The sequence below is a fragment of the Panulirus ornatus genome, chromosome 32 (assembly GCF_036320965.1).
Source record: "Panulirus ornatus isolate Po-2019 chromosome 32, ASM3632096v1, whole genome shotgun sequence".
Classification (NCBI taxonomy): Eukaryota; Metazoa; Arthropoda; class Malacostraca; order Decapoda; family Palinuridae; genus Panulirus; species Panulirus ornatus.
In genome coordinates this window covers 25,924,255-25,996,343 of record NC_092255.1, presented here as the reverse complement: position 1 = coordinate 25,996,343, position 72,089 = coordinate 25,924,255, and the positions used below count along the sequence as shown (strand labels likewise).

Here is a 72,089-nt window from a genome sequence, read left to right as displayed (position 1 = left end):
AGGACGCAGGTGGTACATGGGTGATCAGACAGATGGTGGTGGTACAGGGGAGGACCCAGGTGGTATATGGGTGATCAGACAGGTTGTGATGGTGGTAGTGGTACGGACCGTTGTTGCCTGGTTTGGTTGTGGTCAGTAGTGGTCATAGTGTCACAGCCTCGGGCCATCCTGGTGCTGCCTTACATCGCCCTCACGCCCTCCTGTACCCTGTAACACAGTGGTAACATCTGTTAGGAACACCACACCCTCCTGCATCTTGTAACACATCGGTAACACCTGTTAGTAACATTACTTATTCTTTAACAAGCTGAACAACATGTTTGTAACACCACCCACCTCAGTAACACAACAAGAGTACACCTAAGCAACATTTAACAACACAGACAACTTGTGTTTCTTTAAAGTGGGTAATGATCGTTTCACATTAATGGGGCAGTGTATGGATGAATGGGGCAGTGTGTGGATAAATGGGGCAGTGTGTGGATGAATGGGGCAGTGTGTGGATGAATGGGGCAGTATGTGAATGAATGAGGCAATGTGTGGATGAATGGGGCAGTGTGTGGATGAATGGAAGGAAGCATGGATGAATGGGGCTGTGCAGGCAAGATTATGTACAAAAGTAAATATTCCACGTATCTAGAAAATGTATATAATCTACATATTCAGATAAATGACCCCGACTCCCCTAGTGTACCATAACAGTAAATATTCCTCCGGTCTGTAATCAACCTTCCTCTAATTACAGAAAACGACATTTGGTTCCCCAGCATGCAACTGGTAAACAGTCACGTGTCTTAATTTCACTTTGTTACAGCCGGAAATGAGTCACTCATGCCTGGTTATCTCCTACATCTCATCTGATGATGAGTGACACGGGACATGAGTGTCTGTGGTACCCAACCTCGTTTTCTTCTCGATTTTCATAACTCGTGAGTCTTGTTACTCACTACCAGATGTGGCTAGAATATCTGACAGCAACTGTAGGACAGTATTCGTGCGATCATCATATAAATAAGTTAGTGTGTGGGTTTGATCGGTGGATCGTCTCATTATTACTCGGTGGATCGTCTCATTATTACTCACATGCCACCACTCGTACATGACCCTTACATCAATATCAATATAGTTAACATCAACAAGATCTATTGGTGTGTGTGTGTGTGTGTGTGTGTGTGTGTGTGTGTGTGTGTGTGTGTGTGTGTGTGTGTGTGGGTGGGGTCTATACCCCCGAGTCTCGCGCAAGGCCCAGGTGTGTTTGAGAGGTTACGTGGACTGAAGTGATTAATCTTGAAGTTAATGATGTTTTTTCAACATGAATAGCAGGTCCTCTGAGTGGGATTTATGAGTCTTCTTCAGTGCAATTATACACGACACATTTTGCATTTTTCTGACGGTGGTAATGAAGTAGATGCAAGTGTGTGTGTGTGTATGTTGGATGGACATACGAGTTAATACTACCTACATAAAGGATCTACAGCAGCCAACATGTACCTTGCTACGATGAGTACGTAATGTGCGTACATCTTGTGGGGAACTGTGGGATATACAACACAAACAGACACCGTGGAGCACTGCAACACTTCATCACGCCAGCCAGGCCGTATGCTAGCATATCCAAGGGACGTAGGTCATGCACAGTTTATACTGTTATGCTCCAGGGTCGTGCCTTCATGCACAAGGGTCGTACTGAGGATGATACATTTAGCAGGTCATTTAGCAGGTAGTAAATGATAAGTCTCTTGCCTTTCTAGATGAGTGGGAAAGTAATGTATGGTCAGGTGGTGAAATGTATTTTATGATCATAGATTACAGGTGAAATAGTAGGGGAGGGAAATGGTCCCAGGTCACGCCTGATGTACTCAACTGACCCTCCTGGTAAGGCAGGTCATGTCAAGGTCAGTGTCAGTCAGTCTGACCTTCCATGTTATGTGGTTTGTCTTTACCAATGTAGCAACATTTTATGACTCGTAATCAAGAGGCAGTTTATCATCTGGCTCACGTACCTTCCTTTCTCACTGTCTACCTACTTACCCCTCAAACTGCTTATTGAAATATTTACCCATTTACCCGGTGACCTACCCACATAACTCAGGGCCAGCTCCTACCTACCTGACTACTTATCGTCTGAGCATCTGTCTGTTTACTTACCTACTTACATATCCTTACCCATCTACCTCGTCAACTGTCTGTCTCGCTACCTCCGTACTTCCTATTCGGTTCTTTCCTTCTTTATTAACGTATGAATCTACTTACAAGTGCCAGACATGTCTCCCAGTTTACCCACCACCCTACCTATCCATCTCTCAGCCAAACCTATTTACTCAGTTATTTACTTACCTCTTTCCCTTCTTACTTACTTACCTACCTACTCATCTATCGACCTACCTATATACCCTAAACTTACTCCTACCTAGCTAACCTTCCTACCTCCCAAATCCTGTGGCAGCCTAGCGTTTTCCCTCTCCCTCCTGCCCGTCAGTGGCTGGACGCCCCTCACATGACAAGATAAATCCACGCTCTGCTGCCGTGTCATGCAGAACCCCACGCCTTCACAAAGACTATGTACACCTCACTGACTCCCAAGGTCACGCCAACCTACACACACACACACACACACACACACACACACACACACACACACACACACACACACACACACACACACACACACACACTCGAGCGCCCGCGTATGCCAACTCCTCTCATAATAACATATTTCCTTAACCTCTTGAGCACTGCAGTGTGACCTTTGAGCACTGCGGGATATAACCTGTGGCTATGATAGCCTGGCCTTCGGCCTAACGTTTAAAGATCAGGTTGTCGTATCTAGAGGTCGTACCGTCGTACCTCTAGGTCGTAAGGTCTCGGTCGAGCAGGTAAGTCTTACAGTTTCCCTCCTGTCTCTATATTGTCGTTACCTTACACAGCACCTTGGAGTCATGGATTACCTTGCTTCTGTTGGCTTGCGGTTTATAGTATACATCATCTCAATGTCCTGGGAAGGAAAATATATCACGACTGGAGATATTTTTCACCTATAGTTAAACATGTTTACGTTTGTAGACATGTATTAAGTTTTCTGCTTCACAGTGACGGTTGTCTGTATACGACGGGAGGCAGACGACAGCCACGCACTTGAGGGACGAGGTCCCCCGTGCAGCCAGTAATGATGGCAGGAAACACTGACATTACTGCAGCTCTTGAGGACGTAGCCTCTGGAAATATCTGATCCTCCAGGACAATATTTACTGACGTGACTGTAAGTTAAGGACTAGATATGTGGCTCTAGAGCCTCCTAACTCCAGCAATGACTGGTTTAATACCAGGTCTTCGGCAGAGCGTCACATTATACGGCCAGGCCCGCCATCGGTAGGTCACAGTTCAAGGTCGGTTGTAATCATGGTCCACACGATATTGTTGCCAGACATAGCCAGAATAATGGCCATCAAGAGATCGCTGGCTCATAATGGGGCCCAAGTGCGTGCAGCCCGCAAGACTCAGGTGCTGTAGTACTACACCATCAGGGGTGGCGCTGACCGCCCCACTCAGCCCCCCATCAGCTCGTGAGCCAACCTTACTTGTGACGCCTGAAGCACGACGGTACGACCCCTGGGCAGGAGGTCTTGGCCTTCAAGTTGCTCCTAAATGTTAAAGGCTATTATGATTTAGGGTTATACTGTCGTGTCTAGAACCATTTATTCGTGTTTAATGATCATACCTTTGTGCTCGAGGGCGCTGCTTTAAGGGTCGTACTGTCGTACTCAAGGGGTCAACAAGGGCAGGAAGACTGGCATGTGTGTAGTGCAGGACGCTGTGGAGCGCATGTGTTCCCTCGGGTCCTACCAGGTCCTCTGGTGTTGATATGACCTGAAGTGATGTCAGGTCGTCAGTTCCTTTTTATATTCTGGTGTTGTCAAGTCTTCCGGTAATGCCACATCTTGTGTTGTCAAATATTTGATATATATGATTTAGAGACCTTCAGGGTTGTCAAGTTTTCAGGTAATATTGTCTGCTGGTGTTGTTAAATATCCAGATTTTCCTGAGTCATCCAGAGTTGCTGGGTCTTCACAACTCCCGCTCTTCAGAGTGACCTTCAAAGAAAAACCATTTTCAAGAAACGTGTTTTCGCGCCGTGTTGTGTGCGTCAGTGTCACGGGTTATTGGAGGTCACGTTAGTCACGGCGGGTCACGGAGATTGTCCGTGGTGAGAGGTCTGTCAGGCGTGTCTGGGTCACGCTGGCTTCCCGCAAGATTTATTCTAATGATCAGGAAATTATGTCCAGTGGGTCCTCTCATGATCATGTCGTGCGTGTGTGTCCTTCATGGTGAGACGCAAGCGACAGCGCTATTACGTCGGGTGTGGGAGGTTAGGTCTGGGTGTATTTAGCAACGTACGATTCCCGTATGTGATGTTGTATGTGCTTCTCTGTGTACGTACAGCAGCGTGAGTAACGTTCGGTGAAGCATGACCTTACCAGGTATCTGGAGGACGACCCCCGAGCACTGCACTGGTGTACGTGCCTCGCCCAGGCCGGCGGTAGCGCTCACAACAACTCAGGTTTCCAGGTAGTGAAATGCGACGCTGTATTACCCCAGAGTTTGTGCTTCATAAAACACGCTCTCGGTACGAAGTGCTCATTAGTAGGTAGGACAATGGGGCCGGCGCTCGTGAACCTGGGCACGACGGTCCGATCCTCGTGTATAATGACCTGACCTGTGACCTGACCTTGAAGGATCAGATCAGAGGCCAGGCCTTGATGACCAAGGGTCGGGTCGTCGTGCTCAAGGGCAGTGTCTTTGTGCTCAAGGGTTTATCCTGAGCAACATCCGCTTTGTACCTCCATCGCCAGGACCTGCGTCATGCGCACGATTTTGACCGTAGCATTAACCAGTTGACCAGCCCGAGTGAAAATCATGAAACAATTTTTGTTGTATTTTTAGTTTTACGTTGAACTAATTACCAAGTTGGTGGGAGAAAACTTACCAGGAAACATTTCCACCAGCTGGAGTTACGTGTTGTTGTCACTGACACGTCTCTATTGGTTTGTTACATTTTTTCTGGTTGTTACTTGTGGTGTTATACACCAGGTCAATTATCTCTCGTTATTTCATTTATATAATAGTGAGTTACACGTTATCATCGTTGCCATGATTCACCTGTGCTCCTCTGTACATCTGTTGGGTCTGTGTGTGACTTTCATGTATGATAATCATGCTATATTTTTTTTTCACAGTTTCATTATTTCCATTTTTAAGAAAGGATCATATCTCGGTATAGTCGACGTCGTAACTGTTGTCTTATTAACAGAAAATATACCGACCAGTCGTGTTCATCATGAATTTGCCCCGGTCATGTCTGAGGCACCCCACAGTCATGTTCACACTGTTCCTCCCTTGATCATGTCATTAAGGAAAGCGGGACATGAGTGTGTCAGTAGCCACACCTCAGAGCAGCCTGACACACACACACATAAGGAGAAATTCCTGCAGTAAGCCAGGCTGCGTTTCAAGGTCAGTGGTAATTCACTGTGTGCGTCGGGTGGCGTAGATTAACACGTCCTACTGTAATGATGGATATTATAGTCACATGTAATCACGGTCTCCAGAAATAACTGCATAACGTCGGGTGTTCAACAGAGAGCGAGCCATATACACCAACCCAGCGTGCTTATTATAGCAGGGGTGTGTACTGCTTTCTTGTGCTTAATACATGATTCTCTCCCTCATTCATTATACATAAAGTTTATTTCTGGTGAACACGCAAGATGGACTTTGAAAATAGATACTTTGTATGCCAAGATAGGCACAGCTCGGTGGGTGACGGAGGAAAGCGGATAAAGAATGGATGCATCCATGAACACTGTGGATGGATGAGGAGGTACAGTGATAACTTTGAGAAGATCATTAGCCTCAAGATAAACGAGGAATCAAATAGAGATATATGATGACTTGATATGATTTGCTCTAGATAATACTTCGTCTGAGTTTCACAGTCATAATGAGGGACATGTATGATTACATAGTAATGTTGGTCAGCTGTGACCTGTGTATGATGAATAATGTTGCCTGACCCCTGCGCCCTCCAGTGAACACCTTGATAACGTGTATGTCTGTATCCTGTACAGTGCACTCACTGTCACGACCGTGGCCCTTGGGCGAGTGCGTCTTGTAATTTCCAGGAGGCACAAAGTCTCTGTAAACAAGAAGAAAAAGGAAAATAAACGAAGAGACTTAATGAGTCCAGTAATTGCAAGATGTCAGGACTCAGAAGACGTCATCACGAGCTGTGAAGAAAGAAATGAGAAAGAACGAGAATAGAAGGTAGGGATTTAACCCTTCACCACGAGGGTACGACCCTGGAGCATGACAGCTAGATCTTTGGGTAGAGAGGCGTGACCTTTGACCTGACCCTGGTCAGAGGCCAGTCCAACACACCAAAGGGTCATATCGTCGTGTCCAAGGGGTTAAGGACAACCATTTTCCCCCCAAAGTAATATGTAACATAAACTCTTGACCTTCAAAATGTAGTCGATCATATATCTATAATAAACCAAAATGATAACATTTACATGACCGTATCTGTTGCTAGTTCAGAAGTTATCTGTTTACTTGTTTGATATCCCAAATGACCTTGACCTGATGAAACATTTCCCTTTAGTAACCCCTGACCTTCAGTGGGTCACCTCAAACATCCATGACTTTCCCCTGAAGTTATCGAACCCACAGATCCCCTGACATGCCCAGAAACACTCTTATAATTTCGTAACCTTCACTAAAAGTCGGTGTTCCTCACCATTAAGGAAATCCCTGTTATTCCCACACACTCGAAAGGGATTTTGGGCATTATCTAGTTTATGGGTTTGTCATGTAAGGCAATACTATATAATATATACCTTGGTGGGTAGATCTGTGGATGTGGAGAGAGATACGAGCAGTAGGATATAATTATTGACTCATGGTAGCACATAAGGCTGGGGTGGAGGGAGAGGGAGAGGTGGTGGGGTTGTGTGATTGGTGTGGCGTGTGTGTGAGAAAGAGTTAGGTGGAGCGTCATGACCCTAGCTGTGGGGAAGAGAGATTGCTGCCCAGCAGGGCTCCGGTAGGGCCGGCCAAGCGTCTGACACGAGCGATCACCAGGCACTCCCCTCCTCCAACACCTGAATGTATATATATATATATATATATATATATATATATATATATATATATATATATAAATGCACAATGTATGTGTGGGGTCATGAGAGGATAGAAAGTATGACTTCTTAAGTACGACGACTGAGGTGTTGAGTACGATGCTTGGCCTTACAGTGTTAACTTGAGCCTACATCACCTCGTATAGCTACATGACGTACAGGCGGTGTTGACGGTGTCTTAACGCCAGAGAGCAAGGTGTTGCTCCTCTGGTTATGGCACCATGACGTGCTGCCCGTCATTACGGCCCGGTGTTCTAATGAGGAAATATGGCTCTCTCGACCTTAATTACCAGTAACGATACTGGAAAATCGATCAAGGGAGAATGAAGTTGAAGACATAAATAGCGAACACGGTGTGAAATGTTATCGAAGGTGAGGTTTCGTAGACTGCGGTCAACGTGAGTCCAGACGCTACCCGGCAGGAGCGAGCAAGAGAGAAAGCTAACCCTCTTCTCGTATTCTCTCGTATATACACTCGTGTTAGTTTCCCTCTTTTCGTTTTCTGTCGTGTGGATATAATCGTGTAAATTCCCCTTGATATTTTTTTCACAAGTAATTCCATCAAATGATCTTGCGTGCGAGCTTTATGAGCTTATGTAGCGTGTGTAAAACATCAGCTGCCAAAAGCTTACTGGGCTCAGCGACTCAGGGGACCTGCTCCTAAATATTCAGATGAGGGCAGCAGCAGGTGGAGGGAAGATCCTCACTACTGGTGATGGAGAGACTGAAGCTCAGGCCAGTGTGTCTGCCTCCCTCCCCGCCATGATAACGGGCGAACACGAATTCTTCGTACGATTATACCGTGTATATATGTGGATCACACTGGCCTGTGAGACACCAAGCTGGGCCCTCGAGCACGATGATATAACCCTCGAGCACGACAGTATAACCCTCGAGCACGACAGTACAACCCTCGAGCACGACGGTACAACCCTTGAGCACGACAGTACAACCCTCGAGCACGACGGTACAACCCTTGAACACGATGGTATAACCCTCGAGGACGATGGTACGATCCTTCAGCACGATGGTACTCCTCTTGGTTTATGATGCAGCCCAGGACTGTGCCACAGTACACCAGGAAGTAGTCTCCACACCCCTGCTGGTAACAGACCCTGCCCTTGACCTTGGTTCGAGCCTTCCTAGGATCAACAGCGGTGCCCCGGCCATTGCGTCATACAACCATCACGCTACCTTGTATAACTTACCAACCTGGACGCACGTACACGCATCCCTGCGTACACTATGTACGTATTGTGTGTACGATGTGAGGAAGGGTTTCTAGGGGATTTAAGGCCACTTTGGTAATACTGACGGTGGTCGTCACCTGGCGCTGAACGTGACGGTCTGTGACGACCAGGGGAGGAGGGGGCTAGTGTGTTAGTACAGAGGGGAAACCCCCCATGACCCAACGCTAGGGGAACCCTCCCCTCAACCCCCCAACCTTCCCGGTAATGACGCCACTCGTCACTTCCTCCATTATATACTGTAATGATTTTGGAGCTTCAAGGTCACAGGTTCGAGTCCCTCCTGTGTTTCACAGCATAATGAGGATCCCCGCCTGATGGTGGGCCCGCCCAGGACACTCTACGACCTACCACTACCCACCCAGGACGCCCCTGGCTCTCCAGCACCCACCCATGACGCCTCTGGCCTCAGCGCTCCAGACACAGACGGGCAGAGCGAGACGTTTCTAAGCCACAGGTGGGCTTGTTCACAAAAGTACAGTGGGCGTCGCCTGACGCCATAAGACACGTAATTTGATGAGTGAGGCGCCCTCAGGTGTCCCTGTACACCAGGCAGGCTTGTCCCTAGTTCACACACACACACACACACACACACACACACACACACACACACACACACACACACACACACACACACTCCATTGTGTACCTTGAGCAGCCGTTTTAGAATGAGGGGAGGCTGACGCAATATCCTAGGGTCGGGGACTCACGTCTTCCTGCTGAGTTCTACGATGACCACCAAGCTGAAATGACGACCCGTATGACAGCCAGCACCAGCACCAACACCCTCCTGTGTGACAGGGCAAGGTGCTAGTCCCACTACGGAGGATCAGGTCCTTCACAAGGTTAGAGCTCAGTGTGTCCTCAGGAAGCAGGTTAGTCTCAGTAATCGTATTGTGAGGAGGGACAGAGCCTCCTCCGTGGTGTGCTTCCCTCTACCTCTCCCCCATCCTGATACCATGGCCTGGTCTGCCGGAGTTCATGGTGATGCACGTCTAATGTGTAAGATTTTTTTCTTAACAGTCTGGCTCGTGTGGAGACAAGTTGGAGGAAGTTGTTGTCCATCCCTCACTACCAGAGAACATCGTTTGTATACACGTTTGCATGTCTACATTTATTCTTTTCAGTGATGCGACATTCACATTTACAATGTCAGATATTCATGTTCACTTCCCTTCTCGAATCATATTTATATGCATATATGTATACATTTTTTTTAAGCAACCATTACTAGGAACGTGCCAGGTAAGCAGTAATCTATTGATCATTAAGTTAGTATGACTGTCAGTTCGTGTGAAGGTTATTATGACTGATGTGTGTCCTTGATGAAGGCAAAAATAGTTGACTAAACTTTAGTGTGATCAGTTAAATGAAACTAATCCCAGGTGCTGTATGATCATACTTCCTGCTGGATGTAACACACCAGATGTTCTCACCATCCTTTTGTTTGGTGATGTTTTCTGTACAGCACCGTGACCTGTCATGACCTGTGTCACACACTAGAGCCACCAGTGTGACCTGTCATGACCTGTGTCACACACTAGAGCCACCAGTGTGACCTGTCATGACCTGTGTCACACACTAGAGCCACCAGTGTGACCTGTCATGACCTGTGTCACACACTAAAGCCACCAGTGCGACCTGTCATGACCTGTGTCACACATTTAAGCCACAGGTTTGACCTGTCATGACCTGTGTCACACATTTAAGGCACCAGTGTGACCTGTCATGACCTGTGCCACCACCACCACCGTAACATACCGTGACCTGTACCCCAGACCCCACACACCATCATATCATGGTGATCGAAACACAACGTCCGCCGCTTACCACACCCGTCATCAGCCTGAATACGAGGCAATTAAGACTGCAATATCAAGGAGACATCACAACATGGAACATCGAACCCTGACGGTGACTTGATTATAGAGAAAACACGGTGGCCTCACCTCCACCAGGCTCTGCTTGGCGTTGAGGTGTGGGTGTTGTAGAGGGCAGCGGCGTACGGGTATGATGTAGGAACACAGGTGGATGGAGATCCCAAGCTTCAGGCGGAACTTGGTTCAGGGTTGTAGTATTGATTTTCAGCTTGTGAGCGTGACGGACGGGTGTAAGGCACAGATAAAAGATGACACACACACACACAGGCATACAGTACAGACACGGGCACGCACACACACACACACATTCTTACATGCACACAAACACACATACAAAACATATACACACAAAGACACACACAGAAAGACGATTATATGTACATTAAGACATATCTTCATACACAGAAATACACGCACATGAGCACGCACATACGCTAAGACGTATTTAAGGAAAAAGGGATGGGTCTATGGATTGTGTATTTTTGGACTGCCAGAAGGTCTTTGATACAGTCCCCAACAGAAGACTGACGTCAAGTTGGGTTCAGAAGAATTGTACTTATTGACAGCTCCCTAACTGCCAGACGAGGCAGAATCAAACCTAAATGTCTTTTTTTGATGTTAACGTTATGAAGTATGGGGTAAGTAGTGCAAAGATCATCAGAGTAACGTAGTGCGTTGAAAAAAATGCAGTGATGGTCAGACAAATGACTAGTGAACTATAAGCCTGATCACTGCAAGGTGACGAGGTTGGCAGAGTTGGTAACAGGCCAGACAGTGGATGCCAACTGGGTGGAAACAGATGTTAAAGATTGTGAACCTGAGTTGATATCACGTTCAACTTGGTCACCAGAACATCATGGGAGAAGGACTGTGATGGATATATACTATATTTTATATTTCCTTCCGTGTCTGACTTCCCTTCTGTTACGAAGAGAGTGAGGCAAGTTGGGGAGGATATGAACAACGTACTGTCCATCTAAGCTGGAATACCCCATAAGAATATGGTCTCCTTACCTAAAACGTTACGTAGAATTGTTAGTAAAGAATGAAGTGGAACGTATAAAGATTAGTACTACAGTAATGTGTAGTGAGATGAGAAAGTAGGAGAGAAGCCCTCCACCCACCACTCACTTGAAACAAAGCATGATTAATGGGACCCATGGTAGCCACACGTAGGTTCAGAGGAAGACACGCTGACCTTAACAAAGAACAGTTCACTGTAGTTCAAAGAGAATCCAGAACAAGGTAGACAATAAACGTATTTGGAGAGACGTAAGAAACCATTTCTCAAGCAACAGAGTTGTGGATATGTGGAGAAAGCTAAGCCGAGAGGAGGTAAATACAAGTTGCTCTGGGTAGTTGTATTTCGTCTCAAGGATGAAAATATGGAGCCTCATGAGTGTAACGCTTCCTCCCCATACCAGCTCCCCTCGAGAACCACCAAGGTATTGTACCTCGTCCTTGAAGGTCTAGTCATAAGGACCTGCCACCCCTCGACTTCCTGAACAAAGACAAGGTACATCTTGAGTTTCTTCAGACAATTTCAAGCTTCCTATAGTCTGCGGCCTGGATGAGAGTAAGGTACAATTTGCGAGTCTCTGAGCAAGAAACATTCACGTGAGTTGATACGTGAATGTACAGGAACGAAGGCGAGGTCATGCCTAAGTCTTCAACAGCAAGAGCTGACGCTTGATATTGAAGGAACAATGACGAGCTAACCTTGCGTAATAAGAAGATCCAACAGTGTAGTGTCCTGTAACAAGGAGGAGCTAACACTGGAGTGTTTAAGATCGAGAGAGAGCAAACATAGGAAACTCAACCACACGAAACAATGTCATAAATCACGACCACATGAAACACATCCACTTGGAGAACAAGCTCATGGATCACTGTCACATGAAACACATCACCACTAAACACAGTTCCTTCCATTTGATACAAAAACAGAATTTACGATCAGAAACTTGACGCCGTCGCACCAACTGCTTCCCCAGTAGGGTGGCGTAGGCGCGAATGCCTTATAAAGTGTAGCAGGTAGTAATTATTGTGTTGGGTGATAATTACCCAACAGGTGGGTGTGGGAGGAGGGGGAGGGAAATAACCTAATGTGACGTCAGATTATACACTGTTACCAGTCGTTTTCCGTGTAGAGGTAAAACACTCCGCTAATTACGTAATTGATGATGATAACAAAGAAACACTTAATAACTAAACTGCATCAGGAAAATAAGTCGAGAGCAATTATCCTAAATGCGCTAGAGGGTAGTCATTTACCATTAGTTATATAAATAATCTCTGATTATATTTCATTCCTGATAATTAGTTTCCTAAGGGTAAGACAGTCGTGTGTGTGTATTCCTAGGAGAGTGTAATACTCTGGTTGGCCCGTATGTTAACATTGTATGTTGCTGATGATACACTCCAGCTAGCCATCTAACCCCACAGAGCGGAGGATGAAGAGCTGTGAGTCGACCGTCTTGACCAGGACTCGAACACTGTCCCGTGTGAACTAGATGTTGCCATGCTAACCACTGTACCATGAGGCTCATAAAGGTGTGTGTGTGTGTTTGTGGTTACTATTTGTTGGTTACGACGCGAAAAGAATTTTGTACTCGTGTTGTGCCGTTTCTTTGTCTTGTATATATGTAACATATCTTTCCTCCTTTGTATTATGTACACACACACACACACACACACACACACACACACACACAGACACACACACACACCAGACTAAGTCAGGTTTCCATTTTTTGCCCAGCCTCGAGGGGAGGATGAACTGCTGGGTTGACTGTGGACCAACTGCCTCGTCCAAGATTCGAACCCGGGCAGGCTTCCACGTGAAAATGGTCAGCTAAGCTAACCACTACAACAGGGAAGTGCAGAAAATAGATGTGTGTGTGTGTGTGTGTGTGTGTGTGTGTGTGTGTGTAATATAACTAGTATCGTCCACAGCCCCAGACCAAGAGTTGAGAATTTCACGATAACGGTGTAACATTGTTTAGCTTTCGTGACTATACTGCCCCGGGTGGCCTGGCGACCTGGCCTCGTGAAGCCTGGGTTATCAAGGCCACCTCCACGTACCCCCACACCTCCCAACCTACCCTATGTATATATACATATATACGCCAGGCAGGTGTTCCTCCCCTGCTGGGTCGCCCATGCCCACGCCCACATGTTAACAAGCTCAGAAAGAATCTTAGATAATGCCATTCATGTGGGGCAACATTAAGACTGGCCAGGATTGCAGCAATGCATCAAGATTATCGATTTCCCGTCTACCGCCGGGGTGTAAGGCCCCGGATGCACGGCCACACAAAGGCTGCTGGTCATTACTTTGAAAGGGGGCGGAGTTTAGCGTGGGTGGGCGGGGCGTGGTGGTGAGAGGGAGGGGCCACAGGTTCCCCTCCCAGGTCACTTATGACTCACTATATAGACTGAGGAGTATCATCAGAAAACAGCAAGTGGTACACACGTATTGATAAAGTCATCAACCTAACATTTCTAAAAGTAAACAAAATATATATTCTGATATATTTTGAGTCTAGTTTTGCCCGTTGATTCGTGTGAGATCTTAATACCATAACAAAACATTAATCTCGGTGATAGATAGTAAATAATCATTTTTGGATTCATTTTTCTCTTCGACACAAACGCCACCAAAAACTAGATATTTTGAGACTGCTATAAACCAGACTGCTATAAACCATAGTGCTGTAACCAGACTGCTATAAACCATAGTGCTGTAACCAGACTGCTATAAACCAGGCTGCTGTAATCCCTCCTTGTGATATAGATAGAACAGTTCTCAGAAATATTATTGCATGACGTACTAACAATGTCTGTGTCAGGTTGATAGGGTTCCAAATATGACCTCCTTGAGGATATAATCAATAACACTGGATTTTCTGTGTTGTAAATTTATGAAAACCTTTAAACGAATTATTCCAGTGTCAATTATCTATAATGTTATTTAGTGAATATTTCTAAATTTTAGTGAACAGGGTATAGAATATTAAGATATATACGTAGTCTTGTGAAAATCAATGTGATTTCTTTTGTGGGGTTGGTTTACCTGTCTAGGTGTGGGTGTGGGACCAAGCTTACCGTGGACCGGTAAGCCGTTACGAGCCAGAAACTTGTGTCTCGAATAAGCTTTTGGAAGACCTCAAATAATGGCGGCCAACAAGCACTATTATCACAACAATGATGACGGAAATAAGCTTACTTTATGGCCAGTTGAGACCCAGGATTATAGTGGCACTAAATCATTGTCCGAGTATTAGGTTCCCTGTAGCCTGCCTTTCCCTGAACTATGTGTACAGCTGATTGTGTGGGTGGCTGTGTGTGTGTGTGTGTGTAGGTGGTTACGTGTGCGGGTGGCACCGTGTGTAGATGGCACTGCCTGTTGGAGATAGTGTGTGTAAGTGGTGATGTTTGTCAGTAGTAGTGTGTGTAGGTGGTGGTGGGTGTACGTGGCAGTATGTGTAGGTGGTGGTGGATGTACGTGGCAGTATGTGTAGGTGGTGGTGGGTGTAGGTGTCAGAGCGTGGTAGTGGAGGTCGATGAAGGGAGGTGGTGTAGAGCGTTGCATTACGAAACTTGTGAGGGACAGATAACTGGAGACCTGATGTTCTACAACTGTACAGTCAAGATAACGTTTGCTCAATGTGTTAGTATTCCATCTACTGATCTCGTCCCATATCATTTGGTTGACGAGTCTCTACATAATGTGAAGAAATTATCATATATTGTCGACGATGTTCAGTATTCTGTAAACTATGAGATCCCCTTGAACTCCGTGATTTATTAAGCAAAATGATTCTATATCTCTCACTCTTTCTTCATGAGGCTTAAATCTGAGTGATGGAATTAGTTTTGTTGATCTTATTTGAAGACATTTTAGTTTATCTTTACCCGCGATCATGTTCGGTGATCACAGTTGAACAGCATGTTCAAGGAGATCTAACTTGAATGTTGTAGAGTGTGTACTGTGCCCGCCATCTGATGGTTTATGTTTCTAGTTTTGCAACCTGTGGTTTTGTTTGCTTTACTGTACTCAGGCATTGCTTTGCATATTGTAGGTCATTGCTGATTATCACCCCAAGGTCTTTTTCTTCGTTTACTTGTAACAAAGGCATTTTTCTCGCCGAAATGCTACACTGAAATCAGTTTTCCCATTTTGATGATCGTACCATCAGTTTCTCTACGTCCCTTTGAATCCTTTGACAACCTGCCTTGACTGGCCTTTATTTCCTAACGTCGTGTCATCGGGAAATTTTGATCTCTGTCGGTGAGGCGTGTCTTCAGATTATTGATATAATTGATGAAAAGTAAGGTGTCGTAGGAGTGAGCCTTGTGGAACCCCACTAGTAAGGCCCAGCCACTCCAATGTCTCCCAGTTAAGTACTAATTTGCATTATACCTGTAAGCCTGTGCCCTATCCACGCTCAGGTTCGATGGTTGAGGGCGTTGAAGGAAGGTGGCGGACGGTGTTGAAGAAAGGGGTGGAGGGTGGTGCAGGAAGGTGGCGGAGAACGTTGGAGAAGTATAGGTGGAGGACGGTGCAGTAAGGTGGTGGAGAAGGATGGGTGGAGGACGCTGATATAAGGATTGCCAGTAGGATTCATGACCAATGGTGCCAAAAGACGGCATTAAAGGCGTTGGACGTAACTTTAATTATACATCATTATAGAGCTGTACTGACCTGGTCATTGTGTTGACCTTGACGACCAGTCACGTGATGCAAATCTACCCTGACCTTGCCTGTCTCACGCTACCTTGATGATACATATACATAATCGCAGGTGTTATGCTCACAGTATTCTTATTAACGCATTACCTTTCTTCTATATTTACTGTTCCTATGTTTTTGTCTGTTTGTGATTTACCTGTATTTTGTGAACATGAATGTTCTGGTAATATGCCTAGCTAGGAGTGTGTGCAATAATGATGATAATAATAATAATGATAATAGTGATAATGATAATAATAATAATGATAATAATGATAATAATACTAATAATGATTATGATAATAACGATAATAATAGTGATGATGATAATCTGTGTGATGATAATGGTGTTCTGTGTGTGTGTGTTGAAGAACTTCAAAACTGGTTTAGTGTAGTTGTGGTGTGTAAAGATAAGGATAACAGTAATAATTAAGGCATTGTGAAGATGACGGTGTCATGGTAAAAGATATAATGAACCTACCTACCTTAGTGAAGATACGGACATAGTGAAAATAATGATGTAGTGAAGAAGGATATATTGAACGTATAATGAACGCAGCTTCGTGTAGATAAGGCTATAGTGGTGATGTCCTTTACTGTGAAGAGTGTAGTGAATACGAAGTGATTAAGTTTGGAGCCGGCCTAGAACCTACCTTAATGAACAAGAAGATATTGAACAGATGAGGATGTAGTGGAAGCTTATTGTGATCATAGAATGATCCAAGCTAGGTGTTAAAGCTGGGCTGCTGGCCTTGAACCTGGCTTAGTAAAGAAAAGGATGTTCATCCACCAGTGTATATTATTATTAAATTATCTCCCTCCATCAATTTATAACAAGTTTATTGATTAATTTCATGTTATGTCCTCTAATTGCTCTATCCCTATATCCTTCGAAGAATTGTTTCTTGTCTACATCAACTATATATCTTAAAAACTTAAAGGTAGTGATCAGGTCATCCCTCACTCTTCTTTCTTGTAAGGCGGGCAAATTTAAGGCTTCTAGCCTTTCGCTGTACCTCAGCTCTGTTAATTCTGGTACCATCTTTGTTGTTTTTTATGGACCTTCTCTATCAGCTCGTTGTGTGTGTGCTTGTGTGTCATGCGTATAGTACAATATATACTATGCCAGTGTGGCCAAGATTATATCCTATTCCTTAATTTTAATTATTTTCAACCTAATTAACGTAGTGAGGATACACGTGAGCCTCTCTCTAAAGTTATATAATTCTTTTATCTTATATCAACAGTTGTGACGTCACAATCAAGTACTGAACACGATAGAAAACCAGGGCAAGTCTATTAGGTCGTAATCCTGACGTTACTGCGCGTGCGCCCGAACTTTAGTGTTCCATCACTGTCATATCATTACACACAAGATTAACACGATGTGTTCTGTTACAGGCTGTACCAGGCACTGTGCACTGTAACTAAGTCAGAAAATGCCTTTAATTAATGGCTCATACAGCTTCTTTGTGTCAGTCATATTACCCTGTACACGTATATATATATGTGTGTGTGTGTGTGTGTGTGTGTGTGTGTGTGTGTGTGTGTGTGTGTGTGCACGCAAGTGCGTGTATTTTAGCTAGGTGTGCGCCTATTTCCTCATGCATCAGTAAGAGGGAATTTTATACTTGTGAAGTCATGCTTCTCACTCGTGTGTGTGTGTGTGTGTGTGTGAGAGAGAGAGAGTGTGTGTGTGTGTGTGTGTGTCTGAGTGCGCGTTTGAATGTTTGTTTATGATTTGTGAGTTTATTCCTGCCTTCGTGGAAGACATTCGAGGGCGACAGAGTAATGGTGGTGAGGTAATATTAAGGAAGAGGAGATCGCTCGTGTTCCTCAACGCCCTTCATCCTGTGCTCACTGATGAGGTCACTAAACAAACACTACGACATCAGTCACCAGATGTCTCTGCCTCAGATGAGGCAAAGAAGTACTTATGCCGTGTGTCAGGCTCGGGTGGAAGGCCCCCGTAGGTGTCGAGCACAATCTGTCGATAGCCAGTCGTGGATCGACCCGCCAGTGTCAAGGGCAGTGACCGGGGGAATGTCAAGGTTACCACAACTTATGTCAGTGAACTCATAACTAATGGCTGGGTAGCTAAGAACACCGACGTTGCCACACAAGAGGTTCCCCAGCCACCTGTTTACCGTCACGCATCTCCAGGCGTTCGAACTGCTACTGCTCGTGGCTGTTTGCTTCCTCTCCCACGGAGGAAGCGTTAAGCATCCCCATGTGTCTTCCCTGTAGTCAAACATAAGTCTTTTCCTGGTACTGACACTCGGAAGAAGACCCTCAGAGCAACACTTCCGTACCTTCTCGACACTGAAAACATTCCCTTGACACTCTCCTCACATCCAGCCTTGCACCAACCACTCTGTTAACTCTTCTATCACTGAGTAATACACTCACACACTGTCATTAAGTTCTATTAACATTACGTGTAAACCACTGTCATACTCTGGTGTCCAGACTCCCAAACTGACACAGTCTGACGCGCTCCACCTCAGCATTCCCGGCCGGCAGTGTTCACAAGGTATGTGTACATGTGGCACTTGCTGGGATATCTCATCTCTCTCACACATTCGGGGTCGCCCATACCATACCATAACCTCCAGCAATGGCCTCAAACACACTCCCACACACACTTGCCATGGCCTCCAGCACAGGTGTAATCCTCACCGCCACCCACACACCTGGACAGGACTCCACATGCTTGAGTGGGTGTAAACCATTCAGAACTAGAGGTGTGTCTCTGCTCGGCCACTCATGCTAACACGCTAATCTGAAAACTGACATCACTGTCGCTGAGAACATCACCACTTTTCTCTTTAAGACCACCACACATGAGAGGCGAGTCCACAGTTTATTCTTTTATTGTAATTATTAAGCAATATTTGTGCTTTATAGAAGAGTTTTCTTCATTATATTAATGTGTATGTAAATGACTGATGTTCGTACTTCATAATAGTGGCAGGTTGATTAAACTAAACACTTCACTATCACATTACCACGTACTGAAAGGCTGGAATCCTAACCTTGGTTGAGCTCTGTGACCCCGACCACCACCACCACCAGGGTAGGATTATACACTACTGGGAAATACTTTCCCTTGTTTCTTCTTTTTCCCTTTTATTAACGTCTTTATGTTTTAGTTAAGGCTCGAACTTGATGTGGACTTTTGTTCGTGACTGGAGCCTCCAACTTTATATATATAGGAAGTGGCATCATGGTGCGAGTGTCTTGTCCCCCACAGTCAGGTGCTGAAAGGACATACGACGGATCATAACTTGGCCATTTCAATGTACTTTGCAACCTCAGTCAGCCTCTCCATTTACTGTTGCCTGTTTGTGGCCGCTCGAGAACATCCACACCTCAGGAGCGACCCCAGTGATCCCTAACATTTCCAAGGAAAATAAAGGACGCCGTAGCGGAGGACACTGTCTGCCATGCAATTCTAGATTTAGAATTCTTCATGTCTTACCGAAGGTCAGCTCCACATTCCCACAAGCCACAGTAACTATAGTTTCACTTTAACGGTATAGCAGAGATGAAGGCGTGCCACTGGCAACAACAGCCAGTGACAACTGTAGCGTTGCAGTGCCATGACACTGCTCTTCGACGGCATGGCGTGTCATGAGTCCCAGTCGGTTCCTTCCTCCTGATGAGGACCAGACCCTCCGTAGGTTAGCCATGGGTCACTGTAGCCTCGTGCACTTACTCCGTATGTCCCCTGCAGGGTCAAACGCTGCAACCAACCACACTCTGGCCACATCTACTCCCTCCTCAATCTCTGCAAGGTCATACGTCACCACCAGTCACATCACCTTCCTCGCCCCGCCAGCCTCGCATGCTGCAACGTCCCGTCTACCGGCACAAATCTCACGTCATGTTTACACTAAAGATTTAGCGCGCATTAAACTGTTCTCACATGATGAATAAACATTTACCCCGGCCTGCCTTCTTCTCAGCTCCCCAGCCATTTAGTATGAGCACGAACAGCTCCCCAGCCATTTAGTACGAGCACGAATCAAGTATTTGGTTACTACATAAAGCCTCCTAAACAACCCATTCTTACCTAAGTCAAATGTTCAGTCTATACAACATAACTCGGTTTCCCCTTTTTACCGCCACTTCTTAGATTGGGGCACACTTTACGTCAAATTGGTCACTACAAAGATATACACAACTCTGCAGAATAGGTCAGTCCATTTCACTGGTATAATTCTTTTTTATTTGATAACGTCAAATTTTATGCTGTATATTGAAATTTTGTTTTGGAAAGTTGAAACTTATCGCTCGTTAGACTTTATTTATTTTATCATTAAAAAATATTGATTCTTTCCTTGTAAAGCTCGTGCGTCTGCCTGCTGGACTTCTGGCACTATTTCTCCTAACAATGAGTGAACAAATAACGTGACGCAATACTACAAAAACTTGTAACTGATTAAGAAATACATGAACAGGTGGCTATGGGTGTGATGTTAGCAGCAGCCTGTATCTTTTCACTCCGTGAAGTGTGAGGTCACAAGTCCGCCAGCCCATCATAACCATGGGTCGTAATCTATAAGGGAGAAAAGATGGTGAAAGAGTCGCGTAAATCAACCTCTGAAGGGGCCTTCGGTCAGCAGGTCCTGGTGCAAGACTGGCACGACACCTCTCCCCACGCCATGGGTGGAGGGGTACGACAGCACACACACGCAACCTCTCAGGCAGGCGTGCACGTAGACACGCTCACGGCTAAAATTCCCGAAAAATGAGAAAAGGTTTGACAGACCGGAAAATGCCATGTGTTTTGAGTCTGCCTTCATTGTGACTCTTCCTCGATTTTATTATACTAATGAAATTAATTTTCACGTTAAGGAATACCATTAACTAAATTGCTACGAAAGTCATTGTTGAAATGTACAAGTGTCCTTGAACATATAAACCGTTACAAGTTACATAAACCTATCACTGAGAGGCAACCGTTATCCATATAACAGTAAGAAACAGCTGATATGGTTCTTTGTGAGCCAAACAGTAAATGTGATCCAAATGACAGACAGCAGCTAACGTATGTACCATTGTGTGTGGCAACGGTACGGTACAGTCAAAAGGTCGAGCTATCGTACCCAAGAGTCGTACCATCGTGCGTCAGGGTTGTAGCGTTGTACTCAAGGAAACAAAAACAGCTGAGGACGACAACACTGAGTCGTGTACTTACTTGGCAAAGGTGATGCAGGTGTGTCAACGTTGGGAGGTCGAGATACACACTACATGGGAAGGTCATCAGCGAGCCCGCGGAGCCCAGCGCTGGCTCTTCATCTTGACGCTAGCAACTTTGTAATGTTCCTTGCCGCTTCCTTGTCTGTATGTCGTTCCTTAGTGACCCGTCAAAATGTACGGCACTGATTTTTATCTATACTTTAACACTTTCTCCAGAGTCACTGTTAGTTACGAGTGATAAGGTCACTAGACACTTCGATCCTGTAAGTCCAGCAGCCGATGCGTAGCTTCATGGCAAGGACGTGACGGAGCGGCTTGAGAACAAGCACCAGGCTACACCGGGGGTAAAGACCCAGCCAAGTGGTGGTACTGAGGCTAATCGATACATACACAGGTACTTAGTACTGTGGCAGCGAGTGTACGCCAGACGTTACGCTTTGTGTGCACTCACCCACTCACCACCCGGTGTGGACTGTATCACAGTTGCGGTGTATAGTGTTCAACATCCACAAGTTTATCATGCACTAGTACTATTATTTCTTCCTAGTTATTATGATTTTTTCTGTGTCTTCTGTACGAGTTTGATTATTACTGCACCTCTTATTCACTATTCACCTTACAGTTTTGGGTTAGATTGTTTACCCAGAGCAAAGGGTACTATACTGGCTTCCTCTACCAACTAGTGGAAAAGGGCAGATTGTCAGGTAACCTGGAAAGGAAATGTTTTTACAATAAAATACGAATTGGATGAAAGTGGAAAATAAAAGGTACCGCGGCATATGAAGCTGTTTTTGCTGTTGTTGTTGTTGCTGTTGTTTGAAGCGCCGGTCACGAACAAAGGTCCACATCAAGGCCGGGCCTTAATTGAAATATAGAAAGAAATATGAATGGGAAAAAGAAGAGGCAGAGGAAAGTATTTACGAATTTTGGATGATGTGAGAAACCAATCTTAAAATGTGAGAAGGTAGAGAGTTCTTAACTTCGAGGTGTATAAAAAGAAACAGTTACCAGACGGCCCACACTGAGTTCTTAGTGGCCACATAGTAATCATGTACGCAGCAGCTTGCCAAGAATTGTGCGGTCTAGCTAGTGGTAAGGGCACACAAACAGCCAGTTCTTAGGAGGAAAAAGCGAAGTAATACCTCTATAAGAGGGAAAATGAACCAACATTGCGGCGTAAGACAAGCAGGTCAAGTTTTGAAGTTAACCCAGGAAAGTTTATCAGTCAGACCGCTGTAGACTCAACTCTGTACCGTAAGGACGGAGAGTTAGAACCACCCCAGATGTGAGAGCAGCACTCCATACAAGGACGGATCAGTTCTTTATATGAACGAGCAACTGTTCAGAAGAAAAGTTTCGACATCTATACAAGACTCCAGTTTCTTGGAGGTGGACTTGGCTTATTTCCGTAATGAAGGGTTTCCAAGAAAGATTGAATGTTACTATGTTCACTGAGTCAAGAGGTGGGATGACAGGTAAACTATAATTGCGTTATGAAATGTGAGGCAGCATCAGCGGCCTTTAGACAAGTCAAGTGTTGTTGAGGTTTTGTTGTGGGTATTTTGATCCCTCGCATCAAATGGCTGACATACTCACTCAGCTCCTCCGAAAAGATTAGTCTTTCGCCCCCACTCCGCTCGATACCAGGTGCGTAAACACTGACAATCACTCATCTCTCATACTTCACTTTCATTTTACTCACACCACACTCGGGCTTACTTCCTTACACCCTTTCAGAGATTCCTAAACCTCCTTCAGCAGACGCAACAATCCCTGCTTTGCTCTCGCCCTCACACTTGCCCCAGGTTTTATCACAAGGACATTCCCAAATCATTCCTCCCCTTTCCTGTTGAGTTTAGCTTCACTCATAGTCAGAACTTCCAGGTTCTTCACAAAGATACTACTGAATCTATCTCTTTCCTTTTCTTTCCTGGTTAAATTCACGCCCGTTCAGACCTCCAAGGCATGAGGCATCGAGAAAGATGAACGCCACGCTCTAGGCTCCTTCGTTCGATCCATCTTGCAGGTATTGAAAAGCAAGAAGGGGAGGGTTTCCGGCCTCCCTCTCCCGCCCAGCAGGACCAGTTTCTGTGATAAAGCTCTTGTGTTACCCAGAACCTTTCTCAAAGCTCTTGTAGCCCAAGTTTTGCGGTACTTCCAGCATCAGGGCAATGTAGACTCCTTCTGAGTAAGATTGATTTTTGGCGAGGCTGTACTGCCAATGATGCAGGCTCGCCAAAAGTGACTTTTTACGCAGGGTGTAATCTCACGCACGTGAGATGAATATATATATATATATATATATATATATATATATATATATATATATATAGAGAGAGAGAGAGAGAGAGAGAGAGAGAGAGAGAGAGAGAGAGAGAGAGAGAGAGAGAAGAATACTACGCTCATGCTCCCTGCGTGTCAGAGGGGACTTAGAGCCTGGTTGGCAGAAACGTTCCCCTCGTATTATTATTTTGTAAAAGTCACAAGAAGGAGCCAAGTTATGGACTTTTCCTCGAAAGCTCAGTTGTCAATACCTCACGCTACCTCTCTTAAGGCGGTAAAGGCGATGAAGCTTTGAAACAGTGACTTAAAACAGTGGAAGATGAGTCTTCCTGCAGTTACGTCAAGCCTTCAGAGTCATCATTAGGTTGGTCTGCTCATTACTCTACTGTGTTGACTGTTGTATCGGAGGGGAAGATGTCTAGATCCAGTTGAAGGCGATATCCCTCTTGCCACCGACTCCCCTCCCTGGTACAAGCTGGTCACACACCATGACCAGATGTATCCCTGAAGAAGCTCGGTAAGACGTTTCACAACCACAACACGACTCCCGGTTATGGTGACCTGGCTTCTGACGTGACTGCTCAGGCCATCATACTCAAGCGTTGTACCGTCGTAATGTAGTGCTCAAAGGATTAATTAGAATAATTTCGTTAAGATTTTAACGATTCAGTCGTACCATACGCCCCTATGTCACCTCTGTGCCTGTGACAGAAACACTCAGTGAAAAACTAACGGCTTCACGTTGTCCACCACTCTGGGTGAAGCGTTGAAAAGATAATTGTCATTCTTCCCTGGAGGTAAATAATCCTTTCCCAATATGTCGGTATCTTAGCAAGACCTCCACGCACGCGGCGCACAACCCTTCGCTCCCCGCACTCACCAAGTTTCTTATCCTTGAGAAGAATTAGTGTCTTCAGAAACATCGTCAGTCACAGTCAGCAACAGGCAGATCAGGTTATACAGGCTCTGTGAACTCATCACTTAAACATATACTTTTCTTTGCCCAAAATACGCGAGAATGTGCTCAGTTAGTGTTTTCTCAACAAGTCTACCACGCAGCAAGACCACACGTTCACTGAGTTCCACGGCTAGCGAGACACTGAGTCGCTGAGCGTCCCGAACAGTCTGGGAAAACAGGTGATGAATCACGTGACCCCGGACCGGAACCACAGGGGTAGGGTAGGAGGATGGCGGCAGGCGAATAAAACTTTGAAATTATTCCGTTCATAAAGTTAAGGACGTTGACTCAATGTTCTGATTAACAAGGGAATGGATGGATTAACCCTCAGTATGAAGAGATCTGCATCACATTCATGAATGTGTTAGACTTGGTTAAAAGCATCCACAGCCCTGAATAGCTACACCTTGACCTCAGACCTGAGGTCACATTAACACAGAGCTCAGGTAGGTCAAGGGTATGTGTTTCCCTATTACACAACCCCTAGATGATGGCCAGATATATTGCCTCATCACTACGGGAGTGGTTATCAGGCGAGAAAATTTGGTCCCTTGAGCATAAACTTACGATCCTTGGGTATGATAGCGTGACCTTTGACGATCTCAGAAGGTTAGGTCAAAGAATGGCCAACATAAGCCACACCTTGTGACCTGTACACGAGGCGTCGGCCTGTGAGGTCGCCTCGGTGACTCGCATGTCGTGTCAAGTATGGATACTTCGTGAAGTGTATCTCCCAGGGATCCATCTTCACTTCTGACGTATGATTATGTAATTTCTTCATCTCTCTTTAAGAAGAAATCATATGATACTAAAGTAGATTTATGGTAAGAATCTGTACCCTAAGGCAATAATACTCCACGGTCGATCTTGCCATATCACGAAATATCATCATCTGACATGGCAAACAATACATTTATTCTTAACACATTGCCTGATATATATATATATATATATATATATATATATATATATATATATATTCCCTAGGGATAGGGGAGAAAGAATATTTCCCACGTATTCCCTGCGTGTCGTAGAAGGCGACTGAAAGGGGAGAGAGCGGGTGGCTGGAAATCCTCCCCTCTTTTTTTTTTTAATTTTCCAAAAGAAGGAACAGAGAAGGGGGCCAGGTGTGGATATTCCCTCAAAGGCCCAGTCCTCTGTTCTTAACGCTACCTCGCTGACGCGAGAAATGAAGAACTGGGTGGCTTATGGACTGAGTGCTGCGACCAGTATTAGATACCTGAGAGTGGACATGGCAGTGAATGGAACCATGGAGGCAGAAGTGGTTCATAGGGTGGATGAGGGAGCATGGGTACTGGGAGCATTGAAGAGTGTGTAGAAAGAGAGTTCATTATTTGGGAAGGCGAAAATATGTATATGGGAAGGTATAGAGTCCCAACAATGTTGTATGAATATGAGGTATGGGTTGCATGTGAGGATGTGCGAAGGATGGTAGATATGTTGGATATATGCTTAAGGACAGTATGTGGTGTGAGGTGGTTTGATAGAGTAAATAATAAAAGGGTAAGAGAGATGTGTGGTAATAAAAAAAAGTGTGATGAGAGAGCTGAAGAGGGTTTGCTGAAACGGTTTGGACAAATGGAGAGATTGAGTGAGGAGAGGTTGACAAAGAGGATATACGTTTCCGAAGTGGAAGGAACGGGGAGTCCATTTCCGCTTTACTGCAAGAAGAGCAGCTTCACAGCTGCAAAAGCTCCAGGAAAAAAGGTTCTGGCATAAAACAAGTCACATTAACAAAAAAAAAAAGGGGGGGGAGGGGAGGGGGTCCCTGGGGAATTATGATGCCAGGCGCCTCACCTTGTTCTCTGTTCTTGATAATGAAAATATATTACTCAGACCCACAGTACGATTTTTTGTGGGTTGTGAAGGTATTTTCAAGACTCGATTTCCCGCTAGAATACTATATCAGACAGTTTACAGTTGAATCCAAGTTTTGTTAGCATGTTATCTAGTTTTTGAGTTAATTTGTGTTACAGCTGAAATTTTAAGGTATTTGATAATTCATATTATGCCCTCGCCCTGAAAAGATAAAAATGTTTCAGTTCCAAAATCATTGCCGTTATGCCTTAAACCTTTACGTTTTCTTTGTCTGTTCTGTATACATCAGAGAAAATGGTCACTTAGCAACATATTGTGTATTTCAGTTGTTTTTTTTATGCTGTGCTCCTCCATAGATCGTTGATGAATTTATTCCTACTAAAATCGCGAACGCATTCGGTTATATATGTGATCGTTTGTGGATGAACGAGGAATGCCACAACCCACACAACTCTATGCTTTAGACTACCATTTTGTTTTTCTGCAAGTCACAGAAAGTAATCAGACTCCAAAAAGAAAAAAAAAGAAAAAAAGAAACTGCAAAGTGTGAAAATCAAAATAGCTTAGACAGATGGGTTGAGAAAAATGTAACGTGAGCATCACCCAATCTGCAGTCGGATGATTGCAACTGTTGCTGAGTTCTACACCAAATTCAAGTAGTTAGCTAACTCTCTGTGCAAGAACTGATCAAGAAGCGTATACTAAGCAATCAGAGGAAAACGTTGCAAGCGCTACATAAAGGTCAAGAATGGGTGAAGATTGTTGAGACTGGAGTTACCTTGTAAAGGTCAAGAATGGGTGAAGATTGTTGAGACTTTCTCTTACGAGTCAGATCTGTCTGAGAGTTAATCTTGAATCTAGACTACTATATACTCTCCACCTTCATTCCCTCGGAAGCTGGTTACAGTATGGGAAAGCTGACCTTGACAGGTGGATTGCCTTTCCACGATCGACGAAGTCTATAATATTTGACGCTAGGCCTTAAAAACCTTTTTTGTGGTCCTATCCAGAAGCGGATCACGCTACTGTGAAAATTACCACTTGTACAAAGAACACTGGCTGCCACAACCCCTTCAGCCATATTGGTTACCACAACCCCTTCCGCTACTGGAGATGTACGAACGAAAGTCGATAGGCGCCATCTTTATAATGTGCTATAGTTTCTTTTTTATTATTTTACAGTAAACGACGTAGCCCAGGAAAATCATGCCTTAATAAAAGCCACCAATCATGAACATCAGATACCTTGAGAAAAGGAATAAAGAAATTAATTGGAGCTCCTAGGGTGTGTGTAGACCTTACTGAGAAGTGAAAATATTATAGGAAGACGGAAAAATGAAAGAAGGAAGGGAAATCCACAGCTTTCCTGTTCCAGAAATTTTCAGTATTCGATTGTCGCTTTCCATTAATGTGGAAAGCTGCCACTTGTGAGGGGTTGCCATCTGCAGGAGGCTGCCGTCTGTGGGAGGTTGCCATCTGCAGGAGGTTGCCGTCTGTGGGAGGTTGCCATCTTCCAAAGTTTCGTTATGGAGGTACTGAAGGTCCGTCTTCCCGTTTTGTGTGGAGTTGGTGGTACAGAAGAGGTTATACCACCATACGGAGTGGTGTCTGCTGGTCTCCATCACCACCTCTCACAACGTCTGAGGTGGAGGGCCAGCCATGCAGTTAGGGTTACTACATTATACCCATAGGTCATTACTTCCTGTTCAGAGGTCGTACTTTCGTACTCAAAGGTCATACCGCCATGCTCAGACGTCGTACTGAAGGTTTATATTGTCATATGCAAGGGTCGTACCATCGTAATCAAGATGTGAAATCAGATGAATCTCCTTGTCAGGTTAGGTTGTGGCGACAAGTTCCGGCTGCTGAACGAGACGTGTAGCACGTTTGTCTGGCATACATTACTGGCGCCAGACTCTGCCAGGGATTTCTCTGAGGAACACTTCGGGGGCAGGTGAAGCTTACATACCTGGATGTGTCTTCCTGGGCCCCAGATTGCCGTGGACGCGCTCATATGCCAAGTGGCAACAATATTCGCATCTAGAGGCGGCACTGAGCACCAAAACATGTATTGCCTGGTTAATATTATTCTAAGTTGAATTCGACCAAGGCTATCTATGCCAGATAGATAACATAGGCTCCATCTTTATTTTTGGTTCATACCTAAACGAGAGGGGATTGAGTGCCACTGGCCATTTCAGAATTAATATTTTTCAGTCCCCATATCTTAACTTTTTAAAGTGATCGCAATGAAAGAATATCACCTCTAGAGAGTATGATTTACGACTATAGATGGTATTTGTCTTGACATCCTTCAATTTTACACTATCAATGTAAACCAATGAAAATGTGATGTGAATGGATTTTCATGTCGGTATCGTGTATTCCTCATACTCAAAGTACATATCTGCTCTTCTCATTGATCGTGATCACATAAACCATGGATTTTTGTGATAGAGGTGAATGCATTACTTAAAGGATATTGCATCAGCCGATGTTCCTGTTGGATATTTTGGTGTGTAGCTTCACTTTAAAATGTCTACCTTGCAACAAGGCTTAAATTGTGAAATCTCTTAGTACTTTAAGTACACTAGGTCGAAGTAAACAGTCAAACTCAAATAAAAATTATGTACACGTATTAGTAATTGGAAGAGTTGATACTTGGTTTTGACCTCGATATTTGTCGGTGAATGTATACTCTCTTCTTGATATTTCACAAGAGATTCTGTTTCTCTTTCAGATCAATAGGTATATCGTATGTACTCGAAAAAGATTATGTAGCATTTGAGAAATTCTGTGCGAAATGTCATAAACGAGTTGGCAACATCACATCAGCTGATTGGTAAAGAGTTGTTCTGAAGTGTCGTCAGGTGGCACTCCCGGCGGCTCGGGTCGACCTCACTTGTAACGCGACACTTGATTGGTTAAGCTTGCCGAGGCTCTCAATGATTTGTTGATTTTGTCCACTCACTAACGCCCTATTATGTTGCGTGTTTACAACTGAAAATACACCATGGTACATGACGGAAATAAAGATGAAGCTGAAAAGTGCTTCAATTTAGCACAGAAATATTTCCAAGAAGGAAACCGGGATAAGGCCATCAAATTCACGCAGAAAGCAGAAAGATTGTATCCTTCACAGAAGTCCCAAGGTAAGTGAACACCCTAGAGCTAACCATAGGTTATGGCTTCACTCTTGCTGGCAAGTTTGGTAAACCCTCGTATGTAAGAATGTTATAATGAGACTGAATATCATATGCGCATATGTAAAAGTCTTGTTGTGTGTTTTTGGGTCCATTGCGATATGACCTTACGCATTTTAGATGTATATTTTGAAAGATGGCATACTCATGGTTGATTATAAAAGCAAATGGAGTTGTAATTAGTATTCCAAAATCTGGGCCTACTACAGTAAATATCTCGAGAGCGGGAAGGGCAGTGAAAACGTGGGTAAAATGTGGTATTAGACGACGTAACATGTAAAAATATGTTTAGAATTTAGCAGATCATAAGAAAGTATGTAACTTTCTTGGTCTCCCAAAACAACGAAATCAGCGAAGTAATGTAATAGATGCATGGGATAATAGTAAAAGTCTATTATAGCTTCTTATCGAAACGAACTTCAGGAAGTGGTTCCTGATGTTTTATGTGATTTATTATCATTATAGATACACTTGTACATCAAGACTTGGAGCACAATATTAGATTATATCAAGAATATAAAGGATATTTGTATTAGGGGAAATGTGAAGTTAATTTAAAGAGATAGGCATCATTAATACAAGTTTTAGATATCAAAAATCATAGAAACCTCACAAAATGATTATAGGAATGTATAATGGTACTTTTGCTTTGTATCATGATGAGGATTGTGCTATTTCATCTGTTTTTTTACATTAGCGCCATTTTTGCTTTGCATTTTCATGAGCACAACAGGTTTATTTTGAGTAGATAAATGGAAAATAAGATAAATCTTGACTGCTTGGAAGTTTAGGTTCTGTTGATTCACTTACAGTTGTACTACCCACTTCCTTTTTAATTTCCATGTTTCCCTAGATATATTGATTTTATTTTATTTTCATCATTCAGTAACATTTAACGCTCCAAATAATGATCAACAGGTATTTCTGTAATCACTGTGAATTATGTTAAACAAATTATCCTTAAGCCATTGCGAACAGTTAATGTCATATGAAGACTGCTTAAGAAGGAGGGATTCTCATTATATGAGGTAAAATTTTTGAAATGGCCACCTCTACCTCAATTGCAAAATATATGGCCTTTAGTACTTTTAGTAGCATCGCATGCGTTGTTTGCAGACATTGCTGCCTAAACTTTATCCACATACTAGGAAGTACACGTAATGTTAAGGTTGCCTCTGTGACAACTACACCCTCATTTTATGTAATGTTTTATTGTTGTGTTGCTCCTGCAAGGTAATGGATATTTCTGATGTGAAAGTATATGTAATCATCATTGTGACCAAAAGACAGAAGTACCTCACAACTCGCTAGGTATGCCCAAAAATACTCATGGTGTACCTTGTATGCTTGCCAGTGGTGCCATATAAGTTAGTGCATAGCACTCACACGCAGTGACTCAGCAGGTTAACTTGCATATCATTTTTATCAGAGAAGTAGATTCTACATAATCATGAAAACAGAAGATTTTTTTAACATTTCAAAACTTTGTCTCCAGTGTGAGTGAAAAATTTTCCTGTTGCCTCACTGAAGGGTTAATTTGAAATTAGGGCAAATATCTAATGTCTGCAGGGCCCATATTTCTTGCTCTCCATGAAACATTCTCTACTGTTTACATCATTAACATGATTAAGAGTGTGCTTGAAAAATTATTCCTGTTGCTTCAATGAAGGGTTATTTTCAAATTAGGGTAAACATCTGAAGCCTCCAGGGTCCACATTTTTGTATAATCTTCATGAAAGTCTCTGTTGTTTGCATTATTAACTTGATTAAGATTAAGAGTTTCCAGAAAGTAAGTTACCCCACATGATGGCAGTGTTCATCTCTTCAATGAAATCGTCATCCTTTCCGCATTGATTCGTGATTTAGGTCCAAAGAGCTGATTTTATTTGCAGTTGATAAAAGTCATTGCTTCCTAATTTGGATACCAGTGCCCTTGTCTGTAGTTGCTGCTGATGGCTTTGCCTTGTCAAAGACATACTATGTAAGAGTTATTTGATTGATATGAGGGTTTAGTGTTTGGTATGAAAGAGATATGCTAGAATGGGATGAGAAAGAGGAATGCCTTTTGTGTGCAAGATGAGCATTTGTATAGTGTGAGAGGGAATGTTTGTATGGTGTACGGTGTTTGCATGGTGAAAGAGTGATACTTTAATGATGTTGCAGTGGATATCTGTATTGCATGAGAATTAAGTTATTGAATGGTGTGAGAGGGGATGTTTAGTTGGTGTAATGAGTTTTTATTTTAAGAGTGGGAATATATTTGTAAGATAAGGGAGAATGTTCGTTAACTGGGTTTTCTGTGGCCCAGGTGGGATTGTTTGTATGTTTCAGAAGGGATGTTATTGTGATGTGTGTTTAGGAATGGGTATTCGTTTTGTTGGATTGGGGTGCAAGAGTTGTGCTCATGTTTTTTGTGAGATGTTTGAAAGGATTGGAAGAGTGTAATAGATGTATATATGGGTGTTGGGAGTGAGTTGATGATATAGGAGAGAGATTGGTGCCTTTATGATATGAGTGGATTATGTTCATGGTATAAGAGAACTGTATGTATTTTGAGAGAGAAGTAGTTTGAGAGATAGGTGTTTTCCTAATGAGTGGGTATTTATCTAGTATGTTAGGTTAAAGAAAAGGATGTTCCTAATGGATGGGTATTTATCTAGTATGTTAGGTTAAAGAAAAGGATGTTGATATAGTTTGAAAAGGAATGATTAAGTGTCGTTTAATGTTGTGCTTATATGATGTAAAAGTGCATCTTGTATGATGAAGGGAAACATCTAAAGTAAGTATGGTGTGTAGGTGGGTTGTGTATATGGTGTAATAAAGAGAGATTTACATAGTATGGGTGTGGATACTTGTATGTTATGAGGTAAACATATGGACAGAGGCAGTGACTGAATTTTGGAGGCAATTATGTTTTGGTTTCTCACCCCCTTTTTTTTCATGTAGAAGATTGTGTATTATAGTTTAGAATGTGCTCAATATTTTTTTTCTTTTCAGAATTTTTAGATTTGCTAAATAGATTAAGTGGTACAGCTGGCCATAGTCCACATAGTAATGGGACAGCTGGAAGTGAGGGTGATGGTGGAGGAGGTGGAGGAGGCAGAGGTGGAGGGACGGGGAGTGGTGAGAACATTCGACAGCGACGTAAATCAACAGCAGGTGAAGAAAGAACTAGTTCAGCCAGTTCATCACAGTCATCTGGTGCCTCTGGAGACTTTACTAAGGAACAGGCAGAAGCAGTTAAGAAGTTAGTAAGCATACAATGATTCATCATATCTTTTGTCCCTTACATATAAAGAAAAACTTGTATGTTTTGGTTGTTGATGTAAATCATGAATACAAGTGTAAACATTATGGTCTTCATAATATTCTCTTGTAAACTTTAATTAATTTTCCTTTGCTCTTGAACAAGAATATTTCAGTATTATGAGAGAAAATGCAGTTAGAGATGTAGTTTATCTTTGGTTGTCAAAGGAAATATGACTGTTGTTGGGGATATATTGTACTTACAAGTACCTGCAATGAGATTTTGACATGGTGGCAGGGCAGGGGTATTGCATTATTCTCACCACTTGACTTGTATGTTGATGAACAACATTTCTCATGACTTCCTCACCACATCCATTCACTTTTCTTGCTTGATGTACAGTGCTTTTTTTTTTTTTTCAACAGCTACTCAGGCTTAGTTACTATTCAAAGCTCATCTGGAATTGTTATCAACCATGAATCTGATTTTTTTTTAATATTTCTGTAGTCACTCCATTTAATTGATTAATGGAATGTGCTTTGCACTGGTAAAGGTTTAGCCATAACAGAAAGGGACATAAGAGCTGTTTATAGATGGATATGATGTTTATAGATGAATATGCATGTGTGGGCATTTATGTATATACATGTGTATGTGGGTGGATTGGGCCATTCTTTCGTCCTTTTCCATACACTACCTTGCTAACGCAGGAGGCAGCGACAAAGTATGATAAAAAAGATGAATATTATTATCAATTTATTATACTTTGTCGCTGTCTCCCACGTTAGCTAGGTAGCGCAAGGAAACAGACGAAAGAATGGCCCAACCCACCCACATACACATGTATATACATAAACGCCCACACACACACACTTATACATACCTGTAAATTTCAACGTATACATACATATACATACACATACATATACATATATACACATGTACATATTCATACATGCTGCCTTCATCCATTCCCACCGCCACCCTGCCACACATGAAAATGGCACCGCCCTCCCCCCACACATGTGCGAGGTAGCTCTAGGAAAGGACAGCAAAGGCCACATTCATTCATACTCAGTCTCTAGCTGTCATGTATAATGCACCAAAACCACAGCTCCTTTCCACATCCAGGCCCCACAAAAACTCTCCATAGTTTACACCAGACATTTCACATGCTCTGGTTCAATCCATTGACAGCACGTTGACCCCGGTATACCACATCATTACAATTCACTCTATTTCTTGCATGCCTTTCGCCCTCTTGCATGTTCAGACCCCGATCGCTCAAAATCTTTTTCACTCCATCCTTCCACCTCCAATTTGGTCTCCCACTTCTTGTTCCCTCCACTTCTGACACATATATCCTCTTTGTCAATCTTTCCTCACTCATTCTCTCCATGTGTCCAAACCATTTCAACACCCCCTCTTCTGCTATCGCAACCACACTCTTTTTATTACCACACATCTCGCTTACCCTTTCGTTACTCACTCGATCAAAACATCTCACCACATATTGTCCTCAAACATTTCACTTCCAGCACATCCACCCTCCTCCACATAACCCTATCTGTGGCCAACGCCTCGCAACTATATAACATTGTTCGAACCACTATTCCTTTAAACATACCCTTTTTTGCTCTACGAGATAATGTTTTCGCCATCCACACATTCTTCAATGCTTCACATTTACCAAGTTTGCTTATTTGTGTTTTGCCCTTTGCACTACTATCCCAGTCTTGCTTGTTTACATCTCTTGCTGGCTCCTCCATCTACTATACTGTACCTAGTGTTTTTGCTGTTATTTGACTCACAAAGGCTTTTGTGGTTCGTTAAACTCATTTGATATGAATAGGTATGTTTATCTCATTTGCAACATGTTTAGGATGTAGTTGAATAAGATATTTTTAATTCTGTTGCAATATTTGTAACCAAAACTTTGAGGTAATAATTTTTTAGCCCAATTGCAATTTGATTTAATTTTCGGGGGTGTCTGAAAATGACCTGTTATCCTCTGAAAACAAATGAATCTTTATTTGGTATTTCTTTTAATTTTTCTAATTTAGCTTGACCTTGAAGTTTATAAATTTGATATTAGAAATGCTTGAATTCCCAAAAGCATGAAAATTGTAGTTTTTCAAAATGACATTATAGATTTAACATGCAATCAGTTTAAGATACAGTCACCTGAAATTGATAAGAATAATGAAATTTCCACAAATATGTAAATGTAATATAGATTTTTACCAGAAATCTACCGTATATATACTTTTATATTGACAGAGTAGCTAGCAGTAAGGGAAAAATGTTTGTAAAGAGGCTTATACTAAATCTAGATGGCAGAGACAATGGAAAAAGAATTTATTTGGATACATTGCAGCGGCAGGGTAAACACCATTGTAACTGAGCCTTTATTAAATAGAAATCATTATATTTCAGAATCATGAGATGTAAGGATTACTATGAGATCTTAGGTATTACCAAGGATGCTACAGATAGTGACCTAAAGAAAGCTTATCGAAAACTGGCTCTTCAGTTCCACCCTGACAAGAACAAAGCACCTGGTGCTGGTGAAGCTTTTAAAGGTAATTTGCTTTACTATCCTTATTTATATGGCAGTTTTGTTAAGGATGAGTCATGGGAATGCATTAAAGAATTAAGGAAGTAGGACTCAGACTGATGTGGGTGAAAATGAAAGTAGATAAGAAATTTTTTTGAAGCTATAGGAAAAGAAGTGCATATCTATGGTAGGAAGGTGTTGAAAGTGATTTAACTTGGAAAAGAGGCTAATGTGAACAGATATCCAGAGAGATTGGGTGAAGAGTGGCATATGGTGGAAGTTGAATGAAACAAGGAGTGGAAGGAATAGGGAAACATGCTTCACATGCCCTGGTTCAGTCCATTGACAGCACATCGACTCTGGCATAACACATCATTCCAATTCACTCTGTTCCTTGCACGCCTCTTGCCTTCCTGTGAGTTCAGACCCTGACCACTCAAAGTTTTTTCACTCTATCCTTCCACCTCTAGTTTTGTCTCCCACTTCTCCTTTTTCCCTCCACCTCTGACACATACATCCTCTTTGTCAGTCTTTCCTCACTCATTCTTTCCATATGTCCAAACTATTTCAACACACCCTCTTCTGCTCTCTCAACCACACTCTTTCTGTTTCCACACATCTCTCTTACCCTTTCATCACTTAATCAAACCACTCCTTCAGCTTAGGTAATATAATGAGATCTAGACTATGCAATCAGTTGTGAAAGAGAAATGTTGTAAGTTGAGGATTATATCTTTTTTGTTTTGTCAGTCGTCATGAACCTTCTTGATTCTATCAGAAAGATTAAATACAGCTTCTCTTATTTCTAGTACACATCCTATGTCCGTAACCATGCACTTTAATATTGTGGTTCATGAAGTTGAGTGATAGAAAAAGTAGAAGCTTCATTTGGTTAAGTAAGCAAGGAATGAGGAGATTAGGAATGAAACAGTATGAAGCAAGAATATGGGAATGGTTTATTACTGTACAGGAATTGGTTATGAAAAGAATTAAAAGTTTATTTGAATAAGGTGTGTATGTTTAGTTACAGATGAGTAAAGTTGCATTTTATAGATAGACAGAGAGGATGGAAAATATGTGTGAGAACATTGTGTGTCTGTTATGGAGTTTTCAGCTAATGCAGATATCTTAAGAATATTCTGCATAAACAATCCTGTTTTATAATAGTAATATTGGAGTATGGATGGATAAAGAAAAATCTCCCATTGTCAAATTGGTTGCAGCTGCAACAAAGTTTGTCCTGAGAAAACTTCATCAACGTCTTTCCCTACAGCTGTTGGTAATGCTTTTGCTGTGCTTAGTGATGCAGAGAAGAAAAAACAGTATGATCTTTATGGCCCTGAAGAATCTAGTGCCACTAATCAACATAGAAGTTCTTATGGTCATCATGACTTTACTCGTGGTTACGAAAGTAAGCATTTGATTTCTTTAAAAAGTTGAATATTGAATTTTAGCTATATGTAAGAATTGTTGTTATGAGATTCTGTCTGTTGTGCATGTTGGAATTTCCTCCACAGGCAGAGTACAGCATTCAGCACAAGAAGATAAATAGTAAGTACATATCTAGATTTTCTTAAAGGCTTATACATAATGATAGCTCCCATATGCACAAGTATAAAAAAGAGATAAACTGGCATGATCTTCCAGGCTTGCATGATCACTGTGTATATTCATACTCTTGAGATGCTGTTATGATTTGCCTTTTCAGTGTTATGGTTTCGCATTTGACTCGAGATGAAAGATAACAGTCATTCCATTAAGTATTCTTGTATACCTTTCAGCCTTCCTGCTATATCCAACAAATGTACTGTAGTTTCACTTATTACAATGCCTGTCAGTTTGTTATTGTTCAACTGCTATGTTTTTAGAGTTTCCTATTTTGGTGGGGATTAGGGATCCTCCATTCACAGCTAGAAAAAAAGATTGAAATCTCCCTCTTTGAAGTTGGATTTGTCAGTGATCTATGGGAAGATTTACCTGTACATCTAGCAAAAGAAGCCAGAGAGGAGAAATTAAGATGAGCGGAAATATCTTGGAGGATGTGGAGTTTTTAGATACCTGGGAGTAGGTATGACTGTGACTGGAACCATGGGAGCTGAAGTAGGCCATAGTGTGGGTGAGGGGACGAAGGTCCTGGGCTCATTGAGTAATGTGTGAAAGGAGACATCACTGTCTTTAAGAGTGGAGCTAGGTATGTTTGACGTTATTATAGTCTGTTGGTGCTATTTGGATGTGAGTCATGGGTCTTCGAAAATATATAAAGTTTGTGGATGTTTTGGAAATGAAATGTTAGAGCTAATATGTGGTGTAATAAGAGATAATAAGGTAAGAAAGAGATGTGGTAGTAAGTGGAGTATGTATGAGAGAGCAAAGGAGGCCATGCTGAATTGTTTTGAACATATGGGGAGGATGAGAAAGGTAAGGATGATTAATGGGGTATATATGTCAGAAGTGGAGAGAACAAGGAGAAGGTGGAAGAATAAAGTTAGAGATGCTTTGAGGTCTGGGATCTTATTGTGCCAGTGGATATGATGTATGCAAGGGATAGAGTGCACTGGTCTACAGGCGATGACATGCTGTTAATAGGCTGAACCTGGGCATATGAAGCAGGTGGGGAACCACGAAAAGGTCTGTGGGGCCTGGTTATGGATAAGGGAGCTCTGGTTTTGGTACATTATACATGACAACTAGAGAATGGATGCAAGTGAATGAGGGCATTTCTTCATTTATTTCTAGCCATGCCTCACTAAGGTCAGGAAATGGTGAGCATGTATGAAAAAAGTAGATATTTTGTGATAATATGATATGTTTTGTGAAATTGATGAAAATAAAAAGAAGCATCTAATTAATTTTGTCTATCTGCTGATTTCAGTAGAATTCAAGATTTGTCATGAGCTTGATTGACAAACTTATTATCTCCACTTCTCCATTTGTCTTGCTTTATTTAAGCTCCATTCCCATTTACATGGAGTGCATAAAGTGTATACACTCTCTTGGTTGTATCTTTGTGTGCTATCAGCCGTATTACTAAATATCTTCTCTAACCATCCAACCTGTATGAGCATATCATCTTAAGGGACTTCTGTCCATGAGTTATTCACACATCTTCACATTTCTTGTCTGTCTGTATTAAAATGTGGGTAAGTTCAAAGTTGCTGACCTGTCTATGTAACTTAGATCTTGTATTTTACGGTCTGGTTTTGTTGCTTTCCGTTGGATGCTTTCCTAGAAATCAGTATGCCTTTCTAAATAGAGTGATTAAAGTGGTGCTGCAGACATTGATAAATTCATGATTTACATTAGTCATGATATATGAATATCTTTTTGTCTGTATTTGAAGGTACTTTTGACATAAGCTAATATATACTGTACCTGACATTTTCTGGTTATCCGTTGATAGACTGGTTATTTTGTCAATTGCTTGTCTGTCTCAGTGGAATATTTCTGTAATTAAATTGCCTGCCTGCAAGAGAATTGTTATAACATGTCATGGTCCTGAATGATACTGTCTCATGATTATAACATTGTCTGCAGATATGATTAGGTATGGTTCAAGAACCTGGAAGTCATTTACATAGATCAGAAATAGCGTTATGGAACACCACTAGTTATTCATACCAAGTTTGAGAAGACATGCCAAACGTATGCTTGTTTTCCATTTTGTGTAAGTGCTTTTTGACCTACCAAAAAAGCCCTCCATGTGTTCCTGTTAGGATTTCCAATTCCCTTTTTTGGGGGGATAATGCCAGATGCCTTTTGGCATTCAAGAAAAAGCTGATCACCCATCACTATTATTTCGAATTCTACCCGCTTTTTCCTAAAAGTCCAACAGGTTCATGTTGCACTTCTTTCCTGTGAATTCTTATTTTTCCTGGGTAGTTTTCCTTTTCAGGAACTTGCGCACTTGCTTCCAGATTAACTTGACCAGGAGTTTATATACTATATACTGTGCTTGTCAATGGTGGTGGCCTGGCCCCTGATTTAGCTTATTTTCTCCTTTTCCTTTGAAATGAATTTACACTTTTGCTTTCTTTCACTTTGTAGTAATGACTGAACTCTCTTCCAGTGAGTATGTGAACATCTCACATTGCATATCTGCTCCTTTCTGATATAGTGTATACATATAGTGAGATACCATGAGAGCCATGTTCTTTACATGGATATAGATCTGACTTAATCTTACTTCTCATGTAATGATCTCAACATTGTTGAGGATCTCTCCCTCATTCTATCATGACATTATTAGGAGTAATGTACTCAAGAATTAAGCATTCAACTCCTCACTTAAGTTCTTTTTTATTTCAAGAACCTCTCCTTTGAAATTATCCTGATTGTTTGTGCTTTTACTAATTATTTTTTAATGTATGGGTTGATTCAAGGATTTCATCACTCTATCCTAACTTTTTTTTCTAATCTCTCTCTCTCTCTCTCTCTCTCTCTCTCTCTCTCTCTCTCTCTCTCTCTCTCTCTCTCTCTCTCTCTCTCTCTCTCTCTCTCTCTCTCTCTCTCTCAAAAAAAAAAAAAAAAAAAAAAAGTGTGAAATGATGTGTTTTGTTATATAGTGTATGTAGGTGCCTTTGAAAAAAAAAAAAAAAATCTTGTTTCTCCTTCTTTGTCATCAGATTTGATTTTAACTTGATTTCTTTGAGGGAAAAAATTAGGTGTCTACTGTTTCAAGTAGTTTTAAGCTCTCATTTATATTACTGACACAGTTTGCCATTCAGTTTTAATAACCTTGATATGTATTAGTTCTTTAAGATATAGTGTCTCATACTAGTTGAATTAGATAGTTGGGTTTGCTTGAATGGTATGAGGTCTAAAATTTGGTTTGAGGCTGCTGCGATGTGCTGTTTTTGTTGCAGGCTCTCCCAAGACGATGCAGCAGGCAATGCTGCAAACATTCATGGGCATGGTTGTACACTACATGCAAATGTTCGTGCTATTGGTGCTGTTGCTGTTGCTGGCTTTATGGCTGTGCATTATGGTCGCCCTCTTGCAAAAGGATAAGTTTGACTCCTTCTGGCCTGTGAAGCAGATCAATGGCCCATTTATGCACAGGTCAGCAGCCACACCATGGCCATTAGTCTTGCTGCTGGTTTGTTTGTCTCTTGAGGATACCAAGAATCCTCCTTGATTTTTTGCATATGTTATGATGCATTATGTTAGATCTAACATAGTTCAAGATTATAGAATTTGGGAGCATTCTATTAATTTCTGTGATAGTAGGAGGTTATGACTGACAGTTGTATATGAATCAAACATGAAATAATCTTAAATTGTTCATTGTTTGTATCCTACTGTCTCTTAACTGCATGAAAGTATCAACTGAAAATATTGATTTTATGCAATGAGAATTCATATTTTTTTACACTATAATTTTCTATATATTCTCTAAGCAATGTATATAAAGAGGACATACACATCTGAGATCTGTTAAAAGTTTATAAGATGAGTCTGGTAAAGTTATAAAGTATTTTTAGAATATACAGTATGCTGAAAACTCTTACAGATGTAAATAGTTTGGAAATTTTGAATAATGTGGTTTTCTGTCACTGTAAGTCAGAGATGGTTTTGTGACATTACCTCAGATTTTTGGCGTTTCCTCAGATGGTGAAGGGATGAAAGTAACAGGAGTTACAATGAGTATACATATCAGCAAGATTTTAGTGTATAAGATTTTAAACTGTTAGTGCTGTTATATGCAGAAGATGCCATTCTCTATGGCAGTCTGTACAGAGATGCAGACCATGGTATATGTTTGCAGAAACATGTGTACTACCTATTTGTTTATATCTCTGATGCCTGTTCCCTCCTGGAAATTCCCTTAAGGAAGTGGCCATGGCAGTAGAGGCTCTGTAATGGTGAACTCCAGTGCCACTTTTTTTTAGCCTTTAGTGCTTTACCATTAACAGATACACTTATTATCCTATTACTCAGCCTAAGCATCCCCTTCCCTGGAGCTCATGGAGCACTCAGGAGGCTTGATAAGTTCACTGGTTAGGACCTCAAGTCAAAAAGTTTTGTAATGTGTATTTCTGTTTGAGGTGAGCACGTATTTATGATATTTCAAAATTTTGTTTACTGAGGTTGGCAGCACTGGGCATTCAGTTCAAAAATGGAAATTTTGTGACTCCCAATTTTTGTTATACTCCTAAGAATTGTTACAGTCAGACTTAAGGTCCCAAAGATATATCATTCAGGACCTCTTCCTCCTTGCATATGCACAGTCACACACTCACACACTTGTGCAGGGGAGAATTCATCAGTTTCATTTATACTAATAGGTGAAAATAATGTGGGTAAGTAATCTGTGAGATATTAGTGACACATAAGAAATCACTTTTGACTGACAGACATGAACCTGTCGGAAAAAAGCACAGGAAATCCAGACTAGAGTGAGAAAGCTGCTTTCCATGGAAGAGTTAAAAATGAGTTGTTGGCTCACTTAAAGAGCCAAACCTTATTCAAAAAAGAAAAGCAAACTTGTTAAATGAAAAAATGTAAATCAAAGACTACAAAGCCTCTTGGCTCGCTAAGAGAGTAAAGGGACAAGAGATGAGTGTCATGCTGAAAAACCAATATGAATCAATGTTCTGTGTACCAAAAATCACCTCTGAGGTAAAAGACTAAGCTGAAGTGCTTCGAGAGTGTCATTCAGAACATGTCCCTGCATTTTGCTTCAGGGCTAGGCTTACAGACTAATAGTTTCAAGTATAGATTACTGCTGCTTACTCATGATTCTGTTCTGATTAAATGAAATCATGTATTTAGAAAGTGCACAAAGGTCATTCGGAATGTGCACTGATGCTGCAAATTATCTGAACTACTGAGAATGACTGAAATCACTGAGGCTGAACACTATGTAATGCAGATGGGAGAGGTGTATCATTATTTGCCTTTGGATAATACTGTGAGGCATGATCCCCACCCTACACTCTCCACTGGCAATGCTGGCATGTAAGACTAGAATATTGCCACTGAAATCAAAAGGTGTTATAAGTACAAGAGAAAGCACCTTGAACATTTGGCACCCAAGTTTGTAGTGTTCATTAGAAAGATCTAAAAGGGCCCAGGGTAAGTATATTCAAAGTGAACCAAACATGTCAGGCTGGTTATTTAGTCCTAAGGGTCATGACCTTCAGCAACTTGGTTAACCAACATTATAACTCAGCAGCTTGGATGCAGTCAGAGTATTGGGGATAGAAGACCACCAAAAACCCTTGTAGGTAAACACATTAGAAAAAGTGAATGTTAGATACATGTGAACACTTGATGATAGGTATGCAATGGTGTGAGTGAAGAGGAGATGGCAGGAAGAAACCCAAGCAATCTACTAGAAACTTTGCAGCAACAGGTATAAACTAACACTCGAAACCATTGTACTGTTGCTCTTACAACTGGCCTCCTTTCACCACAAAAATGTGTAGATAGTTAGATGTATGGTAAATTGAAATATGGATATTAAACACAGCACTGTTGTCAAATCACAAATTTCATTAAAAGTATGTAATGGAAGATTGTTAACTGGCAAAGTAACCCATGAAGATAAAGAAAATATTTGAGTTTTTAGAGGACCCCAAGAAAAAGACAAAATGGAGTATATTGTGGAAGCATTTTAAAAATGACTTTGTATTGTATAGTGAAAATATATGACCTGTTGAATGGCAAGGGTGCAGTGCACGTAATATGAAAGAAACCAATTATCCTGATAGATTAAAAGCTCTAAGGAGATGCCAAATTCATTAAAAGCACTAAGGGGATGCCTAATTCATTAGAAGCTCTAAGGAGATACCTAATTAATTTCACAAGTTCTTTGCCCGTGAGTTTACTTCCATGGGTGTAGAAGAAAACCTGTAATACCAGTTGCACAAGTTATATTGTTTGAATAGTGTTTGTAATGAAAAAATATATTCTGCTGTTCTTTTCTTTATTGTTTACCAGATGCAGAGCTTACTCTGTAGTAGTAGTATAAATTGGTATTTACCTATTTGTACTGTATGGGGAAGAGTTTTGCACTTGTGGGGTACCATCACTTAAACATTCTCTGCTATCATACAGCTTCTTGAATTTATGTATACTGTATGCATTAACCATGTCATCAGTCATTCTATTCCATTCCTTCACCATTACTTCTTTACATCTTTTTTAACAAGTTTCATGCTTAATTTCATACTATGTCATCTAGTTGTCCTGTCCCTACATCTTTTTAAGGACTGTCCACTTTTTACATCATCATTCTGGTTTACTCTCTAGAGTTTATGGTAAGGTCACCCCTCACTCGTCTCTTTTACAAGGCGGGAAAATTTAAGGTTTCTAGCCTTTACATCTAACTCAGCTCTCTTAATTCTGATAAGATCTTTGTTGCCCTCCTCTGGACCTTCTTTGTCAATTCTTTGTGCCTCTTTAGGGTGTGGTGACCAAATTTGAGGAGCATATTGTAATATTAGCCTCTTGAAGGATATTGTTAATTCTTTGTGCCTCTTTAGGGTGTGGTGACCAAATTTGAGGAGCATATTCTAATATTAGCCTCTTGAAGGATATCAGCAGCTTGCTATATAATTCTTTATCCGTATACTGTGCGTGAAAGCTCTTTTAATGTTTGCCAGCAAACAATTTTTCTCCATAACTGCTCTCTGATGTGGGACTCTTGTGACAGGATAGGGATGATGTCAACTCCCAATTCCTTCGTGTATATTAGATTCTCAAGCATATTTCCTCCTAGAATAATTATATTGAGTCCTTCTTTCTCTTTGTCTCATCCTAATTCTTTTTATTTGCTTGGTTTGAATTTTATCAACCATATATCTGATATCCTCTGTTCTGAGGATTTTCAGTGTACTTAGTTGATAGTATTAATTAGTGAAGAATAATCATTTGCTAAGTTTATAGTAGTTGTCCATTAATGCATATTTTTTTTTTTGTTTTTGTCTGTTTCAGGTGACATGACTGCAGAGGAACTCTTCAATATGTTCTTTGGTGGGGGCTACCCTGGTGGCAGTGTGTATGTGCGGCGAGGAGGTCGGTGGGAGCGAGCAGGCGGTCCAGGTGGTCGAAGTTACAGTGGGCATCAAGGACACCAGCATCAGACTCCCCATGCAGAACAGTCCAACCTGTCTGTATTTCTACAATTGATGCCACTCCTCCTCATCCTTCTGTTGTCCTTAGCATCATCCCTACTATCATCAGATCCTGCTTATTCGCTGTCGCCAACCAGGTTGATTGTCTTTCTGTTTTTTTGTAAATATTTCTTAATTAGGTAATATGTCATCAACCTGTCTCTAGTATGCACATAGCTTTTGTATGTTGAATGATTTTTTTTATGATTGTACAGCATCACAGAGTGATTGAGTGAGGTTTCTTCGTATGCATAAGAATATCTAGTTAATTTTGTTTTGTTTCACTTATACTCATTTTTTTCTGTCTCGAACTTTTTTTCACTTTCTTTCACAGTTTAGAACAAGGTTGCATCACATAGATTATTAGATTCATTATATAGGTGATGGTGCAGATTGAAACATGTTTCTTTTTCAGTGTATATTTGGAACTAATAATAGTTTTGCTATTTTAGGAACAGGACCCTTATAATTACGATAAAATTAGCATCCCATTTTGTGGACATTTACAAACAAGTGTTACCTGGCTTGAATATTCAAGTTGAACAGTCCTGTGACAAAGCTTGTTTTGTATTTGATACATATCAGACATGATCAAAATTTTTTTCAGTATAAGTATTAGCCATCATATATGCATCTTTCTGTGCAATAAAAAGTTGCATATGAGTAAGCATTTATGCCTGATCTCTTTAGTGGATGTTTTTCATAAAGTGTTATTACCCATTCATGTTGTTTGTGTGGGGTTTCTTTTTTGCTGATTTAATCCACTGAGGGATATTTCCCATGTATCAACCAGAAATACACAAGCTAAGCTGAGAGCCTTTATAAGAAGAATTTTTGTAAAGATAGATGCATCTTTCTGTCTCCTTTTAAGTCAGTTTTATTAGGTATAATCAGCAAAGGCTTTTTGGTGCGATTTTGTATCAAACTAGGCATGACCTTAGACATTAGGCAGAGATAGTGTGGTATTTTCTCCCTTTTGGTACTACTTGTCATACTATGGCTTGAATTTTCCTGAGAGAATACCACTTCAGTGATAGCAGTGTCTTCAGATATTAACTTGATAATGACTTGGGGCCTTTGATAGGATACATTCATATTTAGAGGTGTGCAAATTAGTTTTAGTAATCTCCCTTTGTTATAGAGTTACAGGATGATAGAATCTGGTTTTGTTAATGTACATGAGCTAGAGAATGGATATCTTCAAATAGAATAAATTTTTGTTTGTTCCTAACACTGCTGGCATTCTGTCCACAAATAGACAATCTCTCCTTGTCATACATAATGCTTTACAATACTTAACTCACGCAGTTCATTCTTTGTAACTTTATTTTCCTATGGTGTACACTATGTGCTAGCCCAGCCTTTTGGCAAAATGGTAGAAGCAGTAGATAGTGGTAATAGGTAGGAATGTTTGGGTTGGAGCTTTATGTAGAAGCAGTAGGGAGGAACATTAGGTAGGAGCATTTGGTAGATGTAGTAAGAAGGAATCATTCAGTAGGAGCCTCTGCAAACAGAGCAGTAGCGTTGCCCCCTGACACTGGCCTGTTAAGGGTGGGGCACTTAAAGGCTAAGAAGCAGTGCTTGAGTTCATTAGTCATGGAGACTCTGTTACTGTGGCCACCCTTTTTGAGGGAGTTTCAAGTAGGGAACAAGCATAAGAGACACAGATAGATAGATAGGTAGACCTAACACTACTTAACTGAGTAGGTGGACATTAAAGAAAATACCATGCTTTAATATAGTTGTTAGGAAGTCAGCTGCATCCACTGAGTGGGATCATAGGTCAAGAAGTGTGGTGATGTTATGTTGAGTGAGTGCAGGACTGTTAAGGTGTAAGTGTTAAGTGCCTTCGGTATGGGAGCTGCTTTGAGCAAGAGTGGGTCTGTGATATGTTGACTAGGTATTTGTAATGTTGGTGCAGTGGATGGTGTCCAGATCACAGACTAGAAAGCATAACTTTCACCTGTGGGAGTGTAGTTTCAGGTATGTGTATGTCTGATGGAATGGAATTTAGGATTAAGTTGGAAAGGCAGTTGTTTAGCGATTGTTAAGTCATCATGGTGTGTATGTGTTTACAAGGAGCCATGTTTGTTGAGGGAGATGGGGATCCTTATCATTTCTACTTAACTGAGTGCCAAACTTATTGAAAGTATGATTGTATTGGGAGCAGTGCTGTTTGGTTTTGTGGACATTGAATGCAAATAGTTGCTGATAACTAAATAAAGCATGAGATGGTGAAAAATATATGTTTAACAGTCTCCTTATTGGTCTTCCTAGGTTAGTCAGACCCAGAAAAAAAAAAGGTTCACATGCTCTGCCAGTACATGATGAAATTTTGCCCTGGAGACATGTTTTCTTGCTTCCTGGCAAGATTGCTAGCCTCTTCCTCCTGGGACACCTTCTTAGGATCCATGATTAGTCACTGGTAGAGGAAAAATATCACCTGGAAGAGAAACAGATAAAATATCACTAAACTCAAGGACATTGAATAAAAGTTGCATCCCTTCTCTCTTAGATCATGGGGCTTCTGAGCCACAAATTATGTCATCTAAATTCTAAGACTTGTATTATTCTGCTAGACATGCAATATCCTTACCGTAAGTGAGTTCAGTAATAGGATTTTTTCCAAACTCAAAACCTGATACATGACAGTTGTATCCCACACTACACATTTCTTGCAAAATTAGACTCTTCTCTTGTGGTACCCATGGTTTATAAGTGGTTTGGGACAAAGCCTGCAGCTCTGGTACTTAAGAGCCTTATGTAAGCAGCACTTCACTGTCTTTGCTGACACATCACTGAGCAGTCTAGGGTTTTTTCTTTTAATTCTTATGCCCTCAAGCATGGATCTACATCCACTTGATGTTTAAGAACATCTGTAGTATGCAGAGATTTTCTGGCCTTTCTAGAGCATTTCAAATGGGTCAGTATAACAGTGCCACTGCTATGATTTAATTTCTTCACCCATCATTATATTGATCTCAGGCTCTCTTAGTGGTAATAATAGACATTTCTTAAAGTAGCTTATTTTCCATGTAAAGTGCTGCTGTAGAAGCTGTTTTGTCATTTGTGAATATTTCCAACATAGCAGGTGGTAGGAGTATGAAAGGAGAAAAAACAATGAAGAGCCAGGGCATTAGTTTGTAGCACAACATAGCAGTCTCACCTCCTACAACAGCTACCAAGATGGGTTCATGTGGTATGCCGGTACATTGCATAATTGTCACTGCTCCCTAGAGGGCTCCAACTTCACTTTAGGGAAGGTGTCAGCCAGGGAAGATGGGAGGATGGTAGGCTTCCCACTTGTTTCTCCTGGCAACCATATCAAATTCATTACCTTAATGGAAATTTGTTAAAGTGAAAGTTTGTGTGGTGCTTATTAGCATATTATTCAGTAGTTCCTCTCAAAACATAGTCATTACATTTACAAAATTAAGGTGTCCGTTTTTGTAGTCAGTTATGTGATTAAAGTATGGAATACAACAGAAAGCAGCACTTTTCTTATTTCCAGGTCTTGGTATCATACCTGTGTATATAATTTTTTTTCTGTCCCTATTTCACCAGTATATTACATAGTCTGACATTCTTATAAGGTGATATACATACAGCTGTGTCTTAGTTTGTACCTTAACCCTTTAACTCCTGAGTTAGGCTTCCTTTCTGACCTTGTGCATCTCAGTTTTTCAAGTTTTATAAAAGAAAAAAAGGTTTTGATTATAATTTCAGAGATGTTCACATAACAATGAGAAAAATAACTTCAGAAATATGTTTTTTGACTACGTTTGCATGTGTAGAGGTTTTGTAGACATTTCACTACAACATGCTAAAAAGTGAAGGAGTAAGGCTTGAGTGTCAAGTAAGTTGCCGCCATGCATTTATTTATTGTTTAACGTACCTTCACCAAAAAATTGTCATTATTATGTATGATAAATCTTTTTATAATTGGTGTGATTTATAGATGAATTTATTTAACAGCAAAATCACAAAAGTTTGTGAAATTGCCAGCTGTATCAGTAAGATGCAATGGTGTCACATTCAGTCAGGTGAAACACTTTGTTCTGCATCATCTTTGTCACTCGGCTTTAGGCGCTTGAGGAGTGAGTGTCTTTAGAATTATTATCCCCATGATCTGAAGACAGATTATTATCATAATCAGGTAATCCAGGATTATCTGTCCAGTCCTCAAAGTGTAGCTAAGAGCTGCTCACTTTCCTTCCAAGAAAACTCAAGAGAACATATGCTGTCAGTAGCATAGTTGGAGGATGATGAATTGCAGGTTGAAGTTATTGCACTGGCACCTCAACAGCCACATAAGCCCAGCTGGTGGCTTTTTTTTTTTTCCAGAGGCAAAACTTAGTATGTAAATTTACTTGCATAGATATCCGTGTAGAGGGGTAAGGAGTGAAAGTTGGATATTTTAATGCAGCATTTGCCCAAGTTTTTTGGCAGGTTCCTTCAAGTCCTTTGAAGTTTTCATCATCAGATAGAATTTTTTTTTCGGGGGGTGCATAAATTAATATTTTTCTAGCAGTCAAATGAGAATTTAACTTATGCTGTTTTCTCAAGTAGACATTCAGAATCACAAGCCATTTTATCAGTTTCCTTCTTGTCATAAGCGTGACAGATCCTTTATACCTCTAACCCTTTTATTGATTTATTTTTCATTGCACAAAGAAAAGCATTTTTTTTAAGTATGTCAAAAAAATTCACCTGTAATCACACATACCACTTCATACCAAAACTTGAGACTTCAGTAATAATTCTTTAAGCATCCCAGTTTCTGGCCTCAAAAGTGCATCTCAATTCCACTTCCTTCTCAGGGATATCAAAATGAGATATCTTTTTTCAAGAGAATAAGAGTGCTGTAATGCTTATATTGGTGGTGGGTGCATGCTTTCCCCATGGGAAGATGCATGTGGGGCCACCAGGGATAGGGTATGTCCCAAGGAAATACATGTGACTGTCCATCTGGGTCATAAGAAGGTAATTGAGGACCCAGGCAGCTCCCAGTGACTCATCCTTTGTTTGGGTTACCATCTATGGCCAGTTGACAGATACTGGGATGCTTGTTAGAATCAAATTGCAACTAAAATTTAAGTGTGTAGATTGATGCCAGTAGCACCATACTGTGTAAGCATAACTTGATTTGTGTAGTACCAAAAGGGTTAAGAACAGTGAAAACAACCGATTTCTGGACTTGAACATCATGAAGTGAGAAACTGTGAATTTATGAGTTGGACTTTGTTTCTGTGATGTATAATGGTGACTTTGAAATGTAATTTTTCCTGGTAATCATGACATCAGAAAGGGGGTATCATATTATCATTTTTTGCTTTCAAATATTTGTTAATGAGCCAAACTGAAAATATGTTATCTACATATGATAAAGACATTTGACTAGGAAAAGTCATTGTGGACAATAATGTAGTTTTAAAATATTCTATATAGATTTTCCAGAAAAGGATTTAAGAGGTTTCCCGTGATCTCACCATTCTTTTGTTTGTAATATATTAACTGTGAAACATTTTCCTCTACACAGGTTTGCAAACAGTGAATATTTAGGTTGTTACAGGTGGTTAGGTTCAGTTTAGTGTTTCTTTCAAGTTGAAAGACACTATACTGTATCGGGAGTGTTTCATTTAAAAAGTGAACAATTTCATCAGTGGGACTTTAATGGACAGAGAATATACATAAATGGTAGCACCTGTTCCCCTCGAGAAATCCCTTAATGGGGTGGCCATGGCAAAAGTTTCCCAACTGGTGAAACCAAAGTCATACTGCATATCACTGTTTTGAATAGGTTTTGCATTTTCTTCAGTATATATCCCTCAACAAAGACTGGGTATTTGAGACAAAGACAGTGGATCTTCAGTATATATCCCTCAACAAAGGCAGGGTGTTTGAGACAAAGACAGTGGATCTTCAGTATATATCCCTCAACAAAGGCTGGGTATTTGAGACAAAGACAGTGGTGCATACAAATTAAGTGAGCATAGAGATAAATGTAGTAAGGGCATATGTATTTTGCAAATACGCTTCTGGTTATTCATCTAATGAACATTGATTTACAGGCTTGTGTTTTAATCATCACTTTTGTGCCTATCTGCCCTAATAGCTTCATTTATTTTAATTCCAGTAAGTACAGTGTTCAGCGCACTACTTCCAACTTGGGAGTATCCTACTATGTGAAACCAGATTTTTCAACGGAATATCATGGAAGCATCCGACGATTAGAACAGCATGTAGAAGAAGATTATGTGTCAACTCTTAGGAATGCTTGCTTTAAAGAAAAGAATTATAGTAAGCATCTACTAAGGAAATACTATTATAGCAGTAATATTGTAGATGAATGCATGTCTGAGGAGCTTCAGCAAAATTAGTATTTGGTGTTATAATCATTCATGAGTTACGCATTTTTTTTTTTTATGCTGTTGTTGGCTGGTTATCATTACCAGCAAAAAAAAAAGAAAAAAACAAACACATATAACCCAGAGAACCAGTAACATTGATGAAACTGTATATATAATTCTTTTTTTTTTTTTTTTTTTTTTTTTTTTTTTTTTTTTTTTTTTACTGGCACTACCTCGATGATGTAGGAAACAGCCATCAAGTATGATAAATGAATAAAGGAATGTTACTACTATAGTATTTTTATTAAACTTAATCGCTGTTTCCTGCGTCAGCGAAGTAGTGCCAGGAAACAGACGAAGAATGGCCCATCCACTCAGATATATGCTCACACATTATTTTTTTCATTAGTATTATTATTATGATTATTATCATTATTATTATTGTTATTATTATTATTATTATTATTATTTTTATTATTATTATTATTATTATTATTATTATTATTATTATTATTATTATACTTAATCACCATCTCCCTTGTTAGTGAGGTAGCGCAAGGGAACAGATGAAAGAATGGCCCAACTCACCCACATAGACATGTACATACATAAACGCCTACACGTATTCCCTGCGTGTCGTAAAAGGCGACTAAAAGGGGAGGGAGCGAGGGGCTGGAAATCCTCCCCTCTCGTAATTTTTTTTAATTTTCCAAAAGAAGGAACAGAGAACGAGGCCAGGTGATGATATTCCCTCAGAGGCCCAGTCCTCTGTTCTTAACGCTACCTTGCTAACGCGGGAAGTGGCGAATAGTATGAAAGAAAGAAAGAACATACATATACATTTCAATGTATACATACACAGACATGCACATATATACACATGTATATATTCATACTTGCTGCTTTCATCCATTCCTGTCGTCACCTGCCACACATGAAATAGCATCCCCCCAGCAAGGTAGTGCCAAGAAAAGACAAAAAAGGCCACATTTGTTCACACTCATTCTCTAGCTGTCATGTGTAATGCACTGAAACCACAGCTCCCTTTCCACATCCAGGCCCCACAGACCTTTCCATGGTTTACCCCAGATGCTTCACATGCCCTGGTTCAATCCATTGACAGCACATCGACCCCAGTATGCCACATCATTCCAATTCACTCTATTCCTTTCACGCCTTTCACCCTCCTGTATGTTCAGGCCCCGATTGCTCAAAATTTTTTTCACTCCATCCTTCCACCTCCAATATGGTCTCCTGCTTCTCCTTCTTCCCTCCACCTCTGACACATATGTCATCTTTGTCAATCTTTCCTCACTCATTCTCCCCATGTGTCCAAACCATTTCAACACGCCCTCTTTTGCTCTCTCAACTACACTCTTTATTACCACACATCTCTCTTACCCTTTCATTACTTACTTGATCAAACCCCCTCACACCACATATTGTCCTCAAACATCTCATTTCCAACACATCCACCCTTCTCTTTACAACCCTGTCTATAGCCCATGCCTCACAGCCATATAACATTGTTAGAACCACTATTCCTTCAAACATACCCATTTTTGCTTTCCAAGATAATGTTCTCATTTTCCACACATTCTTCAATGCTCCCAGAACCTTCACCCCCTCCCCCACCCTGTGACTCGCTTCCACTTCCATGGTTCCATCTGCTGCCAAATCCACTCTCAGATATCTAAAACACTTCACTTCCTCCAGTTATTCTCCATTCAAACTTACAGTTTTTCTCCACTCAAACTTACCTCCCAATTGACTTGTCCATCGACCCTACTGTACCTAATAACCTTGCTCTTATTCACATTTACTCTCAGCTTTCTTTTTTCACACACTTTACTAAACTCAGTCACCAGCTTCTGCAGTTTCTCACCCGAATCAGCCATTAGAGCTGTATCATTAGCGAACAACAACTGACTCACTTCCCAAGCTCCCATCCACAACAGACTGCATACTTGCCCCTCTTTCCAAAACTCTTGCATTCACCTCCCTAATATCCTCATCCATAAACAAATTAAACAACCATGGAGACATCATGCACCCCTGCCGCAAACCAACATTCAATGGGAACCAATCACTTTCCTCTCTTCCTACATGTACACATGCCTTACATCCTTGATAAAATCTTTTCACTGCTTCTTACAACTTGCCTCCCACACCATATATTCTTAATACCTTCCACAGAGCATCTCTATCAACTCTATCATATGCCTTCTCCAGGTCCATAAATGCTACATACAAATCCATTTGCTTTTCTAAGTATTTCTCGCATACATTCTTCAAAGCAAACACCTGATCCACGCATCCTCTAGCACTTCTGAAACCACACTGCTCTTCCCCAATCTGATGCTCTGTACATGCCTTCACCTTCTCAATACCCTCCCATATAATTTACCAGGAATACTCAACAAACTTATACCTCTGTAATTTGTGCACTCACTTTTATCCCCTTTGCCTTTATATAATGGCACTATGCAAGCATTCCGCCAATCCTCAGGCACCTCACCATGAGTCATAAGTACATTAAATAATCTTACCAACCAGTGAACAACACAGTCACTGTGTTGTTGATTGATTGGTAATTATATTCAGTGGATGTATGGATCATGGTGAAGTGCCTGAGGATTGGCAGAATGCATGCATAGTGTCAGTGTACAAAGGCAATGGGATAGAAATGTGTGTTCAAACTACAGAGGCATAAATTTGTTTAGTATTCCTGGGAAATTGGCTGTATATATGGGGCTTTGCTTTTCATACATTGTACATGACAACTTGAGAATGTATGTGAATGAATGAGGCCACTCACTGTCTGTTCCTAGTGCTACCTTGTTCTGTGGGAAACTATGAACAAGTGCTAAAGAAGATATGAATATATTTTTTCTTCTTACCTGTTTGCTGTTTCCTGCATTAGCTATTTTACATCAGAAACAGATGATGAAAAGCTCTCATTTGCACACATCCACTGTCCAACTGTGATGTATATAAATCTGTTTATTCATGAGGTTTCAGTCATTTGTATCACAATTTTTGAAGCTCTCTCTCATCTCCTCCTAAGAGTCCTCCCTCTTAGTCACTCCTCCTGACAATCACCCATATATTGTAGTCTAACTTTCATTCTCACCCATGTCAGTCTTGAACTCATTTCCTTAACTCTTTAACACATTTTTAATTTTTTTCATTCGATCTGCCTCCCACTCCTTTGCTCTCATCATCACATTAACCTCAGACTTTGACTGTTGAACATTTTCAAGTTATTTTTTCCTCATTCTCTCTAAGATTAGTTTCATTCAGAACCAGAACATCCAGGTTCCTCTCCCTGAACATATTATCTGTCTTTGTCTCATCTTGGTTACATCCTTGCACATTCATACACCTTAGATGTGCCTTTGGGGAGCAATCTTCATTTGTTTTTTCCATCAGTTTCTCTGTAAAGTGACAATACAAGGAGGGAGTGGTATTGGGTCCTGTTAGCACACTGTGCCATTAACACTCCTCTCTACAACCAGGCAGTTATCCTCCCTGGTAGATGCCTGCATACCACTGACTGTTGTACTACAACAGAAATAGAAATATGGATCAAGGAGTTTTGAATAGAAAATTTGAAGTTCCTGTAATAGTAAACAGGGCCATGTCTGTTGAAGATATTCTGTCGTGTGTAGTACTGGCTTCAGTACTGTTTTTGATATTGATATCAAATATAGTATAGACAGTGAAGTAATAGAATGTATAGTCAGATGCCTTGCAGGTGATACCAGAGTCAGCAAAATTATATACTTAGAAGACAAAAGAAAGTGTAAAAATACCTGGCAATAATCTAAGAGTAGGTAGAAGGTAATCTATGGAATAATGGAATTTAGTGGAAATTAATGAGAACGTATAAATTTTGAGTAATTCACAGTATAGTGGTGATGCCTTACACAGGGCCATTACAGAAAGAGATAGAAAGTGAAGCAGACATTAAAGACTAAGGAATCATCGTACATGAGAAATTTGAATTTAATGAACACATTAAAAAAATAGTACTGTTTGTTCAAATACTGAATGGTATGGTATTGGAAGCATTCTTTACAAGGGACAAAAAGGTGATGACATGTTTAGCATTTTATTTAGATGTAAAGTTGACCAGTGCTGCAGTGTATGATCATCACCCAAACAGGTGGAAATAAACTAGCTGATGTCCAAGAACACTTTACAAGCAGAATTAAAAGAGTGGAACAGCTGTACTACGTTGAAAAACTAAAAGAACTGTAACTATACTGCCCTAAATGATGAAGGGAAAGATCCGTGATAATCATTGGTGACAGCAGGTGGAGGGTTAAAGAGAACATATTAGAACTGAAAACCTCACATAAGGAAAGAAGAGTGATTATAGATATACAAATGTACACAAAATTTATTGAAAAGACAGCAAAAATGCTACACAGTAACCCTGAAATGAAAATTGAATGAATAACTGAAGGGAGTACCAGCTTACCCCAGGACAGACAACTATATCTCATGGTTGACATTGGAAAACAGCAGTATTACAAAACAAACATGACCTGGGGTGAACAGTATGTGCTAGCCCAGCCTCAAACAAAATCTTGTCATAAGCGTAATAAGCATAATGTCACTGCTCTCTTTCTCTCTCTCTCAGTATGCACTAGCCCTGCCTCATGGCAAAAATCTCATCATAGGTACTTCTAGGTTGGTAAGTATTCTATTTCTCTTCCCCACCTACCTTCAAGCTCCAGTTGATCACCCTAGGAACAAAAGTTTATTGAAAAGTTAATTTAGATAACCAAGAGATTCATCAATATAGATGTGCATTGCAAATAATTTTATCTTCTTTACAGAGGAAAATATGTTATGGAGGGCTCGGTCCTTTGGTGATCCACAGATGTTTAAGAGGGCCCAAGAACTTCGAACCCCATCTTGTGATTCATTACAGGGTCTTTATAATTAAGGCTCTATTCCAGCATAGCCTAAAGTCATATAAAAGGCTTCACTGCAGCCTGTCCTGGTTGGTAGATCCAAAACTTAATCTTATCTGGTTGGCCACTTTACAATGTTAAATTTTATTTGAGCTTAACCCATATTTACCATTAAAATAGTTTAATAGTACAGAATTTTATCCTAAAAGAATCATCGTCTTTAACATTGTTTGAAAATAAGGTATACTTCTGGTCTGTCCAAATAAGGAGCTTCTGCCTTCAAAGTTTCTATTTCAGTTTTGTATTTACTTCGTGTTTGCAACCTCATTAGATCTGTAACATTATAACTTACAAGGTCTGTCACTTATTTTGGTTAGCAGAATTAGTTTCTTCTGTCATCTGGTGTACCTCATGCCAAATTTACCAGATGGAAAGGAACTGGGTAACAACTTTGTCTGGAAAGACATTTAACAGCCTAACAGTACTGAATTCTGGTGACTTGAGCTTTGCAAATACATTTTGATTACACTAGTTTTTATGCTCTGTAGTTAGCATGTTTAGCATGATGCCCATGCACATTGTGCCACACCCTTTCGTGAATAGACTCATTCTCTCTACTAAATGTATTTCATTCATTATCAGGTTTATGGTTGCATTTTCTTACATTATTTCTGTTTGATCATATCTATTCAATTATCTTTATCATTTTCCTTTGTCAGAATTAGTATTTTTGTTTCTTAGTAAATTCATAGATGTTTTTACTCTGTCTTTATATTATTTCTTGTTGTGATATCCATTTTAGCAAATTTCTTGCCATCCTTGTGTGTTCTCTGTGTACTTAAATGTCTTTCGACTTTTTAGTGAGTTGTGACACTTTTAAGTGCTTAGAGTTTTCCTTTCATTGCTGCCTCTACCACTTCAGGGATTTGCTGTAGACTCCCAATTTCATTTAAAATGGGTCATTTCATTGAATTACCAGAATTATGAGATATTTTTAGCTTATTCTGTCCATATGTTTATTTGTCTTGCAAAGACTTTTCATACACTCAAACTTAGATGACATGGAAGTAGTTTCCAAGTACTGCATTTGCTTTATACCTTTGTGCAGACTGTTTTGGGAGACTAATTAAGTTGTGCTTAGGTTAAAGAAATATACATGCCAACTTGGTAAATACAAATAAGGGAGTTGCCTTTAGTATGCATTGAATTGAAAGATTGTCCTAAGGACTATCTCATTGACCACATCCACATTACATTCCTGTTGAATAGATTGTTAGTTTTTCATTTTAGTGCATTCATGCAGTTGTTACTTTTTCATTATTCTCTGTAATTTTGATTATTCAGTCTGCACATCAGTAACAGTGTTTGTTTGGAATTATGTGAGCTTGACCCATATTTACCATAAAAGTGGTTTATTAGAGTGAGATTGTCAAAGCTGTTGATAATTCTGGATATCTGTATTAGATCACCTCAACTTTTCCCCTCTTTAAGCCAAATAATTGTAAGTTGTTTAGTCTTAACCTTTCCTTTTCAAAGCTAAATTAATTTAAGTCATTTAGTCAGCTCCTGTAGGATTTGTTTCTCGGTCTGGGAGTCATCATGGTAGCTTGCATCTGCACTCTCCACTCTGTTTTTTTTTCAAGAAGGGTGAAATGTACTGTGAAAAGTAATTTGCCAATGGGTTGGATGTAAATTGAAAGGTGTTGTTTGACATAGTTTTAAACCTTGATGAGTATAGAACTACTATAAGAAATGGTGAAACATTGTATTATTAAAGGAAAAGAATATCTGACTCATTAAGAATATGATGGATTTTTTTTTAAACCTTTCATAACTATGAGCTCATTCATTTGTCATTTGAGCATGTAGTTTAATTCTCAAATGGCATAACTGAAACTTCACACTTTGAGCTTTCACAGATCAGGTGCTCCCAATGTAGAGGTATATGTCTGCTGAGTGCTCATTGGAAAGTGTATGGCTGAGTTATGACTTGGAGTATAATATGGTGCATGAAGCAGCTTATGAGGGAGGAGCATTGTGATTGCAGAATTGGTAAAGATTGCATGGATCAGATGTTTGCTGTGAAGAATGTGTTAGAGAAGTACTTATAGAAAAGATTGACTTGTTTGTCATGACTATGAACCTAGAAAGGTGCATATATTTGGTTGACATTCCTAATGGAAAGTGTTAAGGATGCATTGTGGTTGCAGATGTAGTAAAGAAAGTGTGAGTCAGAAGTTTGCTTTGAAGAATTTGAGGGATAAGTACCGGGAAAAGGTTGACTTATTTGCTATAACTATGAATCTAGAAGTGTGTGATAAGTTTGTTAGATATTCCTTATGGAAGGTACTAAGGATACATGGGGCAAGTTGAAAGCGACTAATTGCAGTGAGGAATTTTTCTTTGAAAGTAGAGTATGTGTTAGAGTTGGAAGTGAAGAAGTTGTGTGGTTTTCCAGGTGAAGGTGGATTGTTTCAAGAATGTGGTATGTCTCCAAAACTTTAATTTGTATGTATATGCATGGGTGGTGAGGGATGTACATGCAAGGGTCTTGGTGCAAAGAAAAGATATGTATTACACTAGAGATAGGTAGGCATGGGAAGTTTATCATATGTGTTTGCAGATGGCCTGGCTTTGGTGATGGATTCCAAAGAGAAACTTTAGAGGCTTGTGACAGCTTGAGGGTGTGTTTAAAAGAATAAAATTGTAGGTTAATGAGAACCAAAGTAAGCCAGTGAGGTGTTGTAGGGGGAAATGACAGGATCATTTGAGTGTGAGTTTGATTAGGGAGGACTTAAGAGAAAGTGGAGTACTTTAAGTACCTGGAAGTGAACATGGCAGTAGATGGAACCATGGGAGCTGAGATGAACCACGGAGTGGAAGAATGAACTAAGGTCATGGATGAATTGAGAAGTTTGTGGAAGCTAAGGTTGCTAAGAGCAAAATGGGAATGTTTAAAGGTACAAAATTCTTGAGGACTCAGTATAGTATGGAAGCAAGACATTGGTCTTAAGTGCAAAGGATAGAAAGAGGTAGGATGTTCCAGAAATTAAATGCCTGATAATGTTATGAGGTGAGTTAATCATGTAAGAGGTGTTGATATCAGAAAGGTGTGTTACTGAATTTTTGTTTGAATGAGAGGGTTAACCATGTTATGCTGAAATGATATTGGCATATTGGGAGTATGACTGAAGAATGGGTTTCTGTGTCAGAGTCATAGGGAATGATGCATTGATGACTGAGGAAGAGATGCTAGAATGGATTAATGGAGCCTTAGGGTATCTGTGCCTGAACATTCAGGAAGATAAGATGTTTATTGATTGAAAAGGAGAACTGTATGGTGTGTGGGGATGGATGTTATGTTAACGGGCTGAAATAGACTTTATGACATGTTAAACTGTGGGAATGGTCTGTGAGACTTGGTTTCAGATAAAAAATTTTGATTTTGGTTCATTATATGTGACCAACTCTTAACTGGACTTTTGGAAATGAGCCTGTAGTTTGCATGTTTCTGACACTACATGGCTAAGGCAAGAAAGGCACTCAGGTAAAAGAAATGATGATATATGGTATTTGTTCATGGAGGTGGAGGGGTAGTCACTAAATAATATAAATTATTTGGCCTCATCGCTGAATTTTTTTTAAGTTTCTTATATTTTTCAGTCAGAATTGATTATCTTATGTTTTGCATATCCAGTCCTCTTCATTCCTATGTTAAACTGGATGATCAAGCTTTCTCTGTGTATGGAGAGAAAGAGTCTTTAGTATTAGGCTTTTTTAGAATCCTTCATTTTTTGAAACTGACTTAATCAGTAAAATGAGTTTAAGGAAGCTGTCCTCTCACTATTTTGCAGCTGTTATTTTGGCCACTCCTCTTGTAAGTTATCTGCCTGTGTCCCTGTCACCAAGGCTTGGACCTGTGACCACAGTGCCTGGCTTCTGTTTCCCTTAGTTTCTGTGTGGAGGCCAGCTACACAAGGATTGATTATGATACTTCATTCTTCCATCAGAGAACAAAGCTGTGGAACTCTCTGCTCTCTCATCTTTCCATCTTCTTATGAACTTTCTTTTATAAAAGTTAATTCCATAAAACCACCAATGGATATCTTATTAATTTCTTCATTCTTTAACTTACCCTTTTGTCCTTTCACCCAAGATGGCCATGATCAGAGCATGTTTTTCCTGTTCCATGTTGATCACCATTAAAAAAAGAATAGTATATACTTTTCAAGTCTGTTGAACATAGTGTTATATATATATTTGTTTCATAAGTATTTTGATTATTTAGGAATGCTAAGTTGTGTTAGGTTTCAGTAATAAAAGTTGATGTGCAGAGACATCAAAATGTAATTCTCAGCAGAGTCAAACTTGCTTCATCTTACAGTGTTATCAGGAATATGAAAACACTTGTAGGGATATAGATCCCTACAAGTGTTTTTATATTCCTGATATGTGAGACATTAGGGGAAAGATATCTCCAATTTGAGGAAATTTCATGGATTATCATATAATTGTATGTTCACCTCCTGGCTTGTGGTTATAATCATGATATATGTTAATCTTTATTCATATTTCTTAATACATATGTATATTAGTCAATAATGTTTTTTTCAGTAGTGAAAACTAAAATTGACAATTGTTGATGAGTAATTTTCTCTTCCATTATCTTTTCAGTAAAGAAGTTACTTTCCTGTTTTCTTATAACAGAAATGTTTCTAGTAGTTTGTGAAGCGCTTAATGAACTTCAGTTAACTGAAATATTATATTTATTCTTTCCTTTTCACAGTTCGTCCCAGGAGTACAGTGTATGTGATGTATGTGATCTCCTTTGCTCATACTTATGTACGACTTAACTTTCATCGGGTATTTTTTTTTATGAATTTGGATCAAGTGCCCTTAACTGGTACTTTTTTTTAGAATATTTGAAATATGTTTGATAAATAAAAGGAATTACAGATTATTGTTTTACAGTGCCACTGTTTGGAAAGCAGTGAGAGATGATGTGTAACTGTTTGTCTGTTTTTTGTATGTATTCCTTCACTACCTGAAAGAGTCACACATTAACCTATTCCAATTAGATTTTTTAATGTATGATGATGGATTGTTAGATATAGTATCATAAGGACAAAGCAGTACAGATTACTGATGAACATTAAACCAGAAAGGTGACATTTAAAGCTCTATTTTTTAAACAGATACAGTATTATATTAAACTGTGTTTCAGAAAATGTGTTGAAGGGATTTATATCAGCCATATATTAAGTTTTAAACCTGAATTATTAATGAGTAGATATCCAATACCTGCATCTCTGATTTTGTTTTAAACATTGCTGATCAGATATAGTATATTTGCTAATTGATCTCTTTATCACATTATGGTCTGATCCAATATAAAGACACTATTATAGGAGAAAGGAATAAGATTTCTGTACAAGGAACTGGCTAAAAAAGTGTTGATCATATGATGTGGTGACTGCTCAGGATTGTGATGAATGTGTGGAGTTACCTGAAGTTCATCTGATGCAGTCTCATACACAGTTTTATATGTACAGTATGATAATGACTGTCTTGAATTCACAGTAGCAGCTGATATATTGTGTTTGAATTCTAGTGTTCAACTTACGATTTTGTAAGTAATGATTTTATATATATATATATATATATATATATATATATATATATATATATATATATATATATATATATATATATATATATATATATATATATATATATTTTTTTTTTTTTCTTATTTGGCTTTGTCGCTGTCTCCTGCGTTTGCGAGGTAGCGCAAGGAAACAGACGAAAGAAAATGGCCCAACCCACCCCCATACACATGTATATACATACGTCCACACACGCAAATATACATACCTACACAGCTTTCCATGGTTTACCCCAGACGCTTCACATGCCCTGATTCAATCCACTGACAGCACGTCAACCCCGGTATACCACATCGCTCCAATTCACTCTATTCCTTGCCCTCCTTTCACCCTCCTGCATGTTCAGGCCCCGATCACACAAAATCTCTCTCTCCATCTTTCCACCTCCAATTTGGTCTCCCTCTTCTCCTCGTTCCCTCCACCTCCGACACATATATCCTCTTGGTCAATCTTTCCTCACTCATTCTCTCCATGTGCCCAAACCATTTCAAAACACCCTCTTCTGCTCTCTCAACCACACCCTTTTTATTTCCACACATCTCTCTTATTCTTACGTTACTTACTCAATCAAACCACCTCACACCACACATTGTCCTCAAACATCTCATTTCCAGCACATCCATCCTCCTGCGCACCACTCTATCCATAGCCCACGCCTCGCAACCATACAACATTGTTGGAACCACTATTCCTTCAAACATACCCATTTTTGCTTTCCGAGATAATGTTCTCGACTTCCACACATTCTTCAAGGCTCCCAGAATTTTCGCCCCCTCCCCCATCCTATGATCCACTTCAGCTTCCATGGTTCCATCCGCTGCCAGATCCACTCCCAGATATCTAAAACACTTTACTTCCTCCAGTTTTTCTCCATTCAAACTCACCTCCCAATTGACTTGACCCTCAACCCTACTGTACCTAATAACCTTGCTCTTATTCACATTTACTCTTAACTTTCTTCTTTCACACACTTTACCAAACTCAGTCACCAGCTTCTGCAGTTTCTCACATGAATCAGCCACCAGCGCTGTATCAACAGCGAACAACAACTGACTCACTTCCCAAGCTCTCTCATCCCCAACAGACTTCATACTTGCCCCTCTTTCCAAAACTCTTGCATTCACCTCCCTAACAACCCCATCCATAAACAAATTACACAACCATGGAGACATCACACACCCCTGCCGCAAACCTACATTCACTGAGAACCAATAACTTTCCTCTCTTCCTACACGTACACATGCCTTACATCCTCGATAAAAACTTTTCACTGCTTCTAACAACTTGCCTCCCACACCATATATTCTTAATACCTTCCACAGAGCATCTCTATCAACTCTATCATATGCCTTCTCCAGATCCATAAATGCTACATACAAATCCATTTGCTTTTCTAAGTATTTCTCACATACATTCTTCAAAGCAAACACCTGATCCACACATCCTCTACCACTTCTGAAACCACACTGCTCTTCCCCAATCTGATGCTCTGTACATGCCTTCACCCTCTCAATCAATACCCTCCCATATAATTTACCAGGAATACTCAGGTGGTGTGCAAAGTGAGAGGGTTAGGGAAAATGATTTGGTAAACAGAGAAGAGGTAGTAAAAGCTTTGCGGAAGATGAAAGCCGGCAAGGCAGCAGGTTTGGATGGTATTGCAGTGGAATTTATTAAAAAAGGGGGTGACTGTATTGTTGACTGGTTGGTAAGGTTATTTAATGTATGTATGACTCATGGTGAGGTGCCTGAGGATTGGCGGAATGCGTGCATAGTGCCATTGTACAAAGGCAAAGGGGATAAGAGTGAGTGCTCAAATTACAGAGGTATATATATATATATATATATATATATATATATATATATATATTTTTTTTTTTTTTTTTTTTTTTTTTTTTGCTTTGTCGCTGTCTCCCACGTTTGCGAGGTAGCGCAAGGAAACAGACGAAAGAAATGGCCCAACCCACTCCCATACACATGTATATGCATACGTCCACACACGCAAATATACATACACAGCTTTCCATGGTTTACCCCAGACGCCTCACATGCCCGATTCAATCCACTGACAGCACGTCAACCCCTGTATACCACATCGCTCCAATTCACTCTATTCCTTGCCCTCCTTTCACCCTCCTGCATGTTCAGGCCCCGATCACACAAAATCTTTTTCACTCCATCTTTCCACCTCCAATTTGGTCTCCCTCTTCTCCTCGTTCCCTCCACCTCCAACACATATATCCTCTTGGTCAATTTTTCCTCACTCATTCTCTCCATGTGCCCAAACCATTTCAAAACACCCTCTTCTGCTCTCTCAACCACGCTCTTTTTATTTCCACACATCTCTCTTACCCTTACGTTACTTACTCGATCAAACCACCTCACACCACACATTGTCCTCAAACATCTCATTTCCAGCACATCCATCCTCCTGCGCACCAGCTCTATCCATAGCCCACGCCTCGCAACCATACAACATTGTTGGAACCACTATTCCTTCAAACATACCCATTTTTGCTTTCCGAGATAATGTTCTCGACTTCCACACATTCTTCAAGGCTCCCAGAATTTTCGCCCCCTCCCCCACCCTATGATCCACTTCAGCTTCCATGGTTCCATCCGCTGCCAGATCCACTCCCAGATATCTAAAACACTTTACTTCCTCCAGTTTTTCTCCATTCAAACTCACCTCCCAATTGACTTGACCCTCAACCCTACTGTACCTAATAACCTTGCTCTTATTCACATTTACTCTTAACTTTCTTCTTTCACACACTTTACCAAACTCAGTCACCAGCTTCTGCAGTTTCTCACATGAATCAGCCACCAGCGCTGTATCAACAGCGAACAACAACTGACTCACTTCCCAAGCTCTCTCATCCCCAACAGACTTCATACTTGCCCCTCTTTCCAAAACTCTTGCATTCACCTCCCTAACAACCCCATCCATAAACAAATTACACAACCATGGAGACATCACACACCCCTGCCGCAAACCTACATTCACTGAGAACCAATAACTTTCCTCTCTTCCTACACGTACACATGCCTTACATCCTCGATAAAAACTTTTCACTGCTTCTAACAACTTGCCTCCCACACCATATATTCTTAATACCTTCCACAGAGCATCTCTATCAACTCTATCATATGCCTTCTCCAGATCCATAAATGCTACATACAAATCCATTTGCTTTTCTAAGTATTTCTCACATACATTCTTCAAAGCAAACACCTGATCCACACATCCTCTACCACTTCTGAAACCACACTGCTCTTCCCCAATCTGATGCTCTGTACATGCCTTCACCCTCTCAATCAATACCCTCCCATATAATTTACCAGGAATACTCAGGTGGTGTGCAAAGTGAGAGGGTTAGGGAAAATGATTTGGTAAACAGAGAAGAGGTAGTAAAAGCTTTGCGGAAGATGAAAGCCGGCAAGGCAGCAGGTTTGGATGGTATTGCAGTGGAATTTATTAAAAAAGGGGGTGACTGTATTGTTGACTGGTTGGTAAGGTTATTTAATGTATGTATGACTCATGGTGAGGTGCCTGAGGATTGGCGGAATGCGTGCATAGTGCCATTGTACAAAGGCAAAGGGGATAAGAGTGAGTGCTCAAATTACAGAGGTATATATATATATATATATATATATATATATATATATATATTTTTTTTTTTTTTTTTTTTTTTTTTTTTTGCTTTGTCGCTGTCTCCCACGTTTGCGAGGTAGCGCAAGGAAACAGACGAAAGAAATGGCCCAACCCACTCCCATACACATGTATATGCATACGTCCACACACGCAAATATACATACACAGCTTTCCATGGTTTACCCCAGACGCCTCACATGCCCCGATTCAATCCACTGACAGCACGTCAACCCCGGTATACCACATCGCTCCAATTCACTCTATTCCTTGCCCTCCTTTCACCCTCCTGCATGTTCAGGCCCCGATCACACAAAATCTTTTTCACTCCATCTTTCCACCTCCAATTTGGTCTCCCTCTTCTCCTCGTTCCCTCCACCTCCAACACATATATCCTCTTGGTCAATTTTTCCTCACTCATTCTCTCCATGTGCCCAAACCATTTCAAAACACCCTCTTCTACTCTCTCAACCACGCTCTTTTTATTTCCACACATCTCTCTTACCCTTACGTTACTTACTCGATCAAACCACCTCACACCACACATTGTCCTCAAACATCTCATTTCCAGCACATCCATCCTCCTGCGCACAGCTCTATCCATAGCCCACGCCTCGCAACCATACAACATTGTTGGAACCACTATTCCTTCAAACATACCCATTTTTGCTTTCCGAGATAATGTTCTCGACTTCCACACATTCTTCAAGGCTCCCAGAATTTTCGCCCCCTCCCCCACCCTCTGATCCACTTCTGCTTCCATGGTTCCATCCGCTGCCAGATCCACTCCCAGATATCTAAAACACTTTACTTCCTCCAGTTTTTCTCCATTCAAACTCACCTCCCAATTGACTTGACCCTCAACCCTACTGTACCTAATAACCTTGCTCTTATTCACATTTACTCTTAACTTTCTTCTTTCACACACTTTACCAAACTCAGTCACCAGCTTCTGCAGTTTCTCACATGAATCAGCCACCAGCGCTGTATCATCAGCGAACAACAACTGACTCACTTCCCAAGCTCTCTCATCCCCAACAGACTTCATACTTGCCCCTCTTTCCAAAACTCTTGCATTCACCTCCCTAACAACCCCATCCATAAACAAATTAAATAACCATGGAGACATCACACACCCCTGCCGCAAACCTACATTCACTGAGAACCAATATATATATATATATATATATATATATATATATATATATATATATATATATATATTTATCTTTTTCTTTCATACTATTCATCATTTATTATACTTTGTCGCTGTCTCCTGCGTTAGCGAGGTAGCGCAAGGAAACAGATGAAAGAATGGCCCAACCCACCCACATACACTTGTATATACATACACACCCATACATACACATATACGTACCTATACATTTCAACGTATACATACATATACATATGCAGACATATACATATATGCACATGTACATATTCATACTTGCTGCCTTCATCCATTCCCGTCACGACCCTGCCATACATGAAATGGCACCCCCCTCCCCGCACACACGGTAGCGCCAGGAAAAGACTACAAAGGCCACATTCATTTAGTCACCTTTTACGACATGCAGGGAATACTCGGAAAGTATTCTTTTTCCCCAATCTCCAGGGATAATATATATATATATATATATTTATATTTTATTTTATTATACTTTGTCGCTGTCTCCCGCGTTAGCCAGGTAACGCAAGGAAATAGACAAAAGAATGGCCCAACCCCTCCACATACACATGTATGTACATACACATCTACACACGCTCATACACATATCTATACATCTAAACATATATATACATATACACCCACAGACATATACATATATACACATGTACATAATTCATACTGTCTGCCCTTATTCATTCCCGTCGCCACCCCGCCACACATGAAATGACAACCCCCTCCCCCCGCATGTGTGCGAAGTAGCACTAGAAAAAGACAACAAAGGCCACATTTGTTCATACTCAGTCTCTAGCTGTCATGAATAATGCACCGAAACCACAGCTCCCTTTCCACATCCAGACCCCACAAAACTTTCCATGGTTTACCCCAGATGCTTCACATGCTCTAGTTCAATCCATTGATAGCACGTCAACCCCAGTATACCACATTGTTCCAGTTCACCCTATTCCTTGCACGCCTGTTCCAATTCACTCTATTCCTTGCACGCCTTTCACCCTCCTGCATGTTCAGGCCCTGATCACTCAAAATCTTTTTCACTCCATCTTTCCACCTCCAGTTTGGTCTCCCACTTCTCCTCGTTCCCTCCACCTCTGACGCATATATCCTCTTTGTCAATCTTTCCTCACTCATTCTCTCCATGTGACCAAACCATTTCAAAACACCCTCTTATGCTCTCTCAACCACACTCTTTTCATTTATTTATTTATTTTGCTTTGTCGCTGTCTCCCGCTTTTGCGAGGTAGCACAAGGAAACAGACGAAAGAAATGGCCTAACCCACCCCCATACACATGTATATACATACACGTCCACACAAGCAAATATACATACCTATACATCTCAATGTACACATATATATACACACAGACATATACATATATACACATGTACACAATTCATACTGTCTGCCTTTATTTATTCCCATCGCCACCTTGCCACACATGTAATAACATCCCCCTCCCCCCTCATGTGTGCGAGGTAGCGCTAGGAAAGACAACAAAGGCCCCATTCATTCACACTCAGTCTCTAGTTGTCATGTAATAATGCCCGAAACCACAGCTCCCTTTCCACATCCAGGCCCCACAGAACTTTCCATGATGCTTCACATGCCCTGATTCATCCATTGACAGCACGTCGACCCCGGTATACCACTTTGATCCAATTCACTCTATTCCTTGCCCGCCTTTCACCCTCCTGCATGTTCAGGCCCCAATCACTCAAAATCTTTTTCACTCCATCTTTCCACCTCCAATTTGGTCTCCCACTTCTCCTTGTTCCCTCCACCTCCGACACATATATTCTCTTGGTCAATCTTTCCTCACTCATTCTCTCCATGTGCCCAAACCATTTCAAAACACCCTCTTCTGCTCTCTCAACCACGCTCTTTTTATTTCCTCACATCTGTCTTACCCTTACATTACTTACTCAATCAAACCACCTCACACCACATATTGTCCTCAAACATCTCATTTCCAGCACATCCACCCTCCTGGGGCCTGAACATACAGGAGGGTGAGAGGCATGAAAGGAATAGAGTGAATTGAAATGATGTGGTATACCAGGGTCAATGTGCTGTCAACGGATTGAACCAGTGCTTGTGAAATATCTGGGATAAATAATGAAAAGGTCATTGGGGCCTGGATGTGGATAGGGAGCTGTGGTTTCGGTGCATTACACATGACAGCTAGAAACTGAGTGTGAATGAATGTGACCTTTTTTTTGTCAGTTTTCTTGGTGCTACCTCACTGAAGCAGGGGGTAGCAATGCTATTTCCTGTGGGACGGGGTAGTGCCGGGAATGGATGAAGGCATGCAAGTATGAATATGTGCATGTATGGACACTTAGGTATATACATGTGTATATGAGTGGATGGGCTGTTTGTCTGTTTCCGCGTGCTTCCTCAGTAACATGAGAAATGGCAGTCAAGTATAATGATATTATTGTTGTTGTTGTTGTTGTTATTATTATTATTATTATTATTATTATTATTATTATTATTATTATTATTATTATTATTATTATTATTATACTTGATTGCCATCTCCTGCTTCAGCGAGGTAGCACTGGGAAACAGACAAAGAAAGAGACATCCACTCATGTACACATATATACATACACATACACAGACATATACACATGTCCATATTCATACTCTCTTGCCTTCATTCATTCCTGGAACCACCCTGCCCCACAGGAAACAGCATCCCTGGAGCTCACTGGTGTGCAAGAAAACAGACAAAGAAAAGGCCTCATTTATTCACATTCAGTCTTCAGTTGTCTTGTGTAATGCACTGGAACCACAGCACCTTATCCACATCCAGGCCCTACACGCCTATCCATGGTTTACCCCAGATGTTTCACATGCCTTGGTTCAGTCCATTGACAGCACGTCAACTCCGGTACACCGCATTGTTCCTATTCACTCTATTCCTTGCATGTCTCTCACACTGCTGTATGTTCAGGCCCCGATTGCTCAAAATCTTTTTCATTCCATCCTTCCACCTCCAATTTGGTCTCCTGCTTCTCCTTCCCTCCACCTCAGACACATATATCCTCTTTGTCAATCTTTCCTCACTCATTCTCTCCATATGTCCAAACCATCTCTACACACCCTCCTCTGTTCTCTCAACCACTATCTTTTTTTCCTTTCATCTCTCTTACCCTTTCATTGCTTACTCGATCAAAACCCCTCACATGACTTACTGTCCTCAAACATCTCATTTCCGACACATCCACCCGCCTATGTACAACCCTATCTATAGCCCATGCCTCGCAACCATATAACATTGTTGGAACTACTGTTCCTTCGAACATACCCATTTTTGCTCTCCAAGAAACAGTGAAAAGTTTTTACCAAGGATGTAAGGCATGTGTACGAGTAGCAAGAGAGGAGAGTGATTGGTTCCCATTGAATATCAGTCTGCAGCAGGGGTGTGTGATGTCCCCATGGTTGTCTGATTTGTTTATGGATGGGGTGGTTAGGGAGGTAAATGCAAGGGTTTTGGAGAGAGGGGCGAGTATGCAGTTGGTTGTGGATGAGAGGGCCTGGGAAGTGAGTCAGCTGTTGTTCTTAATGTTACTTTGCTGATACCCATGCACACAATTCACCACTGTCTGCCCCCATTCACTCCCATCGCCACCTCGCCACACATGGAATACCTTCCATCTCCCCCCTCATGTGTGCGAGGTAGCACTAGGAAAAGACAACAAAGGCCCCATTCGTTCACACTCAGTCTTTAGCTGCCACGCAATAATTCCCGAAACCACAGCTCCCTTTCCATATCCAGGCCCAACACAACTTTCTCTGGTTTACCCCAGACGCTTCACATGCCCTGATTCAATCCACTGACAGCACGTCAACCCCGGTGTACCACATCGATCCAATTCACTCTATTCCTTGCCCTCCTTTCACCCTCCTGCATGTTCAGGCCCTGATCACACAAAATCTTTTTCACTCCATCTTTCCACCTCCAATTTGGTCTCCCACTTCTCCTCGTTCCCTCCACCTCCAACACATATATCCTCTTGGTCAATCTTTCCTCACTCATTCTCTCCATGTGCCCAAACCATTTCAAAACACCCTCTTCTGCTTTCTCAACCACGCTTTTTTTATTTCCACATATTGTCCTCAACCATCTCATTTCCAGCACATCCACCCTCCTGCACACAACTCTATCCAAAGCCCACGCCTCGCAACCATACAACATTGTTGGAACCACTATTCCTTCAAACAGACCCATTTTTGCTTTCCGAGATAATGTTCTCGACTTCCACACATTCTTCAAGGCTCCCAGGATTTTCGCCCCCTCCCCCACCATATGATTCACTTCCGCTTCCATGGTTCCATCCGCTGCCAGATCCACTCCTAGATATCTAAAACACTTTACTTCCTCCAGTTTTTCTCCATTCAAACTTACCTCCCAATTGACTTGACCCTCAACCCTACTGTACCTAATAACCTTGCTCTTATTCACATTTACTCTTAACTTTCTTCTTTCACACACTCTACCAAACTCAGTGACCAGCTTCTGCAGTTTCTCACATGAATCAGCCACCAGCGCTGTATCATCAGCGAACAACAACTGACTCACTTCCCAAGCTCTCTCATCCACAACAGACTTCATACTTGCCCCTCTTTCCAAAACTCTTGCATTCACCTCCCTAACAACCCCATCCATAAACAAATTAAACATATATATATATGTATATATATATATATATCTTTTTCTTTCTTTTAAACTATTTGCCATTTCCCGCATTAGCGAGATAGCGTTAAGAACAGAGGACTGGGCCTTTTTTGGAATATCCTCACCTGGCCCCCTCTGTTCCTTCTTTTGGAAAATTAAAAAAAAACAAGAGGAGAGGATTTTCAGCCCCCCGCTCCCTCCCCTTTTAGTCGCCTTCTACGACACGCAGGGAATTCGTGGGAAGTATTCTTAATCCCCTATCCCCAGGGTATATATATATATACACACATACATATACAGATATACACATGTACAAAATTCATACTTGCTGCCTTTATTCATATATATATGTTCATTGTTCATACATATTCGCCATTTCCCGCATCAGCGAGGTAGCATCAAGAACAGAGAACTGAGCCTTAGAAGGAATGTCCTCACCTGGCCCCCTTCTCCTTTCCTTCTTTTGGAAAATTAAAAACGAGAGGGGAGGATTTCCAGCCCCCACTCCCTCCCCTTTTAGTCGCCTTCTATGACACGCAGGGAATACGTGGGAAGTATTCTTTCTCCCCTATCCCCAGGGATACTATATATATATATATATATATATATATATATATATATATATATATATATATAATTAAGATTGTAACTTTTTAAGGTAATGGTCTCTAGTCTGAATGAGAAGGAATTTTCTTGATAGAATATTCCTAAAAAAGGCAAAATACATGGTATTTCAAGGTTTATTTTCGTGATTGATTTATATATATTGCTCTAGAGTCTCACATCATGCTAATGGTGTGGTTGTGATATTCAGCATAGTTAGGATTTGCATTAGTTGTATAAGTTAAGACCTAATTTAGTTAGCCAATTCGCACCCCCACCTATATAATTGCTCTGATACTTCTTATCCTTTTCCATAACTTATTTGTTAATACAAGCAAGTAACACCTAACTAGTTATTTATAACCAAATTAACTTGCAAATTCTTGAAATAAGGTTATGAATGTTTGACACATGAAGATATGGAGATTGAATCCAAAATGTTTCCTAAATCTTCTGATTTGCCAATCTCCTTTAAATGCATGAAAGTCATTTGTGATATTTTATAGATTAGGATGCAGAAGTATGAACCAGATATGAACATGATCATCAGTGC

The 72,089-nt window shown here is 40.8% G+C and overlaps 2 protein-coding genes across 7 annotated transcripts in view; one reads left to right on the top strand and one right to left on the bottom strand.

Moving 5' to 3' along the window:
* The window catches only part of LOC139759205 (uncharacterized), a 44,322-nt gene extending 19,691 nt beyond the window's left edge, over positions 1-24,631 (bottom strand). For 2 of the 5 annotated variants that reach the window (XM_071681272.1, XM_071681275.1), the window contains exons 1-3: positions 24,426-24,625; positions 21,261-21,971; positions 109-207 (exon numbers count right to left, since the gene is read on the bottom strand). In XM_071681272.1, the coding sequence (XP_071537373.1) occupies positions 109-167 (59 nt within the window). In that variant the 5' untranslated portion in view covers positions 168-207; positions 21,261-21,971; positions 24,426-24,625. Of the gene's footprint in view, positions 1-108; positions 208-21,260; positions 21,972-24,425 lie in introns of all 5 variants that reach the window. The other 3 variants (XM_071681274.1, XM_071681276.1, XM_071681273.1) reach the window with 2 other exon arrangements.
* A 4,620-nt stretch (positions 24,632-29,251) lies between these two features.
* LOC139759204 (dnaJ homolog subfamily B member 12) lies at positions 29,252-60,695 on the top strand. 2 transcript variants are annotated; one of them, XR_011715016.1, is made up of 8 exons: positions 29,252-29,494; positions 32,543-32,792; positions 35,229-35,374; positions 36,623-36,760; positions 44,287-44,563; positions 50,602-50,765; positions 55,663-55,829; positions 60,527-60,695. XR_011715016.1 is itself a non-coding variant. In XM_071681271.1 (7 exons), exons 1-7 carry the CDS (start codon positions 29,356-29,358, stop codon positions 55,770-55,772), a joined length of 1,224 nt encoding a protein of 407 aa, XP_071537372.1. In that variant the 5' UTR covers positions 29,252-29,355; the 3' UTR covers positions 55,773-57,545. The 2 variants fall into 2 exon arrangements, 1 of the variants encoding a protein (XP_071537372.1); XM_071681271.1 differs by lacking the exon at positions 60,527-60,695 and having other exon boundaries at positions 55,663-57,545.
* Positions 60,696-72,089: the final 11,394 nt, after the last annotated feature.

Excerpts from the sequence above, each read along its gene's own strand:
- LOC139759204 (XM_071681271.1), top strand. The coding sequence starts at position 29,356 with ATGGTACATGACGGAAATAAAGATGAAGCTGAAAAGTGCTTCAATTTA. Across the intron at positions 29,495-32,542 it reads TCCTTCACAGAAGTCCCAAG|AATTTTTAGATTTGCTAAAT; the intron begins GTAAGTGAACAC and ends TTTTCTTTTCAG. Across the intron at positions 36,761-44,286 it reads CTTTACTCGTGGTTACGAAA|GTGACATGACTGCAGAGGAA; the intron begins GTAAGCATTTGA and ends TGTCTGTTTCAG.